Source organism: Heterodontus francisci, chromosome 45 (genome assembly GCF_036365525.1).
Source record: "Heterodontus francisci isolate sHetFra1 chromosome 45, sHetFra1.hap1, whole genome shotgun sequence".
Taxonomy (NCBI): Eukaryota; Metazoa; Chordata; class Chondrichthyes; order Heterodontiformes; family Heterodontidae; genus Heterodontus; species Heterodontus francisci.
In genome coordinates, this window is record NC_090415.1 from 2,898,227 (window position 1) to 2,970,315 (window position 72,089).

Consider the following 72,089-nt stretch of genomic DNA (forward strand, 5'->3'; position numbering starts at 1 on the left):
GAGTAAAGCTCCCTCTACACTGTCCCCCATCAAACACACCCAGGACAGGTACAGCACGGCGTGGGGGGGGGGGGGTTAGATACAGAGTAAAGCTCCCTCTACACTGTCCCCCATCAAACACACCCAGGACAGGTACAGCACAGTGGGGGGGGGGGGTTAGATACAGAGTAAAGCTCCCTCTACACTGTCCCCCATCAAACACACCCAGGACAGGTACAGCACAGTGGGGGGGGGGGGTTAGATACAGGGTAAAGCTCCCTCTACACTGTCCCCCATCAAACACACCCAGGACAGGTACAGCACAGTGGGGGGGGGGGGGGTTAGATACAGAGTAAAGCTCCCCCTACACTGTCCCCCATCAAACACACCCAGGACAGGTACAGCACAGTGGGGGGGTTAGATACAGAGTAAAGCTCCCTCTACACGAGAGAGTGGGACAAGGGGAGAGAGAGAGAGAAGGGGAGAGAGAGGGACCTGGGAACAGGGATGAACAGACAGGGGGAGAGAGAGACGGGGGACATGGGGAGAGGGATGAACAGACAGGGGGAGAGAGACGGGGAGATGGATAGACAGCGGGAGAGAAAGAAACGGGGGAGAGAGAGAGAGACGGGGAGAGAGAGAGAGACAGACAGAGACAGCAAGTGAGAGAGAGAGACAGGGTGAGAGAGGGACAGAGAGAGAGTGAGCCCGGCAGCTGTACATAAACATTAACACAGCAAACACAGTCACGGCTCTCCGTCTGTGCACAGAGCAGCCGCGCGCTGAATACTTATTACAAGCAGGTAAGAGCCCCGGAAGCTCCCCTTTCCCAGCCATTTCCCCTCGGTACACGTGGCAGCAACAGGCAGTGAGCGGGGAGGTGGGTGGGAGGAAAATTAGGGAGAGGCAAACACACACACACGCTCTGACAGGGAAGGCTGTCCCGAACGACCAGCAGGCCCCGCCGGGTAATCGCCAGTCTCCTTCGTGTGGCGCCCCATGTCAGTCCCGGGGCACCATCCGGGTGCAGGGGTCGTCTCGAGTCAACGTCAAGTCCTGCTCTTGCTTCTTGTGTCGGCAGGGGGCTTCCGGCGCTTCTGTCCCCTTTGCGGTGGCGGGGGGGGGGGGGGGTGTCGAAACAGCTCCCGGCGATGGTGTTGGGGGACGGGATGAGGAGTCCGGCTTTTCACCGGCGGGTGTCTTTGACGGGGAGGGGAGGGGACGGGGGCGGGGGGGAGGGGTCGCGGCCCCTTCAGAACGTCTGCACCAACTGGACGGTGGGGAGGGCATGCACGGTGTGGATGATCTGGATGCCCTGCAGCGTCTGCAGTCCCTGGACGGCGGGCACCGCCTGGACGGCGGGCGCGGCGGCCGGCGGCTCCGCGGCGTGCGTGCGCAGGTGCCGCTGCAGGTAGGAGGCCACGGCGAAGGCCTTGGAGCAGACAGGGCAGGCGTGGGGCCGCTGGGCGGAGTGGGTGCGACGGTGGAGCAGCAGGTTGGAGGAGTGGGTGAAGGTCTTGTCGCACTCGTCGCAGCGGTACGGCCGCTCGCCGGTGTGGGTGCGCTGGTGCTGCCGCAGGTTGGAGGACTGGGCGAAGGCCTTGCCGCACAGCAGGCAGGGGTAGGGCCGGGCCCCCGTATGCAGGTGCCGGTGCCGCGAGAGGCTGGAGGAGTTGCGGAAGGCCTTGCCGCACTCCGAGCAGGCGTACGGCCTCTCGCCCGTGTGCTGGCGCAGGTGGTACTGGTAGTGCGAGGACCACTTGAAGGTCAGGCCGCACAAGCCGCAGCGGAAGGCCCGCAGGCCCGTGTGGACGCGCTGGTGGACGGCCAGCAGCGAGGCCCGCTTGAAGGCCTTGCCGCACTCCGAGCACTTGTAGGGCCGCTCGCCGGTGTGGCCCCGCTGGTGGTACCGCAGGCCTGAGGAGCCCTTGAAGGCCTTGCCGCACTCCGAGCACTGGTAGGGCCGCTCGGCCGGGGGCCCGGCCTCGGGGGCCGGAGGCTGGGGGGGTGCGGCTGCGGACGCGGCAGCCGGCGGGGCGGCGCAGGTCACCTCCGCCTCGGCCTGCACCAGCCGCTGCTCCGCCGTGTGCCCGCGCTGGTGGGCCAGCAGGCCGGCCAGCTGGCCGAAGCTGCGCTCGCAGACGGCGCACTTGAAGGGCGTCTCGTCCCCCGCGCCCGGGACGGGCGAGGGATGGGGGAGCGGGGGCGGTGGGGCTTGGTAGACGGCCTCCACCGTCTGGCCGGCCGGCGGCTGTAGCTCCTCGGCCGGCGCGGCGGCCGCCTCCTCCACCGCCAGCCCCTCCTCGCCCGCGTGGCAGCGCAGGTGCCGCTGCAGGTAGGCCGGGGAGGCGAAGGCCTTGGCGCAGAGCTGACAACGGTGGCCGCGCTGGGCGGCGTGGGTGCGGCGGTGGAGCAGCAGGTTGGAGGAGTGGGTGAAGGCCCGGCCGCAGTCGCCGCAGCGGTACGGCCGCTCGCCCGTGTGGGTGCGCTGGTGCTGCCGCAGGTTGGCGGACTGGGCGAAGGCCTTGCCGCAGGCCGCGCAGGGGTAGGGCCGGGCCCCCGTGTGGACGTGCCGGTGCCGCGAGAGGCTGGAGGAGTTCTTGAAGGCCTTGCCGCACTCCGAGCAGGCGTACGGCCTCTCGCCCGTGTGCTGGCGCAGGTGGTACTGGTAGTGCGAGGACCACTTGAAGGTCAGGCCGCACAAGCCGCAGCGGAAGGCCCGCAGGCCCGTGTGGACGCTCTGGTGGACGGCCAGCAGCGAGGCCCGCTTGAAGGCCTTGCCGCACTCCGAGCACTTGTAGGGCCGCTCGCCGGTGTGGCCCCGCTGGTGGTACAGCAGCGCCGAGGAGCCCTTGAAGGCCTTGCCGCACTCCGAGCACTTGTAGGGCCGCTCGCCCGTGTGGCTGCGCTGGTGGTGAGCCAGCCGCGACGACCACTTGAAGCTCTTGCCGCACTCCAGGCACTGGTAGGGCTGCCCGCCGGCTTGGCCCCGGGCGGGCGCTTCGCTCTCCGCCATCCCCCGATCAGGGCGGCCTCGGGACCCTTCGGACAATCGACCTGCCGACCCCTGCAGAGGAGACAGAAAAGACACAAGAGGCGAGAGAGTGAGTGAGGTGCCGTGTTAAAAGTGACCACGTCAACCTCACTTGCCCCCTTCCAACCGAGTTTCTGATTGGCTCCAAGCCCTAACTTCCAAATGATCCAATTGGCCAACACTGACGACGCCAACCTCACTTCCCCCCCCCCCGCCTTCCAACCGAGCTTCTGACTGGCTCAAACCCCCAAATTCCAAGTCAGCCAATTGGCCAACATTGATGACGCCAAGCTCACTGTCGGCACATCCGCCCAAGCGTCTGCTCGGCCCCAAGCCTTGACTTCCAAGTGACCCAAATGGCTCCGCCGACGCCGAGAATCTTGCCGCCCATATCCAAACCGGCCCCCCCAATAGCCCCAATTCACGCCCACCACCACACCCACCGCCCCTCTGCGGACCTCGCCGATCCCATCATTTTTGGAAACGGGGGGTGGGGGAAGAAACGAGGTATTGGGAGCGGTGGCGGGAGGTTAAAGGTCAACCGGCCCTGCCCCGCGGCGGGGGCGAGACGGCGGCCTCCTTCCGCTCCCCGTCTCGGAAATCGGACCGTTGCCCTCCTCGGCGCCAGGCGCACCACCAAAAGGAGCCCGAGGGGCCGATCTCCCCACGCCGTGCAGTTGGCCAACAGAGAGGGAGGCCATTTTCTCTTGACCTTGACCACTCCCTGAAGGTGGGATGGAAATAAAGATGATAAAATAGGGATGAGGTGCATTTTTCCGTTCTCCCCCCGCCTCCCCTTTGCTGTTGGGGGACTTGGAGGTGGGCATTCCCCCCTCCCCTTGAGGCAAGGCAGCAGAGGCCAAAGGGGTGGCCTGCCCCTTTAAGAAGCAGATGATTTCCCCTCCCCCAGCCAATCAGCCCTCGCCCTGGGGCGCGCTCTCACCCGTCTCCAGGGCAACCAGGCGCGGGAGGGGGGGGGGGGTGGTTTCCAAGCGCGCGGCTCCCCCAACGGCTCAGCGTTCGACTCCGATTTGAATTCCAACGGCTGCGGCCCGCCGAGACCAACCGCCGCGGCTCGAGCTCCGGCTGCGTCACTGCCACTCCCAGGGCCCTCCGCGCACCCACGCACCGACGTCCTCTCCCATAGGGTCACCCGCCCACGCCCGACTCGGATAGGCCGGCCCGGCTGCCCGTCTCCCCTCCCCACCTCCACTTGTCCCGCCCCCCCCCCCCCAAGCCCACGTGGGGTACGCTAACAGCTGACCGGCCGCGGCAGGAGGGGGCGTGGCATCGGCCGACCCCTCCCCTCCAATCAGGGGCCGTCTCTCATGGCGCCTCGGCAGGCCGCGGCCCCGCTTGGCTCCAAGCGGCTGTCCCATTGGCCCGTTTAATGAATCACGAATTAAATGGTCCGATCGGCCTTTTCTTGGCTCACTTTGACCCACCATAGAGCTAAGGGAATGGTTTTACACCCCTGTCCCTGTTAAACGATCAGGGGGAAAGTTTATTCCGGGGGTGGGCAGAGCGCGACACACGCACATGGCGGCCAACCTGCGTTGCATTGTGGGATGGGATGAGGGTGGTGGGGGTGGTCCAAGCCCCCTGAACCCTGACCTCTGAATCAGTGTCCACACTATGAATGAGGGCCGGAAGGTCCGTGCCCATCCATCCTCCGTCTCCCGACGGGGAGGGAGTTGATCTGCCGTCGGGTCACGGCTCCACGGGGCCGAGACGTCCAGAATGTCAACGAGTCGCTTGGCCGCCGTGGGCGGGGGTCACGGCCCGTAAAAGGAGCCCGCATCTTGGCGCTCCTCCAAATCATGCCTCTTACCCATGCCCCATTTCCACCCCTCCGCCATCGGCGGCTGTGCCTTCCGCTGCCTGGGCTCCCCCCACCACCCCGTAGCTCCGGGATTCCCTCCGGCAACCTTGACTCTGAAATTTGAGTCCATAATCCGGGCCGACGTTCCCCCTATGCCGGTACTGAGGGAGTGCTGCACTGTTGGAGGGAGATGCATATACTCCAGGACTTGAGCTCCATAATCCAGGCCGACGCTCCCCCCGCCCCCCCCTCCATCGGTGCCAGTACGGAGGGAGCACTGCACTGTCGGAGGTGCCGTCTTTCCGGACTCGGCGTGTAACTGAGGGCCCCCCCCCACCCCCGTCTGCCCTCTCAGGCGGACATAAAAATTCCCCTTTATCCGCAGCACGTGTAACTCCCTCAAAGAACTCCAATAAATTGGTTAAACACGATTTCCCTTTCAAAAATCCCTGTTGGCTGTGCCTGCTTGCCTTGAATCTTTCTAAATGCCCTGCTATAACGTATTTAGTAATAGCTGCCTAAGCCTGACGTTAAGCTAACTGGCCCGTAGTTTCCTGCTTTCTGTCTCCCTCCCTTTTGGAATTAAGGAGTTACATTCGCTGTTCTCCAATCTAATGGAACCTTCCCCAAAACCCTGCACAGTGCCCCAAGTGTGGTCGAACCGAGGTATGCAGGCTGTCCTGGGGGGGGGGGGGGCTGAGGTGATTGTCCTCCAATGGCCATATACGCCGTCTTTTGGGACTCGCCGTGAAACCGAGGAGCCCCCGTCTGCCCTCTCAGGAGGACGTAAAAGATCCCACACGAAGGGACACGGGATTTATGCCGCAGAGCACCCTCGATCTCAGTGAATGGCGCAAGAGATTCCCGAGAGGCTGAATGGCCTCATCCTATTCCTCCGCACGTTCCTGCGATCGCAGGGGTTGCAAACCGAACTGGGTGTTGTCGAACCGCACTGGAATAATACAGGACACCGGTGTTTGTATATTACAGTTTACTGGCGATAAATACGGTGCTCTTTACATGTGCCCTCCCCCCGGCCGCTGCTCTTGTCCCTGCAAATTTTTAACCCCTTTTCAGCATTTCTCTGATTTCCCCCCCCCGCCCCCCCAGCCGCCTCGGAGGCTCCCCGTCTAGGGCCGATGTGGGTAAGGGGGAGGCGAGGGTCAAAGGTCCTTGGCATACTCGAGGCTGATGCCGGAGCAAAGCCCCCCACCGCCGCCGCTCGGCCTGTACCCGCGCTTCTCGAACAGCGCGACGGCCGCGCGGTTCGCCGCCTCGACCCTCAGCGTCACCCTCCGGCGGCCCTCGGCCCGCGCCCAGGCCTCCAGGGCGGCCAGCAGGAAGGTGGCGACCCCCGACCTCCGGTGCCAGCGGCCGACCGCCAGGCGGAGCAGCTCCACCGAGGGCGGGTCCCCTCCCCGCCCCCCCCCGTCGCGGGGGTCGAAGGCCACGCAGCCGCAGACGTCTTCTCCGTCGTGGACGGCCACCCAGAGTTGCCCGCCGGCCGGGGGCGGGAGCCGCCAGCGCCAGTGGAGGCCCACCTTGAGCAGGGCAGCCAGGAAGGCCACGGGGGCCAAGAGGGCAGCGGCGAAGGAGCTGAGGACGAAGCGGAGGGCGCTGCTGCTCACCGCCATCAGCAGCAGAGCGGCCGGGCGCGTCATGGCGTAGAGGAGCAGCCGGTTTTCCGTTTCCCGGGAGCCATCCTGTCGAGAGAGCAGACAGAGAGAGAGAGAGAGAGAGGAGGCACAATCAGAGAGTCCCTGCTGGGTCGCCACTGCACAACCCACACGCGTCCGAGGACTGGGGAAGGGCAACGTCACAGGGCGAGCGAAAAGCAGGCGCTAACTACACGGCGCCCAAAACGATCCCAGGGTTAACGGGGTTTAATTGCAAAGACGGGTTGCGCAGACTGGGCCTCTATTCCCTCGAGTGTAGAAGATTAAGGGGGAGGGGGGGGTGATTAGAAGTTTCAAACCTCTGATTGACAGAGTTTTGTTGGGTGAGGGGGTTAAGGGTTAGAGAACTGAGGCGGGGAGATGGTGTTAAGATAAGGATCAGTCAGGAGCTCGTTGAATGGCGGGATAGGATCGAGGGGGGCCGAATGGACCTCCTCCTGTTCCTGTGTAACAGGCTCAAGGGGGCTGAATGGGATCCTCCTGTTCCTGTGTAACAGACTCGAGGGGGTTGAATGGGATCCTCCTGTTGCTGTGTAAGGGCTGGCCTGGCTCCCATTATTTAATCAGAGACTCCTGACACATCCCAGAGCCCCGTGTCCCAGTTAAACAGGACGGCCCGCGGATCACTTACCTTCAACATCTCCGAGACAATCTCCCTCTCGCCTTCCTCCATCTGCCGGAAAACCAGTTTACTGATGTCCAGAAGAGGCATCTTGACCAACAGCACAGGGCGGGCGAGAGACAGAGTGTGGAGCGGAGTGAGCACAGAGTCTGCAGGAGCAGATTGCAGAGAGATTAAACCATGATACATCTGTGCTTCATGTCGAGAATAACAAGGAACCTGGGGACGGGTTACAGAATGGAATCTAATCCTGTTCAGGGTGGGTTAGAGACAGATTAACAGATATCAGGGAGTGAGTTACAGACTGGAATCTAATCCAGTTCAGGGTGGGACATACATAGAATAAGAGATACCCAGGAGTGAGTTACAGACTGGAATCTAATCGAGGAGTTCGGGAGGGTTTCTATATAGAATAACAGATACCCGGGAATGAGTTACAGACTGGAATCTAATCGAGGGGTTCGGGAGGGTTTATATATAGAATAACAGATACCCGGGAGTGAGTTACAGACTGGAATCTAATCGAGGGGTTCGGGGGTGTTTATATATAGAATAACAGATACCCGGGAGTGAGTTACAGACTGGAATCTAATCGAGGGGTTCGGGTGGGTTTATATATAGAATAACAGATACCCGGGACTGAGTTCCAGACTGGAATCTAATCGAGGGGTTCGGGGGGTTTATATATAGAATAACAGATACCCGGGAGTGAGTTACAGACTGGATTCTAATCGAGCGGTTCGGGGCGTTTATATATAGAATAACAGATACCCGGGAGTGAGTTACAGACTGGAATCTAATCGAGGGGTTCGGGGGTGTTTATATATAGAATAACAGATACCCGGGAGTGAGTTACAGACTGGAATCTAATCGAGGGGTTCGGGGGATTTATATATAGAATAACAGATACCCGGGAGTGAGTTACAGACTGGAATCTAATAGAGGGGTTCGTGGGGTTTATATATGGAATAACAGATACCCGGGAGTGAGTTACAGACGGGAATCTAATCGAGGAGATCGGGGGTTTTATATATAAAAACAGATACCCGGGAGTGAGTTACAGACTGGAATCTAATCAAGGGATTAGGGGGGTTTATATATAGAACAGCAGATACCTGGGAGTGAGTTACAGACTGGAATCTAATCGAGGGGTCCGGGGGTTTATATATAGAATAACAGATACCCGGGAGTGAGTTACAGACTGGAATCTAATCGAGGATATCGGGGGTTTATATAGAGAATAACAGATACCCGGGAGTGAGTTCCAGACTGGAATCTAATCGAGGGGTTCGGGGGGTTTATATATAGAATAACAGACACCCGGGAGTGAGTTACAGACTGGAATCTAATCGAGAGGATTGGGATGTTTATAGAGAGAATAACAGATACCCGGGAGTGAGTTACAGACTGGAATCTAATCGAGGGGTTCGGGGGTGTTTATATATAGAATAACAGATACCCGGGAGTGAGTTACAGACTGGAATCTAATCGAGGGGTTCGGGGGGTTTACATAGAGAATAACAGATACCTGGGAGTGAGTTACAGACTGGAATCTAATCGAGGGCTTCGGGGGGCATACATATAGAATAACGGATACCCGGGAGTGAGTTACAGACTGGAGTCTAATCGAGGGGTTCAGGGTGTTTATATATAGAATAACAGATACCTGGGAGTGAGTTACAGACTGGAATATAATCGAGGGGTTCGCGGGGTTTCTATATAGAATAACAGATACCCGGGAGTGAGTTACAGACTGGAATCTAATCGAGGGGTTCGCGGGGTTTATATATAGAATAACAGATACCTGGGAGTGAGTTACAGACTGGAATCTAATCGAGGGTTTCGGGGGGTTTATATATAGAATAACAGATACCCGGGAGTGAGTTACAGAATGGAATCTAATCGAGAGGATTGGGATGTTTATATATAGAATAACAGATACCCGGGAGTGAGTTACAGACTGGAATTTAATCGAGAGGATTGGGATGTTTATATATAGAATAACAGACACCCGGGAGTGAGTTACAGACTGGAATCTAATCGAGAGGATTGGGATGTTTATAGAGAGAATAACAGATACCCGGGAGTGAGTTACAGACTGGAATCTAATTGAGGAGATCGGGGGTTTATATATAGAATAACAGATACCCAGGAGTGAGTTACAGACAGGAATCTAATCGAGGGGTTCGGGGGTTGATATATACAATAACAGATACCCGGGAGTGAGTTACAGACAGGAATCTAATCGAGGAGTTCGGGGGGCATACATATAGAATAACAGATACCCGGGAGTGAGTTACAGACTGGAATCTAATCGAGGATATCGGGGGTTTATAGAGAAAATAACAGATACCCGGGAGTGAGTTACAGACTGGAATCTAATCGAGGGGTCCGGGGGTTTATATAGAGAATAACAGATACCTGGGAGTGAGTTACAGACTGGAATCTAATCGAGGGATTCGGGGTGTTTATATATAGAATAACAGATACCTGGGAGTGAGTTACAGACTGGAATCTAATCGAGGGGTTCGGGGGGTTTATATATAGAGTTAAAGATACCCAGGAATGAGTAACAGACTGGAATCTAAACGAGGAAATCGGGGGTTTACATATAGAATAACAGATACCCGGGAGTGAGTTACAGGCTGGAATCAAATCGAGGGGTTCGGGGGGTTTACATATAGAATAACAGATACCCGGAGTGAGTTACAGACTGGAATCTAATCGAGCGGTTCGGGGGGATTATATATAGAATAACAGATACCCGGGAGTGAGTTCCAGACTCGAATCTAATCGAGGGGTTCGGGGGGTTTATATACAGAATAACAGATACCTGGGAGTGAGTGACAGACTGGAATCTAATCGAGGGGTTCAGGCTGTTTATATGTAGAATAACAGATACCCGGGAGTGAGTTACAGACTGGAATATAATCGAGGGGTTCGGGGTGTTTATATATAGAATAACAGATACCTGGGAGTGAGTTACAGACTGGCATCTAATCGAGGGGTTCAGGGTGTTTCTATACAGAATAACAGATACCCGGGAGTGAGTTACAGACTGGAATCTAATCGAGGGGTTCAGGCTGTTTATATGTAGAATAACAGATACCCGGGAGTGAGTTACAGACTGGAATCTAATCGAGGGGTTCAGGGTGTTTCTATACAGAATAACAGATACCCGGGAGTGAGTTACAGACTGGAATCTAATCGAGGGGTTCGGGGTGTTTATACATAGATACCCGGGTGTCAGTTACAGACTGGAATCTAATCGAGGAGATCGGGAGTTTTATATATAGAATAACAGACACCCGGGAGTGAGTTTCAGACTGGAATCTAATCGAGGGGTTTGGGATGTTTATATATAGAATAACAGATACCCGGGGGTGAGTTACAGACTGGAATCTAATCGAGGGGTTCGGGGTGTTTATATATAGAATAACAGATACCCAGGAGTGAGTTACAGACTGGAATCTAATCGAGGGGTTCGGGGGGTTTATATATAATAAGAGATACCCGGGTGTGAGTTACAGACTGGAATCTAATCGAGGAGATCGGGAGTTTTATATATAATAAGAGATACCCGGGAGTGAGTTACAGACTGGAATCTAATCGAGGAGATCGGGAGTTTTATATATAATAAGAGATACCCGGGTGTGAGTGACAGACTGGAATCTAATCGAGGAGATCGGGAGTTTTATATATAATAAGAGATACCCGGGAGTGAGTTACAGACTGGAATCTAATCGAGGAGATCGGGGGTTTTATATATAATAAGAGATACCCGGGTGTGAGTTACAGACTGGAATCTAATCGAGGAGATCGGGAGTTTTATATATAATAAGAGATACCCGGGTGTGAGTTACAGACTGGAATCTAATCGAGGAGATCGGGAGTTTTATATATAATAAGAGATACCCGGGTGTGAGTGACAGACTGGAATCTAATCGAGGAGATCGGGAGTTTTATATATAATAAGAGATACCCGGGAGTGAGTTACAGACTGGAATCTAATCGAGGAGATCGGGGGTTTTATATATAATAAGAGATACCCGGGTGTGAGTTACAGACTGGAATCTAATCGAGGAGATCGGGGGTTTTATATATAATAAGAGATACCCGGGTGTGAGTTACAGACTGGAATCTAATCGAGGAGATCGGGAGTTTTATAGATAATAAGAGATACCCGGGTGTGAGTTACAGACTGGAATCTAATCGAGGAGATCGGGGGTTTTATATATAATAAGAGATACCCGGGTGTGAGTTACAGACTGGAATCTAATCGAGGAGATCGGGGGGTTTATATATAATAAGAGATACCCGGTTGTGAGTTACAGGCTGGAATCTAATCGAGGGGTTCGAGGGCTTTAAAAATAGAATAACTGATACCCGGGAGTGAGTTCCAGACTGGAATCTAATCGAGGGGTTCGGGGGATTTATTTATAGAATAACAGATACCCGGGGGTGAGTTACAGACTGGAATCTAATCGAGGGGTTCAGGGTGTTTATATATAGAATAACAGATACCTGGGAGTGAGTTACAGACTGGAATCTGATCGAGGGGTTCAAGGTGTTTATATCTAGAATAACAGATACCCGGGAGTGAGTTACAGACTGGAATCTAATCGAGGGGTTCAGGGTGTTTATATATAGAATAACAGATACCTGGGAGTGAGTTACAGACTGGAATCTAATCGAGGAGATCGGGGGTTTTATATATAATAAGAGATACCAGGGTGTGAGTTACAGACTGGAATCTAATCGAGGGGTTCGGGGGGTAAATATATAGAATAACAGATACCCGGGAGTGAGTTCCAGACGGGAATCTAATCGAGTTGTTCGGGGGGTTTATATATAGAATAAGAGATACCCGGGAGTGAGTTACAGACTGGAATCTAATCGAGGGGTTTGGGGGATTTATTTATAGAATAACAGATACCCGGGAGTAAATTACAGACTGGAATCTAATCCAGGGATTCAGGGGATTTATATATAGAATAACAGATACCTGGGAGTGAGTTACAGACTGGAATCTAATCGAGGGGGTTCAGTGTGTTTATATATAGAATAACAGATACCCGGGAGTGAGTTACAGACTGGAATCTAATCGAGGAGATCGGAGGTTTGTATGGTGAATAAGAGATACCCGGGATTAAGTTACAGACTGTAATCTAAACGAGGAGATCGGGGGTTTGTATAGAGAATAAGATATACCTGGGAGTGAGTTACAGACTGGAATCTAATCGAGGAGTTCAGGCGGTTGACAGATAGAATAACAGATACCCGGGAGTGAGTTTCAGACTGGAAGCTAATCGAGGGGTTCGGGGGGTTTATAGAAAGAATAACAGATACCCGGGAGTGAGTTGCAGACTGGAATCTAATCGAGGGGTTCGGGGGGTTTATAGAAAGAATAACAGATACCCGGGAGTGAGTTACAGACTGGAATCTAATCGAGGGGTTCGGGGGGTTTATATATAGAATAACAGATACCCGGGAGTGAGTTACAGACTGGAATCTAATCGAGGGGTTCGGGGTGTTTATATATAGAATAAGAGATACCCGGGAGTGAGTTACAGACTGGAATCTAATCGAGGAGATCGGGGGTTTTATATATAATAACAGATACCCGGGAGTGAGTTACAGGCTGGAATCAAATCGAGGGGTTCGGGGGGTTTACATATAGAATAAGAGATACCCGGGAGTGAGTTACAGACTGGAATCTAATCGAGGGGTTCGGGGGGTAAATATGTAGAATAACAGATACCTGGGAGTGAGTTACAGACTGGAATCTAATCGAGGGGTTCTAGGGATTTATTTATAGAATAACAGATACCCGGCAGTGAGTTACAGACTGGAATCAAATCGAGGAAATCGGGGGTTTTATATATAATAAGAGATACCCGGGTGTGAGTTACAGACTGGAATCTAATCGAGGGGTTCGCGGGGTAAATATATAGAATAACAGATCCCCAGGAGTGAGTTCCAGACTGGAATCTAATCGAGGAGATCGGGGGTTTAAAATATAATAAGAGATACCCGGGTGTGAGTTACAGACTGGAATCTGATCGAGGAGATCGGGGGTTTTATATATAAGTGATACCCGGGAGTAAGTTACAGACTGGAATCTAATCGAGGGGTTCGGGGGGTAAATATATAGAATAACAGATACCCAGGAGTGAGTTACAGACTGGAATCTAATCGAGGAGATAGGGGGGTTTATACACAGAATAACAGATACCCGGGAGTGAGTTACAGACTGGAATCGAATCGAGGATATTGGGGGTTTTTTAGAGAATAACAGATACCCGGGAGTGAGTTACAGACTGGAATCTAATCGAGGGGATCGGGGGGTTTATATATAGAATAACAGATACCTGTGAGTGAGTTACAGACTGGAATCTAATCGAGGGGATCGGGGGGTTTATATATAGAATAACAGATACCCGGGAGGGAGTTACAGACTGAAATCTAATCGAGGGGTTCGGGGGGTTTATATATAGAATAACAGATACCCGGGAGTGAGTTACAGACTGGAATCTAATCGAGGGGTTCGGGGTGTTTATATATAGAATAACAGATACCCGGGAGTGAGTTACAGACTGAAATCTAATCGAGGGGTTCGGGGGGTTTACATATAGAACAACAGATACCCGGGAGTGAGTTACAGACTGGAATCTAATCGAGGGGTTCGGGGTGTTTATATCTAGAATAAGAGATACCTGGGAGTGAGTTACAGACTGGAATCTAATCGAGGAGATCAGGGGTTTATATATAGAATAACAGATACCCGGGAGTGAGTTACAGACTGGAATCTAATCGAGGAGATTGGGGGTTTATATATCGAACACGAGATACCTGGGAGTGAGTTACAGACTGGAATTTAATCGAGGGGTTCGGGGGTGTTTATAGATAGAATAACAGATACCCGGGAGTGAGTTACAGACTGGAATCTAATCAAGAGGATTGGGATGTTTATATCTAGAATAACAGATACCCGGGAGTGAGTTACAGACTGGAATCTAATCGAGGGGTTTGGGATGTTTATATATAGAATAACAGATACCCGGGAGTGAGTTGCAGACTGGAATCTAATCGAGGAGATCAGGGGTTTATATATAGAATAACAGATACCCGGGAGTGAGTTACAGACTGGAATCTAATCGAGGAGATCGGGGGTTTATATATAGAATAACAGATACCCGGGAGTGAGTTACAGACTGGAATCTAATCGAGGAGATCGGGGGTTTATATATAGAATAACAGATACCCGGGAGTGAGTTACAGACTGGAATCTAATCGAGGAGATAAGTGGTTTTATTTATAAGAGATACCCGGGTGTGAGTTACAGACTGGAATCTAATCGAGGAGATCAGGGGTTTTATATATAATAAGAGATACCCGGGTGTGAGTTACAGACTGGAATCGAATCGAGGAGATCAGGGGTTTTATATATAATAAGAGATACCCGGGAGTGAGTTACAGACTGGAATCTAATCGAGGAGATCGGGGGTTTATATATAGAATAACAGATACCCGGGAGTGAGTTACAGACTGGAATCTAATCGAGGAGATCGGGGGTTTATATATAGAATAACAGATACCCGGGAGTGAGTTACAGACTGGAATCTAATCGAGGAGATCGGGGGTTTATATATAGAATAACAGATACCCGGGAGTGAGTTACAGACTGGAATCTAATCGAGGAGATCAGGGGTTTTATATATAATAAGAGATACCCGGGAGTGAGTTACAGACGGGAATCTAATCGAGTTGTTCGGGGGGTTTCCATATAGAATAAGAGATACCTGGGAGTGAGTTACAGACTGGAATCTAATCGAGGAGATCAGGGGTTTTATATATAATAAGAGATACCCGGGAGTGAGTTACAGACGGGAATCTAATCGAGTTGTTCGGGGGGTTTACATATAGAATAAGAGATACCTGGGAATGAGTTACAGACTGGAATCTAATCGAGGGATTCGGGGGGCATACATATAGAACAACAGATACCCGGGAGTGAGTTCCAGACTGGAATCTAATCGAGGGGTTCAGGGTGTTTATATATAGAATAACAGATACCTGGGAGTGAGTTACAGACTGGAATCTGATCGAGGGGTTCAAGGTGTTTATATCTAGAATAACAGATACCCGGGAGTGAGTTACAGACTGGAATCTAATCGAGGGGTTCAGGGTGTTTATATATAGAATAACAGATACCTGGGAGTGAGTTACAGACTGGAATCTAATCGAGGAGATCGGGGGTTTTATATATAATAAGAGATACCCGGGTGTGAGTTACAGACTGGAATCTAATCGAGGGGTTCGGGGGGTAAATATATAGAATAACAGATACCCGGGAGTGAGTTCCAGACTGGAATCTAATCGAGTTGTTCGGGGGGTTTATATATAGAATAACAGATACCTGGGAGTGAGTTACAGACTGGAATCTAATCGAGGGGTTCGGGGGATTTATTTATAGAATAACAGATACCCGGGAGTAAATTACAGACTGGAATCTAATCCAGGGATTCAGGGGATTTATATATAGAATAACAGATACCTGGGAGTGAGTTACAGACTGGAATCTAATCGAGGGGTTCAGTGTGTTTATATATAGAATAACAGATACCCGGGAGTGAGTTACAGAGTGGAATCTAATCGAGGAGATCGGAGGTTTGTATGGTGAATAAGAGATACCCGGGATTAAGTTACAGACTGTAATCTAAACGAGGAGATCGGGGGTTTGTATAGAGAATAAGATATACCTGGGAGTGAGTTACAGACTGGAATCTAATCGAGGGGTTCGGGGGGTTTATAGAAAGAATAACAGATACCCGGGAGTGAGTTACAGACTGGAATCTAATCGAGGGGTTCGGGGGGTTTATATATAGAATAACAGATACCCGGGAGTGAGTTACAGACTGGAATCTAATCGAGGAGATCGGGGGTTTTATATATAATAACAGATACCCGGGAGTGAGTTACAGGCTGGAATCAAATCGAGGGGTTCGGGGGGTTTACATATAGAATAAGAGATACCCGGGAGTGAGTTACAGACTGGAATCTAATCGAGGGGTTCGGGGGGTAAATATGTAGAATAACAGATACCTGGGAGTGAGTTACAGACTGGAATCAAATCGAGGAAATCGGGGGTTTTATATATAAGAGATACCCGGGTGTGAGTTACAGACTGGAATCTAATCGAGGGGTTCGCGGGGTAAATATATAGAATAACAGATCCCCAGGAGTGAGTTCCAGACTGGAATCTAATCGAGGAGATCGGGGGTTTAAAATATAATAAGAGATACCCGGGAGTGAGTTACAGACTGGAATCTAATCGAGGGGTTCGGGGGGTAAATATATAGAATAACAGATACCCGGGAGTGAGTTACAGACTGGAATCTAATCGAGGAGATAGGGGGGTTTATATATAGAATAAGAGATACCTGGGAGTGAGTTACAGACTGGAATCTGATCGAGGGGTTCAAGGTGTTTATATCTAGAATAACAGATACCCGGGAGTGAGTTACAGACTGGAATCTAATCGAGGGGTTCAGGGTGTTTATATATAGAATAACAGATACCTGGGAGTGAGTTACAGACTGGAATCTAATCGAGGAGATCGGGGGTTTTATATATAATAAGAGATACCAGGGTGTGAGTTACAGACTGGAATCTAATCGAGGGGTTCGGGGGGTAAATATATAGAATAACAGATACCCGGGAGTGAGTTCCAGACGGGAATCTAATCGAGTTGTTCGGGGGGTTTATATATAGAATAAGAGATACCCGGGAGTGAGTTACAGACTGGAATCTAATCGAGGGGTTTGGGGGATTTATTTATAGAATAACAGATACCCGGGAGTAAATTACAGACTGGAATCTAATCCAGGGATTCAGGGGATTTATATATAGAATAACAGATACCTGGGAGTGAGTTACAGACTGGAATCTAATCGAGGGGGTTCAGTGTGTTTATATATAGAATAACAGATACCCGGGAGTGAGTTACAGACTGGAATCTAATCGAGGAGATCGGAGGTTTGTATGGTGAATAAGAGATACCCGGGATTAAGTTACAGACTGTAATCTAAACGAGGAGATCGGGGGTTTGTATAGAGAATAAGATATACCTGGGAGTGAGTTACAGACTGGAATCTAATCGAGGAGTTCAGGCGGTTGACAGATAGAATAACAGATACCCGGGAGTGAGTTTCAGACTGGAAGCTAATCGAGGGGTTCGGGGGGTTTATAGAAAGAATAACAGATACCCGGGAGTGAGTTGCAGACTGGAATCTAATCGAGGGGTTCGGGGGGTTTATAGAAAGAATAACAGATACCCGGGAGTGAGTTACAGACTGGAATCTAATCGAGGGGTTCGGGGGGTTTATATATAGAATAACAGATACCCGGGAGTGAGTTACAGACTGGAATCTAATCGAGGGGTTCGGGGTGTTTATATATAGAATAAGAGATACCCGGGAGTGAGTTACAGACTGGAATCTAATCGAGGAGATCGGGGGTTTTATATATAATAACAGATACCCGGGAGTGAGTTACAGGCTGGAATCAAATCGAGGGGTTCGGGGGGTTTACATATAGAATAAGAGATACCCGGGAGTGAGTTACAGACTGGAATCTAATCGAGGGGTTCGGGGGGTAAATATGTAGAATAACAGATACCTGGGAGTGAGTTACAGACTGGAATCTAATCGAGGGGTTCTAGGGATTTATTTATAGAATAACAGATACCCGGCAGTGAGTTACAGACTGGAATCAAATCGAGGAAATCGGGGGTTTTATATATAATAAGAGATACCCGGGTGTGAGTTACAGACTGGAATCTAATCGAGGGGTTCGCGGGGTAAATATATAGAATAACAGATCCCCAGGAGTGAGTTCCAGACTGGAATCTAATCGAGGAGATCGGGGGTTTAAAATATAATAAGAGATACCCGGGTGTGAGTTACAGACTGGAATCTGATCGAGGAGATCGGGGGTTTTATATATAAGTGATACCCGGGAGTAAGTTACAGACTGGAATCTAATCGAGGGGTTCGGGGGGTAAATATATAGAATAACAGATACCCAGGAGTGAGTTACAGACTGGAATCTAATCGAGGAGATAGGGGGGTTTATACACAGAATAACAGATACCCGGGAGTGAGTTACAGACTGGAATCGAATCGAGGATATTGGGGGTTTTTTAGAGAATAACAGATACCCGGGAGTGAGTTACAGACTGGAATCTAATCGAGGGGATCGGGGGGTTTATATATAGAATAACAGATACCTGTGAGTGAGTTACAGACTGGAATCTAATCGAGGGGATCGGGGGGTTTATATATAGAATAACAGATACCCGGGAGGGAGTTACAGACTGAAATCTAATCGAGGGGTTCGGGGGGTTTATATATAGAATAACAGATACCCGGGAGTGAGTTACAGACTGGAATCTAATCGAGGGGTTCGGGGTGTTTATATATAGAATAACAGATACCCGGGAGTGAGTTACAGACTGAAATCTAATCGAGGGGTTCGGGGGGTTTACATATAGAACAACAGATACCCGGGAGTGAGTTACAGACTGGAATCTAATCGAGGGGTTCGGGGTGTTTATATCTAGAATAAGAGATACCTGGGAGTGAGTTACAGACTGGAATCTAATCGAGGAGATCAGGGGTTTATATATAGAATAACAGATACCCGGGAGTGAGTTACAGACTGGAATCTAATCGAGGAGATTGGGGGTTTATATATCGAACACGAGATACCTGGGAGTGAGTTACAGACTGGAATTTAATCGAGGGGTTCGGGGGTGTTTATAGATAGAATAACAGATACCCGGGAGTGAGTTACAGACTGGAATCTAATCAAGAGGATTGGGATGTTTATATCTAGAATAACAGATACCCGGGAGTGAGTTACAGACTGGAATCTAATCGAGGGGTTTGGGATGTTTATATATAGAATAACAGATACCCGGGAGTGAGTTGCAGACTGGAATCTAATCGAGGAGATCAGGGGTTTATATATAGAATAACAGATACCCGGGAGTGAGTTACAGACTGGAATCTAATCGAGGAGATCGGGGGTTTATATATAGAATAACAGATACCCGGGAGTGAGTTACAGACTGGAATCTAATCGAGGAGATCGGGGGTTTATATATAGAATAACAGATACCCGGGAGTGAGTTACAGACTGGAATCTAATCGAGGAGATAAGTGGTTTTATTTATAAGAGATACCCGGGTGTGAGTTACAGACTGGAATCTAATCGAGGAGATCAGGGGTTTTATATATAATAAGAGATACCCGGGTGTGAGTTACAGACTGGAATCGAATCGAGGAGATCAGGGGTTTTATATATAATAAGAGATACCCGGGAGTGAGTTACAGACTGGAATCTAATCGAGGAGATCGGGGGTTTATATATAGAATAACAGATACCCGGGAGTGAGTTACAGACTGGAATCTAATCGAGGAGATCGGGGGTTTATATATAGAATAACAGATACCCGGGAGTGAGTTACAGACTGGAATCTAATCGAGGAGATCGGGGGTTTATATATAGAATAACAGATACCCGGGAGTGAGTTACAGACTGGAATCTAATCGAGGAGATCAGGGGTTTTATATATAATAAGAGATACCCGGGAGTGAGTTACAGACGGGAATCTAATCGAGTTGTTCGGGGGGTTTCCATATAGAATAAGAGATACCTGGGAGTGAGTTACAGACTGGAATCTAATCGAGGAGATCAGGGGTTTTATATATAATAAGAGATACCCGGGAGTGAGTTACAGACGGGAATCTAATCGAGTTGTTCGGGGGGTTTACATATAGAATAAGAGATACCTGGGAATGAGTTACAGACTGGAATCTAATCGAGGGATTCGGGGGGCATACATATAGAACAACAGATACCCGGGAGTGAGTTCCAGACTGGAATCTAATCGAGGGGTTCAGGGTGTTTATATATAGAATAACAGATACCTGGGAGTGAGTTACAGACTGGAATCTGATCGAGGGGTTCAAGGTGTTTATATCTAGAATAACAGATACCCGGGAGTGAGTTACAGACTGGAATCTAATCGAGGGGTTCAGGGTGTTTATATATAGAATAACAGATACCTGGGAGTGAGTTACAGACTGGAATCTAATCGAGGAGATCGGGGGTTTTATATATAATAAGAGATACCCGGGTGTGAGTTACAGACTGGAATCTAATCGAGGGGTTCGGGGGGTAAATATATAGAATAACAGATACCCGGGAGTGAGTTCCAGACTGGAATCTAATCGAGTTGTTCGGGGGGTTTATATATAGAATAACAGATACCTGGGAGTGAGTTACAGACTGGAATCTAATCGAGGGGTTCGGGGGATTTATTTATAGAATAACAGATACCCGGGAGTAAATTACAGACTGGAATCTAATCCAGGGATTCAGGGGATTTATATATAGAATAACAGATACCTGGGAGTGAGTTACAGACTGGAATCTAATCGAGGGGTTCAGTGTGTTTATATATAGAATAACAGATACCCGGGAGTGAGTTACAGAGTGGAATCTAATCGAGGAGATCGGAGGTTTGTATGGTGAATAAGAGATACCCGGGATTAAGTTACAGACTGTAATCTAAACGAGGAGATCGGGGGTTTGTATAGAGAATAAGATATACCTGGGAGTGAGTTACAGACTGGAATCTAATCGAGGGGTTCGGGGGGTTTATAGAAAGAATAACAGATACCCGGGAGTGAGTTACAGACTGGAATCTAATCGAGGGGTTCGGGGGGTTTATATATAGAATAACAGATACCCGGGAGTGAGTTACAGACTGGAATCTAATCGAGGAGATCGGGGGTTTTATATATAATAACAGATACCCGGGAGTGAGTTACAGGCTGGAATCAAATCGAGGGGTTCGGGGGGTTTACATATAGAATAAGAGATACCCGGGAGTGAGTTACAGACTGGAATCTAATCGAGGGGTTCGGGGGGTAAATATGTAGAATAACAGATACCTGGGAGTGAGTTACAGACTGGAATCAAATCGAGGAAATCGGGGGTTTTATATATAAGAGATACCCGGGTGTGAGTTACAGACTGGAATCTAATCGAGGGGTTCGCGGGGTAAATATATAGAATAACAGATCCCCAGGAGTGAGTTCCAGACTGGAATCTAATCGAGGAGATCGGGGGTTTAAAATATAATAAGAGATACCCGGGAGTGAGTTACAGACTGGAATCTAATCGAGGGGTTCGGGGGGTAAATATATAGAATAACAGATACCCGGGAGTGAGTTACAGACTGGAATCTAATCGAGGAGATAGGGGGGTTTATATATAGAATAAGAGATACCTGGGAGTGAGTTACAGACTGGAATCTAATCGAGGGGTTCGGGGGGTTTCCATATAGAATAAGAGATACCTGGGAGTGAGTTACAGACTGGAATCTAATCGAGGAGATAGGGGGGTTTACATATAGAATAAGAGATACCTGGGAATGAGTGACAGACTGGAATCTAATCGAGGGATTCGGGGGGCATACATATAGAACAACAGATACCCGGGAGTGAGTTCCAGACTGGAATCTAATCGAGGGGTTCGGGGGATTTATTTATAGAATAACAGATACCCGGGGGTGAGTTACAGACTGGAATCTAATCGAGGGGTTCAGGGTGTTTATATATAGAATAACAGATACCTGGGAGTGAGTTACAGACTGGAATCTGATCGAGGGGTTCAAGGTGTTTATATCTAGAATAACAGATACCCGGGAGTGAGTTACAGACTGGAATCTAATCGAGGGGTTCAGGGTGTTTATATATAGAATAACAGATACCTGGGAGTGAGTTACAGACTGGAATCTAATCGAGGAGATCGGGGGTTTTATATATAATAAGAGATACCCGGGTGTGAGTTACAGACTGGAATCTAATCGAGGGGTTCGGGGGGTAAATATATAGAATAACAGATACCCGGGAGTGAGTTCCAGACGGGAATCTAATCGAGTTGTTCGGGGGGTTTATATATAGAATAACAGATACCTGGGAGTGAGTTACAGACTGGAATCTAATCGAGGGGTTCGGGGGATTTATTTATAGAATAACAGATACCCGGGAGTAAATTACAGACTGGAATCTAATCCAGGGATTCAGGGGATTTATATATAGAATAACAGATACCTGGGAGTGAGTTACAGACTGGAATCTAATCGAGGGGTTCAGTGTGTTTATATATAGAATAACAGATACCCGGGAGTGAGTTACAGACTGGAATCTAATCGAGGAGATCGGAGGTTTGTATGGTGAATAAGAGATACCCGGGATTAAGTTACAGACTGTAATCTAAACGAGGAGATCGGGGGTTTGTATAGAGAATAAGATATACCTGGGAGTGAGTTACAGACTGGAATCTAATCGAGGGGTTCGGGGGGTTTATAGAAAGAATAACAGATACCCGGGAGTGAGTTACAGACTGGAATCTAATCGAGGGGTTCGGGGGGTTTATATATAGAATAACAGATACCCGGGAGTGAGTTACAGACTGGAATCTAATCGAGGAGTTCGGGGTGTTTATATATAGAATAACAGATACCCGGGAGTGAGTTACAGACTGGAATCTAATCGAGGGGTTCGGGGGGTTTATATATAGAATAACAGATACCCGGGAGTGAGTTACAGACTGGAATCTAATCGAGGGGTTTGGGTGGTTTATATATAGAATAACAGATACCCAGGAGTGAGTTCCAGACTGGAATCTAATCGAGGGGTTCGGGGGGTTTATATATAGAATAACAGATACCCAGGAGTGAGTTCCAGACTGGAATCTAATCGAGGGGTTCGGGGGGTTTATATATAGAATAACAGATACCCGGGAGTGAGTTACAGACTGGAATCTAATCGAGGGGTTCAGGGTGTTTATATATAGAATAAGAGATACCCGGGAGTGAGTTACAGACTGGAATCTAATCGAGGGGTTCGGGGGGTTTACATATAGAATAAGAGATACCCGGGAGTGAGTTACAGACTGGAATCTAATCGAGGAGATAGGGGGGTTTATATATAGAATAAGAGATACCTGGGAGTCAGTTACAGACTGGAATCTAATCGAGGGGTTCGGGGGGTAAATATGTAGAATAACAGATACCTGGGAGTGAGTTACAGACTGGAATCTAATCGAGGGGTTCGGGGGGTAAATATGTAGAATAACAGATACCTGGGAGTGAGTTACAGACTGGAATCTAATCGAGGAGATAGGGGGGTTTATATATAGAATAAGAGATACCTGGGAGTGAGTTACACACTGGAATCTAATCGAGGGGTTCGGGGGGTAAATATGTAGAATAACAGATACCTGGGAGTGAGTTACAGACTGGAATCTAATCGAGGGGTTCTAGGGATTTATTTATAGAATAACAGATACCCGGCAGTGAGTTACAGACTGGAATCAAATCGAGGAGATCGGGGGTTTAAAATATAATAAGAGATACCCGGGTGTGAGTTACAGACTGGAATCTAATCGAGGGGTTCGGGGGGTAAATATATAGAATAAAAGATCCCCAGGAGTGAGTTACAGACTGGAATCTAATCGAGAGGTTCGGGGTGTTTATATATCGAATAACAGATACCCGGTAGTGAGTTACAGACTGGAATCTAATCGAGGAGTTCGGGGGGTTTATATATAGAATAACAGATACCCGGGAGTGAGTTACAGACTGGAATCTAATCGAGGAGTTCGGGGGGTTTATATATAGAATAACAGATACCCGGGAGTGAGTTACAGACTGGAATCTAATCGAGGAGTTCGGGGGGGTTTATATATAGAATAACAGATACCTGTGAGTGAGTTACAGACTGGAATCTAATCGAGGGGTTCGGGGGGTTTATATATAGAATAACAGATACCCGGGAGTGAGTTACAGACTGGAATCTAATCGAGGGGTTCGGGGGGTTTATATATAGAATAACAGATACCCGGGAGGGAGTTACAGACTGGAATCTAATTGAGGGGTTCGGGGGGTTTATGTATAGAATAACAGATACCCGGGAGTGAGTTACAGACTGGAATCTAATCGAGGGGTTCGGGGAGTTTATATCTAGAATAAGAGATACCCGGGAGTGAGTTACAGACTGGAATCTAATCGAGGGGTCCGGGTGTTTATATAGAGAATAACAGATACCCGGGAGTGAGTTACAGACTGGAATCTAATCGAGGGATTCGGGGGGCATACATATAGAATAACAGATACCCAGGAGTGAGTGACAGACCGGAATCTAATCGAGGAGATCGGAGGTTTGAACAGAGAATAAGAGATACCCGGGAGTGAGTTACAGACTGGAATCTAATCGAGGGGTCCGGGTGTTTATATAGAGAATAACAGATACCTGGGAGTGAGTTACAGACTGGAATCTAATCGAGGGGTCCGGGTGTTTATATAGAGAATAACAGATACCCGGGAGTGAGTTACAGACTGGAATCTAATCGAGGGGTTCGGGGGGTTTATATATAGAATAACAGATACCTGTGAGTGAGTTACAGACTGGAATCTAATCGAGGGGTCCGGGTGTTTATATAGAGAATAACAGATACCCGGGAGGGAGTTACAGACTGGAATCTAATCGAGGGGTTCGGGGGGTTTATATATAGAATAACAGATACCCAGGAGTGAGTGACAGACCGGAATCTAATCGAGGAGATCGGAGGTTTGAACAGAGAATAAGAGATACCCGGGAGTGAGTTGCAGACTGGAATCTAAACGAGGAGATCGGGGTGTTTACATATAGAATAACAGATACTCGGGAGTGTGTTACAGGCTGGAATCTAATCGAGGGGTTCGGGGGGCATACATATAGAATAACGGATACCCGGGAGTGAGTTACAGACTGGAATCTAAACGAGGAGATCGGGGTGTTTACATATAGAATAACAGATACTCGGGAGTGAGTTGCAGGCTGGAATCTAATCGAGGGGTTCGGGGGGTTTACATGTAGAATAACAGATACCCGGGAGTGAGTTACAGGCTGGAATCTAATCGAGGGGTTCGGGAGGTTTACATATAGAATAAGAGATACCTGGGAGTGAGTTACAGACGGGAATCTAATCGAGGGGTTCGGGGTGTTTATATATAGAATAACAGATACCCGGGAGTGAGTTACAGACTGGAATCTAATCGAGGGGTTCGGGGGGTTCATATATAGAATAACAGATACCCGGGAGTGAGTTACAGACTGGAATCTAATCGAGGGGTTCGGGGGGTTCATATATAGAATAACAGATACCCGGGAGTGAGTTACAGACTGGAATCTAATCGAGGGGTTCGGTGAGGTTTATATATAGAATAACAGATACCCGGGAGTGAGATACAGACTGGAATCTAATCGTGGGGTTCGGTGAGGTTTATATATCGAATAACAGATACCAGGGAGTGAGATACAGACTGGAATCCAATCGAGGGGTTCGGTGGGGTTTTTATATCGAAAAACAGAGACCCGGGAGTGAGTAACAGACTGATATCGAAATGAGGAGATCGGGGTTTTATATATAGAATAACAGATACCCGGGAGTCAGTCATAGACTGGAATCTAATCGAGGGGTTCGGTAGGTTTATATATAGAATAACAGATACCCGGGAGTGAGATACAGACTGGAATCTAATCGAGGGGTTTGGGGGCTTTATATATAGGATAACAGATACCCAGGAGTGAGTTACAGACAGGAATCTAATCGAGGGGTTTGGGGGCTTGATATATAGAATATCAGATACCCGGGAGTGAGGTACAGACAGGAATCTAATCGAGGGGTTTGGGGGCTTTATATATAGGATAACAGATACCCAGGTGTGAGTTACAGACTGGAATCTAATCGAGGGGTTTGGGGGCTTTATATATAGAATAACAGATACCCGGGAGTGAGTTACAGACAGGAATCTAATCGAGGGGTTTGGGGGCTTTATATATAGGATAACAGATACCCAGGTGTGAGTTACAGACTGGAATCTAATCGAGGGGTTTGGGGGCTTTATATATAGGATAACAGATACCCAGGAGTGAGTTACAGACAGGAATCTAATCGAGGGGTTTGGGGGCTTTATATATAGGATAACAGATACCCAGGTGTGAGTTACAGACTGGAATCTAATCGAGGGGTTCAGGGTGTTTATATATAGAATAAGAGATACCCGGGAGTGAGTTACAGACTGGAATCTAATCGAGGGGTTCGGTGGGGTTTTTATATAGAAAAACAGAGACCCGGGAGTGAGTAACAGACTGATATCTAAATGAGGAGATCGGGATTTTATATATAGAATAACAGATACCCGGGAGTCAGTCATAGACTGGAATCAAATCGAGGGGTTCGGTAGGTTTATATATAGAATAACAGATACCCGGGAGTGAGATACAGACTGGAATCTAATTGACGGGTTCGGGGGGGTTTATATATAGAATAACAGATACCCGGGAGTGAGATACAGACTGGAATCTAATCGCGGGGTTCGGTGAGTTTTATAAATGGAATAACAGATACCTGGGAGTGAGTTACAGACTGGAATCTAATCGAGGGGTTCGGTAGGTTTATATATAGAATAACAGATACCCGGGAGTGAGATACAGACTGGAATCTAATTGACGGGTTCGGGGGGGTTTATGTATAGAATAACAGATACCCGGGAGTGAGTTACAGACTGGAATCTAATCGAGGGGTTCGGGGGGGTTTATATATAGAATAACAGAGACCCGGGAGTGAGTTACAGACTGGAATCTAATCGAGGGGTTTGGGGGTTTATATATAGAATAACAGAGACCCGGGAGTGAGTTACAGACTGGAAGCTAATCTAGGGGTTCGGGGGGCTGTATATATAGAATAACAGATACCCGGGAGTGAGGTACAGACTGGAATCTAATCGAGGGGTTTGGGGGTTTATATATAGAATAACAGAGACCCGGGAGTGAGTTACAGACTGGAAGCTAATCTAGGGGTTCGGTGGGCTGTATATATAGAATAACAGATACCCGGGAGTGAGGTACGGACTGGAATCTAATCGAGGGGTTTGGGGGTTTATATATAGAATAACAGATACCCGGGAGTGAGTTACAGACTGGAATCTAATCGAGGGGTTCGGGTGGTTTAAATATAGAATAACAGATATTCGGTAGTGTGTTACAGACTGGAATCTAATCGAGGAGATCGGGGGGTTTACATATAGAATAACAGATACTCGGGAGTGAGTTACAGACTGGAATCTAATAGAGGAGATCGGGGGGTTTATATATAGAATAACTGATACCCGTGAATGAGTTACAGACTGGAATCTAATCGAGGAGATCGGGGGGTTTACATATAGAATAACAGATACCTGGGAGTGAGTTACAGACTGGAATCTAATCGAGGGGTTCGGGGTGTTTATATATAGAATAAGAGATACCCGGGAGTGAGTTACAGACTGGAATCTAATCGCGGGATTCGGGGGGTTTATATATAGAATAACATACCCGGGAGTGAGTTACAGACTGGAATCTAATCGAGGGGTTCGGGGGGTTTATATATAGAATAACAGATACCTGTGTGTGAGTTACAGACTGGAATCTAATCGCGGGATTCGGGGGGTTTATATATAGAATAACATACCCGGGAGTGAGGTACAGACTGGAATCTAATCGAGGGGTTCGGGGGGTTTATATATAGAATAACAGATACCTGTGTGTGAGTTACAGACTGAAATCTAATCGAGGGGTTCGGGGGGTTTATATATAGAATAACAGATACCCAGGATTGAGTTACAGACTGAAATCTAATCGAGTAGTTCGGGTGGTTTATATACAGAATAACAGATACCTGGGAGTGAGTTACAGACTGGAATCTAATCGAGGGGTTCGGGGGGTCATAGAATAACAGATACCCAGGAGTGAGTTACAGACTGCAATTTAATCGAGGGGTTCGGGGTGTCTATATATAGAATAACAGATACCCGGGAGTGAGTTACAGACTGGAATCTATTTGAGGGGTTCGGGGGGTTTATATAGAGAATAACAGATACCCGGGCGTGAGTTACAGACTGGAATCTAATCGAGGGGTTCGGTGGGTTTATATATAAGAGATAGCCGGGAGTGAATTACAGACTGGAATATAAATGAGCTCGGGGTGGGTTATTCCAATTGATTAATTAATGTCAGAGTTTGTTGATTAATTAATGTCAGAGTTTGTTGATTAATTAATGTCTCAGTTTGTTGATTAATTAATGTCAGAGTTTGTTGATTAATTAATGTCTCAGTTTGTTGATTAATTAATGTCTCAGTTTGTTGATTAATTAATGTCTCAGTTTGTTGATTAATTAATGTCAGAGTTTGTTGATTAATTAATGTCTCAGTTTGTTGATTAATTAATGTCAGAGTTTGTTGATTAATTAATGTCTCAGTTTGTTGATTAATTAATGTCTCAGTTTGTTGATTAATTAATGTCAGAGTTTGTTGATTAATTAATGTCTCAGTTTGTTGATTAATTAATGTCTCAGTTTGTTGATTAATTAATGTCTCAGTTTGTTGATTAATTAATGTCAGAGTTTGTTGATTAATTAATGTCACAGTTTGTTGATTAATTAATGTCAGAGTTTGTTGATTAATTAATGTCTCAGTTTGTTGATTAATTAATGTCAGAGTTTGTTGATTAATTAATGTCTCAGTTTGTTGATTAATTAATGTCAGAGTTTGTTGATTAATTAATGTCAGAGTTTGTTGATTAATTAATGTCTCAGTTTGTTGATTAATTAATGTCAGAGTTTGTTGATTAATTAATGTCAGAGTTTGTTGATTAATTAATGTCAGAGTTTGTTGATTAATTAATGTCAGAGCTGGTTGATTAATTAATGTCTCAGTTTGTTGATTAATTAATGTCAGAGTTTGTTGATTAATTAATGTCAGAGTTTGTTGATTAATTAATGTCAGAGTTTGTTGATTAATTAATGTCACAGCTGGTTGATTAATTAATGTCAGAGTTTGTTGATTAATTAATGTCAGAGTTTGTTGATTAATTAATGTCTCAGTTTGTTGATTAATTAATGTCAGAGTTTGTTGATTAATTAATGTCAGAGTTTGTTGATTAATTAATGTCAGAGTTTGTTGATTAATTAATGTCACAGCTGGTTGATTAATTAATGTCAGAGTTTGTTGATTAATTAATGTCTCAGTTTGTTGATTAATTAATGTCAGAGTTTGTTGATTAATTAATGTCTCAGTTTGTTGATTAATTAATGTCAGAGTTTGTTGATTAATTAATGTCAGAGTTTGTTGATTAATTAATGTCAGAGCTGGTTGATTAATTAATGTCTCAGTTTGTTGATTAATTAATGTCAGAGTTTGTTGATTAATTAATGTCAGAGTTTGTTGATTAATTAATGTCAGAGTTTGTTGATTAATTAATGTCACAGCTGGTTGATTAATTAATGTCAGAGTTTGTTGATTAATTAATGTCAGAGTTTGTTGATTAATTAATGTCTCAGTTTGTTGATTAATTAATGTCTCAGTTTGTTGATTAATTATTGTCAGAGTTTGTTGATTAATTAATGTCTCAGTTTGTTGATTAATTAATGTCTCAGTTTGTTGATTAATTATTGTCAGAGTTTGTTGATTAATTAATGTCTCAGTTTGTTGATTAATTAATGTCTCAGTTTGTTGATTAATTAATGTCTCAGTTTGTTGATTAATTAATGTCAGAGTTTGTTGATTAATTAATGTCAGAGTTTGTTGATTAATTAATGTCAGAGTTTGTTGATTAATTAATGTCTCAGTTTGTTGATTAATTAATGTCTCAGTTTGTTGATTAATTAATGTCAGAGTTTGTTGATTAATTAATGTCAGAGTTTGTTGATTAATTAATGTCAGAGTTTGTTGATTAATTAATGTCTCAGTTTGTTGATTAATTAATGTCAGAGTTTGTTGATTAATTAATGTCAGAGTTTGTTGATTAATTAATGTCAGAGTTTGTTGATTAATTAATGTCTCAGTTTGTTGATTAATTAATGTCTCAGTTTGTTGATTAATTAATGTCAGAGTTTGTTGATTAATTAATGTCTCAGTTTGTTGATTAATTAATGTCTCAGTTTGTTGATTAATTAATGTCAGAGTTTGTTGATTAATTAATGTCAGAGTTTGTTGATTAATTAATGTCAGAGTTTGTTGATTAATTAATGTCAGAGTTTGTTGATTAATTAATGTCTCAGTTTGTTGATTAATTAATGTCAGAGTTTGTTGATTAATTAATGTCAGAGTTTGTTGATTAATTAATGTCACAGCTGGTTGATTAATTAATGTCAGAGTTTGTTGATTAATTAATGTCAGAGTTTGTTGATTAATTAATGTCAGAGTTTGTTGATTAATTAATGTCAGAGCTGGTTGATTAATTAATGTCTCAGTTTGTTGATTAATTAATGTCTCAGTTTGTTGATTAATTAATGTCTCAGTTTGTTGATTAATTAATGTCAGAGTTTGTTGATTAATTAATGTCAGAGTTTGTTGATTAATTAATGTCTCAGTTTGTTGATTAATTAATGTCAGAGTTTGTTGATTAATTAATGTCAGAGTTTGTTGATTAATTAATGTCTCAGTTTGTTGATTAATTAATGTCTCAGTTTGTTGATTAATTAATGTCTCAGTTTGTTGATTAATTAATGTCAGAGTTTGTTGATTAATTAATGTCAGAGTTTGTTGATTAATTAATGTCTCAGTTTGTTGATTAATTAATGTCTCAGTTTGTTGATTAATTAATGTCAGAGTTTGTTGATTAATTAATGTCTCAGTTTGTTGATTAATTAATGTCAGAGTTTGTTGATTAATTAATGTCAGAGTTTGTTGATTAATTAATGTCTCAGTTTGTTGATTAATTAATGTCTCAGTTTGTTGATTAATTAATGTCAGAGTTTGTTGATTAATTAATGTCTCAGTTTGTTGATTAATTAATGTCAGAGTTTGTTGATTAATTAATGTCAGAGTTTGTTGATTAATTAATGTCTCAGTTTGTTGATTAATTAATGTCAGAGTTTGTTGATTAATTAATGTCTCAGTTTGTTGATTAATTAATGTCAGAGTTTGTTGATTAATTAATGTCTCAGTTTGTTGATTAATTAATGTCAGAGTTTGTTGATTAATTAATGTCAGAGTTTGTTGATTAATTAATGTCTCAGTTTGTTGATTAATTAATGTCTCAGTTTGTTGATTAATTAATGTCAGAGTTTGTTGATTAATTAATGTCTCAGTTTGTTGATTAATTAATGTCAGAGTTTGTTGATTAATTAATGTCTCAGTTTGTTGATTAATTAATGTCAGAGTTTGTTGATTAATTAATGTCTCAGTTTGTTGATTAATTAATGTCAGAGTTTGTTGATTAATTAATGTCAGAGTTTGTTGATTAATTAATGTCTCAGTTTGTTGATTAATTAATGTCTGAGTTTGTTGATTAATTAATGTCAGAGTTTGTTGATTAATTAATGTCTCAGTTTGTTGATTAATTAATGTCAGAGTTTGTTGATTAATTAATGTCAGAGTTTGTTGATTAATTAATGTGAGTTTGTTGATTAATTAATGTCTGAGTTTGTTGATTAATTAATGTCTCAGTTTGTTGATTAATTAATGTCAGAGTTTGTTGATTAATTAATGTCTCAGTTTGTTGATTAATTAATGTCAGAGTTTGTTGATTAATTAATGTCTCAGTTTGTTGATTAATTAATGTCAGAGTTTGTTGATTAATTAATGTCTCAGTTTGTTGATTAATTAATGTCAGAGTTTGTTGATTAATTAATGTCTGAGTTTGTTGATTAATTAATGTCTCAGTTTGTTGATTAATTAATGTCAGAGTTTGTTGATTAATTAATGTCTCAGTTTGTTGATTAATTAATGTCAGAGTTTGTTGATTAATTAATGTCTCAGTTTGTTGATTAATTAATGTCAGAGTTTGTTGATTAATTAATGTCTGAGTTTGTTGATTAATTAATGTCAGAGTTTGTTGATTAATTAATGTCTCAGTTTGTTGATTAATTAATGTCTCAGTTTGTTGATTAATTAATGTCAGAGTTTGTTGATTAATTAATGTCAGAGTTTGTTGATTAATTAATGTCTCAGTTTGTTGATTAATTAATGTCTCAGTTTGTTGATTAATTAATGTCTCAGTTTGTTGATTAATTAATGTCAGAGTTTGTTGATTAATTAATGTCTCAGTTTGTTGATTAATTAATGTCAGAGTTTGTTGATTAATTAATGTCTCAGTTTGTTGATTAATTAATGTCAGAGTTTGTTGATTAATTAATGTCAGAGTTTGTTGATTAATTAATGTCTCAGTTTGTTGATTAATTAATGTCAGAGTTTGTTGATTAATTAATGTCAGAGTTTGTTGATTAATTAATGTCTCAGTTTGTTGATTAATTAATGTCTCAGTTTGTTGATTAATTAATGTCAGAGTTTGTTGATTAATTAATGTCTCAGTTTGTTGATTAATTAATGTCAGAGTTTGTTGATTAATTAATGTCTCAGTTTGTTGATTAATTAATGTCTCAGTTTGTTGATTAATTAATGTCACAGCTGGTTGATTAATTAATGTCTCAGTTTGTTGATTAATTAATGTCAGAGTTTGTTGATTAATTAATGTCAGAGTTTGTTGATTAATTAATGTCACAGTTTGTTGATTAATTAATGTCACAGCTGGTTGATTAATTAATGTCTCAGTTTGTTGATTAATTAATGTCAGAGTTTGTTGATTAATTAATGTCTCAGTTTGTTGATTAATTAATGTCACAGCTGGTTGATTAATTAATGTCTCAGTTTGTTGATTAATTAATGTCAGAGTTTGTTGATTAATTAATGTCAGAGTTTGTTGATTAATTAATGTCACAGTTTGTTGATTAATTAATGTCACAGCTGGTTGATTAATTAATGTCTCAGTTTGTTGATTAATTAATGTCTCAGTTTGTTGATTAATTAATGTCAGAGTTTGTTGATTAATTAATGTCAGAGTTTGTTGATTAATTAATGTCACAGTTTGTTGATTAATTAATGTCTCAGTTTGTTGATTAATTAATGTCAGAGTTTGTTGATTAATTAATGTCTCAGTTTGTTGATTAATTAATGTCAGAGTTTGTTGATTAATTAATGTCAGAGTTTGTTGATTAATTAATGTCTCAGTTTGTTGATTAATTAATGTCTCAGTTTGTTGATTAATTAATGTCAGAGTTTGTTGATTAATTAATGTCTCAGTTTGTTGATTAATTAATGTCAGAGTTTGTTGATTAATTAATGTCACAGCTGGTTGATTAATTAATGTCTCAGTTTGTTGATTAATTAATGTCAGAGTTTGTTGATTAATTAATGTCAGAGTTTGTTGATTAATTAATGTCAGAGTTTGTTGATTAATTAATGTCTCAGTTTGTTGATTAATTAATGTCAGAGTTTGTTGATTAATTAATGTCTCAGTTTGTTGATTAATTAATGTCAGAGTTTGTTGATTAATTAATGTCAGAGTTTGTTGATTAATTAATGTCTCAGTTTGTTGATTAATTAATGTCACAGCTGGTTGATTAATTAATGTCTCAGTTTGTTGATTAATTAATGTCAGTGTTTGTTGATTAATTAATGTCTCAGTTTGTTGATTAATTAATGTCTCAGTTTGTTGATTAATTAATGTCACAGTTTGTTGATTAATTAATGTCTCAGTTTGTTGATTAATTAATGTCAGAGTTTGTTGATTAATTAATGTCAGTGTTTGTTGATTAATTAATGTCTCAGTTTGTTGATTAATTAATGTCTCAGTTTGTTGATTAATTAATGTCACAGCTGGTTGATTAATTAATGTCTCAGTTTGTTGATTAATTAATGTCAGAGTTTGTTGATTAATTAATGTCACAGTTTGTTGATTAATTAATGTCTCAGTTTGTTGATTAATTAATGTCAGAGTTTGTTGATTAATTAATGTCTCAGTTTGTTGATTAATTAATGTCAGAGTTTGTTGATTAATTAATGTCTCAGTTTGTTGATTAATTAATGTCTCAGTTTGTTGATTAATTAATGTCAGAGTTTGTTGATTAATTAATGTCAGAGTTTGTTGATTAATTAATGTCTCAGTTTGTTGATTAATTAATGTCTCAGTTTGTTGATTAATTAATGTCAGAGTTTGTTGATTAATTATTGTCAGAGTTTGTTGATTAATTAATGTCACAGTTTGTTGATTAATTAATGTCAGAGTTTGTTGATTAATTAATGTCAGAGTTTGTTGATTAATTAATGTCTCAGTTTGTTGATTAATTAATGTCAGAGTTTGTTGATTAATTAATGTCTCAGTTTGTTGATTAATTAATGTCTCAGTTTGTTGATTAATTAATGTCAGAGTTTGTTGATTAATTAATGTCTCAGTTTGTTGATTAATTAATGTCTCAGTTTGTTGATTAATTAATGTCAGAGTTTGTTGATTAATTAATGTCACAGTTTGTTGATTAATTAATGTCAGAGTTTGTTGATTAATTAATGTCTCAGTTTGTTGATTAATTAATGTCAGAGTTTGTTGATTAATTAATGTCTCAGTTTGTTGATTAATTAATGTCTCAGTTTGTTGATTAATTAATGTCAGAGTTTGTTGATTAATTAATGTCTCAGTTTGTTGATTAATTAATGTCTCAGTTTGTTGATTAATTAATGTCAGAGTTTGTTGATTAATTAATGTCTCAGTTTGTTGATTAATTAATGTCTCAGTTTGTTGATTAATTAATGTCAGAGTTTGTTGATTAATTAATGTCAGAGTTTGTTGATTAATTAATGTCTCAGTTTGTTGATTAATTAATGTCTCAGTTTGTTGATTAATTAATGTCTCAGTTTGTTGATTAATTAATGTCAGAGTTTGTTGATTAATTAATGTCACAGCTGGTTGATTAATTAATGTCACAGTTTGTTGATTAATTAATGTCACAGTTTGTTGATTAATTAATGTCAGAGTTTGTTGATTAATTAATGTCAGAGTTTGTTGATTAATTAATGTCACAGCTGGTTGATTAATTAATGTCAGAGTTTGTTGATTAATTAATGTCTCAGTTTGTTGATTAATTAATGTCTCAGTTTGTTGATTAATTAATGTCAGAGTTTGTTGATTAATTAATGTCACAGCTGGTTGATTAATTAATGTCACAGTTTGTTGATTAATTAATGTCAGAGTTTGTTGATTAATTAATGTCTCAGTTTGTTGATTAATTAATGTCTCAGTTTGTTGATTAATTAATGTCAGAGTTTGTTGATTAATTAATGTCTCAGTTTGTTGATTAATTAATGTCAGAGTTTGTTGATTAATTAATGTCTCAGTTTGTTGATTAATTAATGTCAGAGTTTGTTGATTAATTAATGTCTCAGTTTGTTGATTAATTAATGTCAGAGTTTGTTGATTAATTAATGTCTCAGTTTGTTGATTAATTAATGTCTCAGTTTGTTGATTAATTAATGTCAGAGTTTGTTGATTAATTAATGTCTCAGTTTGTTGATTAATTAATGTCTCAGTTTGTTGATTAATTAATGTCAGAGTTTGTTGATTAATTAATGTCTCAGTTTGTTGATTAATTAATGTCTCAGTTTGTTGATTAATTAATGTCAGAGTTTGTTGATTAATTAATGTCTCAGTTTGTTGATTAATTAATGTCTCAGTTTGTTGATTAATTAATGTCAGAGTTTGTTGATTAATTAATGTCTCAGTTTGTTGATTAATTAATGTCAGAGTTTGTTGATTAATTAATGTCTCAGTTTGTTGATTAATTAATGTCTCAGTTTGTTGATTAATTAATGTCAGAGTTTGTTGATTAATTAATGTCTCAGTTTGTTGATTAATTAATGTCAGAGTTTGTTGATTAATTAATGTCTCAGTTTGTTGATTAATTAATGTCTCAGTTTGTTGATTAATTAATGTCAGAGTTTGTTGATTAATTAATGTCTCAGTTTGTTGATTAATTAATGTCTCAGTTTGTTGATTAATTAATGTCAGAGTTTGTTGATTAATTAATGTCTCAGTTTGTTGATTAATTAATGTCAGAGTTTGTTGATTAATTAATGTCACAGTTTGTTGATTAATTAATGTCAGAGTTTGTTGATTAATTAATGTCTCAGTTTGTTGATTAATTAATGTCTCAGTTTGTTGATTAATTAATGTCAGAGTTTGTTGATTAATTAATGTCTCAGTTTGTTGATTAATTAATGTCAGAGTTTGTTGATTAATTAATGTCTCAGTTTGTTGATTAATTAATGTCTCAGTTTGTTGATTAATTAATGTCTCAGTTTGTTGATTAATTAATGTCAGAGTTTGTTGATTAATTAATGTCTCAGTTTGTTGATTAATTAATGTCTCAGTTTGTTGATTAATTAATGTCAGAGTTTGTTGATTAATTAATGTCTCAGTTTGTTGATTAATTAATGTCTCAGTTTGTTGATTAATTAATGTCAGAGTTTGTTGATTAATTAATGTCAGAGTTTGTTGATTAATTAATGTCTCAGTTTGTTGATTAATTAATGTCAGAGTTTGTTGATTAATTAATGTCTCAGTTTGTTGATTAATTAATGTCTCAGTTTGTTGATTAATTAATGTCAGAGTTTGTTGATTAATTAATGTCTCAGTTTGTTGATTAATTAATGTCTCAGTTTGTTGATTAATTAATGTCAGAGTTTGTTGATTAATTAATGTCTCAGTTTGTTGATTAATTAATGTCAGAGTTTGTTGATTAATTAATGTCTCAGTTTGTTGATTAATTAATGTCTCAGTTTGTTGATTAATTAATGTCAGAGTTTGTTGATTAATTAATGTCTCAGTTTGTTGATTAATTAATGTCTCAGTTTGTTGATTAATTAATGTCAGAGTTTGTTGATTAATTAATGTCTCAGTTTGTTGATTAATTAATGTCTCAGTTTGTTGATTAATTAATGTCAGAGTTTGTTGATTAATTAATGTCTCAGTTTGTTGATTAATTAATGTCAGAGTTTGTTGATTAATTAATGTCTCAGTTTGTTGATTAATTAATGTCTCAGTTTGTTGATTAATTAATGTCAGAGTTTGTTGATTAATTAATGTCTCAGTTTGTTGATTAATTAATGTCAGAGTTTGTTGATTAATTAATGTCTCAGTTTGTTGATTAATTAATGTCTCAGTTTGTTGATTAATTAATGTCAGAGTTTGTTGATTAATTAATGTCTCAGTTTGTTGATTAATTAATGTCTCAGTTTGTTGATTAATTAATGTCAGAGTTTGTTGATTAATTAATGTCACAGCTGGTTGATTAATTAATGTCACAGTTTGTTGATTAATTAATGTCACAGTTTGTTGATTAATTAATGTCACAGTTTGTTGATTAATTAATGTCTCAGTTTGTTGATTAATTAATGTCTCAGTTTGTTGATTAATTAATGTCAGAGTTTGTTGATTAATTAATGTCAGAGTTTGTTGATTAATTAATGTCTCAGTTTGTTGATTAATTAATGTCTCAGTTTGTTGATTAATTAATGTCAGAGTTTGTTGATTAATTAATGTCAGAGTTTGTTGATTAATTAATGTCTCAGTTTGTTGATTAATTAATGTCTCAGTTTGTTGATTAATTAATGTCTCAGTTTGTTGATTAATTAATGTCACAGCTGGTTGATTAATTAATGTCACAGTTTGTTGATTAATTAATGTCACAGTTTGTTGATTAATTAATGTCTCAGTTTGTTGATTAATTAATGTCTCAGTTTGTTGATTAATTAATGTCAGAGTTTGTTGATTAATTAATGTCTCAGTTTGTTGATTAATTAATGTCTCAGTTTGTTGATTAATTAATGTCACAGCTGGTTGATTAATTAATGTCACAGTTTGTTGATTAATTAATGTCACAGTTTGTTGATTAATTAATGTCAGAGTTTGTTGATTAATTAATGTCAGAGTTTGTTGATTAATTAATGTCACAGCTGGTTGATTAATTAATGTCAGAGTTTGTTGATTAATTAATGTCACAGCTGGTTGATTAATTAATGTCACAGTTTGTTGATTAATTAATGTCAGAGTTTGTTGATTAATTAATGTCACAGCTGGTTGATTAATTAATGTCACAGTTTGTTGATTAATTAATGTCAGAGTTTGTTGATTAATTAATGTCACAGCTGGTTGATTAATTAATGTCAGAGTTTGTTGATTAATTAATGTCAGAGTTTGTTGATTAATTAATGTCACAGCTGGTTGATTAATTAATGTCAGAGTTTGTTGATTAATTAATGTCTCAGTTTGTTGATTAATTAATGTCTCAGTTTGTTGATTAATTAATGTCACAGTTTGTTGATTAATTAATGTCTCAGTTTGTTGATTAATTAATGTCACAGTTTGTTGATTAATTAATGTCACAGTTTGTTGATTAATTAATGTCAGAGTTTGTTGATTAATTAATGTCACAGTTTGTTGATTAATTAATGTCACAGTTTGTTGATTAATTAATGTCAGAGTTTGTTGATTAATTAATGTCAGAGTTTGTTGATTAATTAATGTCACAGCTGGTTGATTAATTAATGTCAGAGTTTGTTGATTAATTAATGTCTCAGTTTGTTGATTAATTAATGTCTCAGTTTGTTGATTAATTAATGTCACAGTTTGTTGATTAATTAATGTCACAGTTTGTTGATTAATTAATGTCAGAGTTTGTTGATTAATTAATGTCAGAGTTTGTTGATTAATTAATGTCAGAGTTTGTTGATTAATTAATGTCTCAGTTTGTTGATTAATTAATGTCAGAGTTTGTTGATTAATTAATGTCACAGCTGGTTGATTAATTAATGTCAGAGTTTGTTGATTAATTAATGTCAGAGTTTGTTGATTAATTAATGTCAGAGTTTGTTGATTAATTAATGTCTCAGTTTGTTGATTAATTAATGTCTCAGTTTGTTGATTAATTAATGTCAGAGTTTGTTGATTAATTAATGTCAGAGTTTGTTGATTAATTAATGTCAGAGTTTGTTGATTAATTAATGTCACAGCTGGTTGATTAATTAATGTCTCAGTTTGTTGATTAATTAATGTCTCAGTTTGTTGATTAATTAATGTCAGAGTTTGTTGATTAATTAATGTCACAGTTTGTTGATTAATTAATGTCACAGCTGGTTGATTAATTAATGTCACAGCTGGTTGATTAATTAATGTCAGAGTTTGTTGATTAATTAATGTCTCAGTTTGTTGATTAATTAATGTCTCAGTTTGTTGATTAATTAATGTCAGAGTTTGTTGATTAATTAATGTCACAGCTGGTTGATTAATTAATGTCTCAGTTTGTTGATTAATTAATGTCTCAGTTTGTTGATTAATTAATGTCAGAGTTTGTTGATTAATTAATGTCACAGCTGGTTGATTAATTAATGTCACAGTTTGTTGATTAATTAATGTCACAGCTGGTTGATTAATTAATGTCACAGCTGGTTGATTAATTAATGTCAGAGTTTGTTGATTAATTAATGTCTCAGTTTGTTGATTAATTAATGTCTCAGTTTGTTGATTAATTAATGTCAGAGTTTGTTGATTAATTAATGTCACAGCTGGTTGATTAATTAATGTCAGAGTTTGTTGATTAATTAATGTCAGAGTTTGTTGATTAATTAATGTCAGAGTTTGTTGATTAATTAATGTCACAGCTGGTTGATTAATTAATGTCTCAGTTTGTTGATTAATTAATGTCTCAGTTTGTTGATTAATTAATGTCAGAGTTTGTTGATTAATTAATGTCACAGTTTGTTGATTAATTAATGTCACAGCTGGTTGATTAATTAATGTCACAGCTGGTTGATTAATTAATGTCAGAGTTTGTTGATTAATTAATGTCTCAGTTTGTTGATTAATTAATGTCTCAGTTTGTTGATTAATTAATGTCAGAGTTTGTTGATTAATTAATGTCACAGCTGGTTGATTAATTAATGTCACAGTTTGTTGATTAATTAATGTCAGAGTTTGTTGATTAATTAATGTCACAGCTGGTTGATTAATTAATGTCTCAGTTTGTTGATTAATTAATGTCAGAGTTTGTTGATTAATTAATGTCTCAGTTTGTTGATTAATTAATGTCAGAGTTTGTTGATTAATTAATGTCTCAGTTTGTTGATTAATTAATGTCTCAGTTTGTTGATTAATTAATGTCAGAGTTTGTTGATTAATTAATGTCACAGCTGGTTGATTAATTAATGTCTCAGTTTGTTGATTAATTAATGTCTCAGTTTGTTGATTAATTAATGTCTCAGTTTGTTGATTAATTAATGTCTCAGTTTGTTGATTAATTAATGTCAGAGTTTGTTGATTAATTAATGTCTCAGTTTGTTGATTAATTAATGTCTCAGTTTGTTGATTAATTAATGTCAGAGTTTGTTGATTAATTAATGTCACAGCTGGTTGATTAATTAATGTCAGAGTTTGTTGATTAATTAATGTCAGAGTTTGTTGATTAATTAATGTCAGAGTTTGTTGATTAATTAATGTCAGAGTTTGTTGATTAATTAATGTCAGAGTTTGTTGATTAATTAATGTCTCAGTTTGTTGATTAATTAATGTCAGAGTTTGTTGATTAATTAATGTCACAGCTGGTTGATTAATTAATGTCAGAGTTTGTTGATTAATTAATGTCAGAGTTTGTTGATTAATTAATGTCAGAGTTTGTTGATTAATTAATGTCTCAGTTTGTTGATTAATTAATGTCTCAGTTTGTTGATTAATTAATGTCAGAGTTTGTTGATTAATTAATGTCAGAGTTTGTTGATTAATTAATGTCAGAGTTTGTTGATTAATTAATGTCAGAGTTTGTTGATTAATTAATGTCACAGCTGGTTGATTAATTAATGTCTCAGTTTGTTGATTAATTAATGTCTCAGTTTGTTGATTAATTAATGTCAGAGTTTGTTGATTAATTAATGTCTCAGTTTGTTGATTAATTAATGTCTCAGTTTGTTGATTAATTAATGTCTCAGTTTGTTGATTAATTAATGTCAGAGTTTGTTGATTAATTAATGTCACAGCTGGTTGATTAATTAATGTCTCAGTTTGTTGATTAATTAATGTCAGAGTTTGTTGATTAATTAATGTCTCAGTTTGTTGATTAATTAATGTCTCAGTTTGTTGATTAATTAATGTCTCAGTTTGTTGATTAATTAATGTCAGAGTTTGTTGATTAATTAATGTCTCAGTTTGTTGATTAATTAATGTCTCAGTTTGTTGATTAATTAATGTCAGAGTTTGTTGATTAATTAATGTCACAGCTGGTTGATTAATTAATGTCAGAGTTTGTTGATTAATTAATGTCAGAGTTTGTTGATTAATTAATGTCAGAGTTTGTTGATTAATTAATGTCAGAGTTTGTTGATTAATTAATGTCTCAGTTTGTTGATTAATTAATGTCAGAGTTTGTTGATTAATTAATGTCACAGCTGGTTGATTAATTAATGTCAGAGTTTGTTGATTAATTAATGTCAGAGTTTGTTGATTAATTAATGTCAGAGTTTGTTGATTAATTAATGTCTCAGTTTGTTGATTAATTAATGTCTCAGTTTGTTGATTAATTAATGTCAGAGTTTGTTGATTAATTAATGTCAGAGTTTGTTGATTAATTAATGTCAGAGTTTGTTGATTAATTAATGTCACAGCTGGTTGATTAATTAATGTCTCAGTTTGTTGATTAATTAATGTCTCAGTTTGTTGATTAATTAATGTCAGAGTTTGTTGATTAATTAATGTCACAGTTTGTTGATTAATTAATGTCACAGCTGGTTGATTAATTAATGTCACAGCTGGTTGATTAATTAATGTCAGAGTTTGTTGATTAATTAATGTCTCAGTTTGTTGATTAATTAATGTCTCAGTTTGTTGATTAATTAATGTCAGAGTTTGTTGATTAATTAATGTCACAGCTGGTTGATTAATTAATGTCAGAGTTTGTTGATTAATTAATGTCTCAGTTTGTTGATTAATTAATGTCACAGTTTGTTGATTAATTAATGTCTCAGTTTGTTGATTAATTAATGTCACAGTTTGTTGATTAATTAATGTCACAGTTTGTTGATTAATTAATGTCAGAGTTTGTTGATTAATTAATGTCTCAGTTTGTTGATTAATTAATGTCACAGTTTGTTGATTAATTAATGTCTCAGTTTGTTGATTAATTAATGTCTCAGTTTGTTGATTAATTAATGTCAGAGTTTGTTGATTAATTAATGTCAGAGTTTGTTGATTAATTAATGTCTCAGTTTGTTGATTAATTAATGTCTCAGTTTGTTGATTAATTAATGTCACAGTTTGTTGATTAATTAATGTCTCAGTTTGTTGATTAATTAATGTCTCAGTTTGTTGATTAATTAATGTCACAGTTTGTTGATTAATTAATGTCAGAGTTTGTTGATTAATTAATGTCTCAGTTTGTTGATTAATTAATGTCTCAGTTTGTTGATTAATTAATGTCAGAGTTTGTTGATTAATTAATGTCAGAGTTTGTTGATTAATTAATGTCAGAGTTTGTTGATTAATTAATGTCAGAGTTTGTTGATTAATTAATGTCTCAGTTTGTTGATTAATTAATGTCTCAGTTTGTTGATTAATTAATGTCACAGTTTGTTGATTAATTAATGTCTCAGTTTGTTGATTAATTAATGTCACAGTTTGTTGATTAATTAATGTCTCAGTTTGTTGATTAATTAATGTCTCAGTTTGTTGATTAATTAATGTCAGAGTTTGTTGATTAATTAATGTCAGAGTTTGTTGATTAATTAATGTCTCAGTTTGTTGATTAATTAATGTCAGAGTTTGTTGATTAATTAATGTCACAGTTTGTTGATTAATTAATGTCTCAGTTTGTTGATTAATTAATGTCAGAGTTTGTTGATTAATTAATGTCTCAGTTTGTTGATTAATTAATGTCACAGCTGGTTGATTAATTAATGTCAGAGTTTGTTGATTAATTAATGTCTCAGTTTGTTGATTAATTAATGTCAGAGTTTGTTGATTAATTAATGTCAGAGTTTGTTGATTAATTAATGTCAGAGTTTGTTGATTAATTAATGTCTCAGTTTGTTGATTAATTAATGTCACAGCTGGTTGATTAATTAATGTCTCAGTTTGTTGATTAATTAATGTCACAGCTGGTTGATTAATTAATGTCTCAGTTTGTTGATTAATTAATGTCTCAGTTTGTTGATTAATTAATGTCAGAGTTTGTTGATTAATTAATGTCAGAGTTTGTTGATTAATTAATGTCTCAGTTTGTTGATTAATTAATGTCAGAGTTTGTTGATTAATTAATGTCTCAGTTTGTTGATTAATTAATGTCTCAGTTTGTTGATTAATTAATGTCAGAGTTTGTTGATTAATTAATGTCTCAGTTTGTTGATTAATTAATGTCTCAGTTTGTTGATTAATTAATGTCTCAGTTTGTTGATTAATTAATGTCAGAGTTTGTTGATTAATTAATGTCAGAGTTTGTTGATTAATTAATGTCTCAGTTTGTTGATTAATTAATGTCAGAGTTTGTTGATTAATTAATGTCACAGTTTGTTGATTAATTAATGTCTCAGTTTGTTGATTAATTAATGTCAGAGTTTGTTGATTAATTAATGTCTCAGTTTGTTGATTAATTAATGTCAGAGTTTGTTGATTAATTAATGTCAGAGTTTGTTGATTAATTAATGTCTCAGTTTGTTGATTAATTAATGTCTCAGTTTGTTGATTAATTAATGTCAGAGTTTGTTGATTAATTAATGTCTCAGTTTGTTGATTAATTAATGTCAGAGTTTGTTGATTAATTAATGTCTCAGTTTGTTGATTAATTAATGTCAGAGTTTGTTGATTAATTAATGTCTCAGTTTGTTGATTAATTAATGTCTCAGTTTGTTGATTAATTAATGTCAGAGTTTGTTGATTAATTAATGTCTCAGTTTGTTGATTAATTAATGTCAGAGTTTGTTGATTAATTAATGTCACAGCTGGTTGATTAATTAATGTCAGAGTTTGTTGATTAATTAATGTCTCAGTTTGTTGATTAATTAATGTCTCAGTTTGTTGATTAATTAATGTCAGAGTTTGTTGATTAATTAATGTCAGAGTTTGTTGATTAATTAATGTCAGAGTTTGTTGATTAATTAATGTCTCAGTTTGTTGATTAATTAATGTCAGAGTTTGTTGATTAATTAATGTCTCAGTTTGTTGATTAATTAATGTCTCAGTTTGTTGATTAATTAATGTCAGAGTTTGTTGATTAATTAATGTCTCAGTTTGTTGATTAATTAATGTCTCAGTTTGTTGATTAATTAATGTCAGAGTTTGTTGATTAATTAATGTCTCAGTTTGTTGATTAATTAATGTCAGAGTTTGTTGATTAATTAATGTCTCAGTTTGTTGATTAATTAATGTCAGAGTTTGTTGATTAATTAATGTCAGAGTTTGTTGATTAATTAATGTCTCAGTTTGTTGATTAATTAATGTCAGAGTTTGTTGATTAATTAATGTCAGTGTTTGTTGATTAATTAATGTCAGAGTTTGTTGATTAATTAATGTCTCAGTTTGTTGATTAATTAATGTCAGAGTTTGTTGATTAATTAATGTCTCAGTTTGTTGATTAATTAATGTCAGAGTTTGTTGATTAATTAATGTCAGTGTTTGTTGATTAATTAATGTCAGAGTTTGTTGATTAATTAATGTCTCAGTTTGTTGATTAATTAATGTCAGTGTTTGTTGATTAATTAATGTCAGAGTTTGTTGATTAATTAATGTCTCAGTTTGTTGATTAATTAATGTCAGAGTTTGTTGATTAATTAATGTCTCAGTTTGTTGATTAATTAATGTCAGTGTTTGTTGATTAATTAATGTCAGAGTTTGTTGATTAATTAATGTCTCAGTTTGTTGATTAATTAATGTCAGAGTTTGTTGATTAATTAATGTCTCAGTTTGTTGATTAATTAATGTCAGAGTTTGTTGATTAATTAATGTCTCAGTTTGTTGATTAATTAATGTCTCAGTTTGTTGATTAATTAATGTCAGAGTTTGTTGATTAATTAATGTCTCAGTTTGTTGATTAATTAATGTCTCAGTTTGTTGATTAATTAATGTCAGTGTTTGTTGATTAATTAATGTCAGAGTTTGTTGATTAATTAATGTCTCAGTTTGTTGATTAATTAATGTCTCAGTTTGTTGATTAATTAATGTCAGAGTTTGTTGATTAATTAATGTCTCAGTTTGTTGATTAATTAATGTCTCAGTTTGTTGATTAATTAATGTCAGTGTTTGTTGATTAATTAATGTCAGAGTTTGTTGATTAATTAATGTCTCAGTTTGTTGATTAATTAATGTCTCAGTTTGTTGATTAATTAATGTCAGAGTTTGTTGATTAATTAATGTCTCAGTTTGTTGATTAATTAATGTCAGAGTTTGTTGATTAATTAATGTCTCAGTTTGTTGATTAATTAATGTCTCAGTTTGTTGATTAATTAATGTCAGAGTTTGTTGATTAATTAATGTCTCAGTTTGTTGATTAATTAATGTCAGAGTTTGTTGATTAATTAATGTCTCAGTTTGTTGATTAATTAATGTCAGAGTTTGTTGATTAATTAATGTCTCAGTTTGTTGATTAATTAATGTCTCAGTTTGTTGATTAATTAATGTCAGAGTTTGTTGATTAATTAATGTCTCAGTTTGTTGATTAATTAATGTCAGAGTTTGTTGATTAATTAATGTCTCAGTTTGTTGATTAATTAATGTCAGAGTTTGTTGATTAATTAATGTCTCAGTTTGTTGATTAATTAATGTCTCAGTTTGTTGATTAATTAATGTCAGAGTTTGTTGATTAATTAATGTCTCAGTTTGTTGATTAATTAATGTCACAGCTGGTTGATTAATTAATGTCAGAGTTTGTTGATTAATTAATGTCTCAGTTTGTTGATTAATTAATGTCACAGCTGGTTGATTAATTAATGTCTCAGTTTGTTGATTAATTAATGTCTCAGTTTGTTGATTAATTAATGTCTCAGTTTGTTGATTAATTAATGTCACAGCTGGTTGATTAATTAATGTCTCAGTTTGTTGATTAATTAATGTCTCAGTTTGTTGATTAATTAATGTCTCAGTTTGTTGATTAATTAATGTCTCAGTTTGTTGATTAATTAATGTCTCAGTTTGTTGATTAATTAATGTCACAGCTGGTTGATTAATTAATGTCTCAGTTTGTTGATTAATTAATGTCTCAGTTTGTTGATTAATTAATGTCTCAGTTTGTTGATTAATTAATGTCTCAGTTTGTTGATTAATTAATGTCTCAGTTTGTTGATTAATTAATGTCTCAGTTTGTTGATTAATTAATGTCTCAGTTTGTTGATTAATTAATGTCACAGCTGGTTGATTAATTAATGTCTCAGTTTGTTGATTAATTAATGTCTCAGTTTGTTGATTAATTAATGTCTCAGTTTGTTGATTAATTAATGTCTCAGTTTGTTGATTAATTAATGTCTCAGTTTGTTGATTAATTAATGTCACAGCTGGTTGATTAATTAATGTCTCAGTTTGTTGATTAATTAATGTCTCAGTTTGTTGATTAATTAATGTCTCAGTTTGTTGATTAATTAATGTCTCAGTTTGTTGATTAATTAATGTCACAGCTGGTTGATTAATTAATGTCAGAGTTTGTTGATTAATTAATGTCTCAGTTTGTTGATTAATTAATGTCACAGCTGGTTGATTAATTAATGTCTCAGTTTGTTGATTAATTAATGTCTCAGTTTGTTGATTAATTAATGTCTCAGTTTGTTGATTAATTAATGTCTCAGTTTGTTGATTAATTAATGTCAGAGTTTGTTGATTAATTAATGTCTCAGTTTGTTGATTAATTAATGTCACAGCTGGTTGATTAATTAATGTCAGAGTTTGTTGATTAATTAATGTCTCAGTTTGTTGATTAATTAATGTCACAGCTGGTTGATTAATTAATGTCTCAGTTTGTTGATTAATTAATGTCTCAGTTTGTTGATTAATTAATGTCTCAGTTTGTTGATTAATTAATGTCACAGCTGGTTGATTAATTAATGTCAGAGTTTGTTGATTAATTAATGTCTCAGTTTGTTGATTAATTAATGTCACAGCTGGTTGATTAATTAATGTCTCAGTTTGTTGATTAATTAATGTCTCAGTTTGTTGATTAATTAATGTCTCAGTTTGTTGATTAATTAATGTCTCAGTTTGTTGATTAATTAATGTCTCAGTTTGTTGATTAATTAATGTCTCAGTTTGTTGATTAATTAATGTCAGAGTTTGTTGATTAATTAATGTCAGAGTTTGTTGATTAATTAATGTCTCAGTTTGTTGATTAATTAATGTCTCAGTTTGTTGATTAATTAATGTCTCAGTTTGTTGATTAATTAATGTCACAGCTGGTTGATTAATTAATGTCTCAGTTTGTTGATTAATTAATGTCAGAGTTTGTTGATTAATTAATGTCAGAGTTTGTTGATTAATTAATGTCAGAGTTTGTTGATTAATTAATGTCAGAGTTTGTTGATTAATTAATGTCTCAGTTTGTTGATTAATTAATGTCAGAGTTTGTTGATTAATTAATGTCTCAGTTTGTTGATTAATTAATGTCTCAGTTTGTTGATTAATTAATGTCAGAGTTTGTTGATTAATTAATGTCTCAGTTTGTTGATTAATTAATGTCAGAGTTTGTTGATTAATTAATGTCTCAGTTTGTTGATTAATTAATGTCAGAGTTTGTTGATTAATTAATGTCAGTGTTTGTTGATTAATTAATGTCAGAGTTTGTTGATTAATTAATGTCTCAGTTTGTTGATTAATTAATGTCAGTGTTTGTTGATTAATTAATGTCAGAGTTTGTTGATTAATTAATGTCTCAGTTTGTTGATTAATTAATGTCAGAGTTTGTTGATTAATTAATGTCTCAGTTTGTTGATTAATTAATGTCAGTGTTTGTTGATTAATTAATGTCAGAGTTTGTTGATTAATTAATGTCTCAGTTTGTTGATTAATTAATGTCAGAGTTTGTTGATTAATTAATGTCTCAGTTTGTTGATTAATTAATGTCAGAGTTTGTTGATTAATTAATGTCTCAGTTTGTTGATTAATTAATGTCTCAGTTTGTTGATTAATTAATGTCAGAGTTTGTTGATTAATTAATGTCTCAGTTTGTTGATTAATTAATGTCTCAGTTTGTTGATTAATTAATGTCAGTGTTTGTTGATTAATTAATGTCAGAGTTTGTTGATTAATTAATGTCTCAGTTTGTTGATTAATTAATGTCTCAGTTTGTTGATTAATTAATGTCAGAGTTTGTTGATTAATTAATGTCTCAGTTTGTTGATTAATTAATGTCTCAGTTTGTTGATTAATTAATGTCAGTGTTTGTTGATTAATTAATGTCAGAGTTTGTTGATTAATTAATGTCTCAGTTTGTTGATTAATTAATGTCTCAGTTTGTTGATTAATTAATGTCAGAGTTTGTTGATTAATTAATGTCTCAGTTTGTTGATTAATTAATGTCAGAGTTTGTTGATTAATTAATGTCTCAGTTTGTTGATTAATTAATGTCTCAGTTTGTTGATTAATTAATGTCAGAGTTTGTTGATTAATTAATGTCTCAGTTTGTTGATTAATTAATGTCAGAGTTTGTTGATTAATTAATGTCTCAGTTTGTTGATTAATTAATGTCAGAGTTTGTTGATTAATTAATGTCTCAGTTTGTTGATTAATTAATGTCTCAGTTTGTTGATTAATTAATGTCAGAGTTTGTTGATTAATTAATGTCTCAGTTTGTTGATTAATTAATGTCAGAGTTTGTTGATTAATTAATGTCTCAGTTTGTTGATTAATTAATGTCAGAGTTTGTTGATTAATTAATGTCTCAGTTTGTTGATTAATTAATGTCTCAGTTTGTTGATTAATTAATGTCAGTGTTTGTTGATTAATTAATGTCAGAGTTTGTTGATTAATTAATGTCTCAGTTTGTAGATTAATTAATGTCAGAGTTTGTTGATTAATTAATGTCTCAGTTTGTTGATTAATTAATGTCTCAGTTTGTTGATTATTTAATGTCAGAGTTTGTTGATTAATTAATGTCTCAGTTTGTTGATTAATTAATGTCTCAGTTTGTTGATTAATTAATGTCAGAGTTTGTTGATTAATTAATGTCTCAGTTTGTTGATTAATTAATGTCAGAGTTTGTTGATTAATTAATGTCTCAGTTTGTTGATTATTTAATGTCAGAGTTTGTTGATTAATTAATGTCTCAGTTTGTTGATTAATTAATGTCTCAGTTTGTTGATTATTTAATGTCAGAGTTTGTTGATTAATTAATGTCTCAGTTTGTTGATTAATTAATGTCAGAGTTTGTTGATTAATTAATGTCAGTGTTTGTTGATTAATTAATGTCTCAGTTTGTTGATTAATTAATGTCTCAGTTTGTTGATTATTTAATGTCAGAGTTTGTTGATTAATTAATGTCTCAGTTTGTTGATTAATTAATGTCAGAGTTTGTTGATTAATTAATGTCTCAGTTTGTTGATTATTTAATGTCAGAGTTTGTTGATTAATTAATGTCAGAGTTTGTTGATTAATTAATGTCTCAGTTTGTTGATTAATTAATGTCAGAGTTTGTTGATTAATTAATGTCTCAGTTTGTTGATTATTTAATGTCAGAGTTTGTTGATTAATTAATGTCAGAGTTTGTTGATTAATTAATGTCTCAGTTTGTTGATTAATTAATGTCAGAGTTTGTTGATTAATTAATGTCACAGTTTGTTGATTAATTAATGTCTCAGTTTGTTGATTAATTAATGTCAGAGTTTGTTGATTAATTAATGTCTCAGTTTGTTGATTATTTAATGTCAGAGTTTGTTGATTAATTAATGTCAGAGTTTGTTGATTAATTAATGTCTCAGTTTGTTGATTAATTAATGTCAGAGTTTGTTGATTAATTAATGTCACAGTTTGTTGATTAATTAATGTCTCAGTTTGTTGATTAATTAATGTCAGAGTTTGTTGATTAATTAATGTCTCAGTTTGTTGATTAATTAATGTCTCAGTTTGTTGATTATTTAATGTCAGAGTTTGTTGATTAATTAATGTCTCAGTTTGTTGATTAATTAATGTCAGAGTTTGTTGATTAATTAATGTCAGAGTTTGTTGATTAATTAATGTCTCAGTTTGTTGATTAATTAATGTCAGAGTTTGTTGATTAATTAATGTCAGAGTTTGTTGATTAATTAATGTCTCAGTTTGTTGATTATTTAATGTCAGAGTTTGTTGATTAATTAATGTCTCAGTTTGTTGATTAATTAATGTCAGAGTTTGTTGATTAATTAATGTCAGAGTTTGTTGATTAATTAATGTCTCAGTTTGTTGATTAATTAATGTCAGAGTTTGTTGATTAATTAATGTCTCAGTTTGTTGATTAATTAATGTCTCAGTTTGTTGATTAATTAATGTCAGAGTTTGTTGATTAATTAATGTCAGAGTTTGTTGATTAATTAATGTCTCAGTTTGTTGATTAATTAATGTCAGAGTTTGTTGATTAATTAATGTCTCAGTTTGTTGATTAATTAATGTCTCAGTTTGTTGATTATTTAATGTCAGAGTTTGTTGATTAATTAATGTCAGAGTTTGTTGATTAATTAATGTCAGAGTTTGTTGATTAATTAATGTCTCAGTTTGTTGATTAATTAATGTCAGAGTTTGTTGATTAATTAATGTCTCAGTTTGTTGATTAATTAATGTCTCAGTTTGTTGATTATTTAATGTCAGAGTTTGTTGATTAATTAATGTCTCAGTTTGTTGATTAATTAATGTCAGAGTTTGTTGATTAATTAATGTCTCAGTTTGTTGATTATTTAATGTCAGAGTTTGTTGATTAATTAATGTCTCAGTTTGTTGATTAATTAATGTCTCAGTTTGTTGATTATTTAATGTCAGAGTTTGTTGATTAATTAATGTCTCAGTTTGTTGATTATTTAATGTCAGAGTTTGTTGATTAATTAATGTCTCAGTTTGTTGATTAATTAATGTCAGAGTTTGTTGATTAATTAATGTCTCAGTTGATTCCATGAGGATTTGCTCTGCACAGGGACTGTTTTCAAGGCCCTGTCCCTGCAGCCTCTCTCACTCCCCCCATTCACTCACCGATCCTCCTCCCTCGCTGTCCCGCCGCCGACTGAGCTGCGGCGCCGGGGTCTCTGAGGGTCATAGAGGGGGCGTGGCTAGAGCAATGGGCGGGGCCAGATCGAGTTACGTCATCGTGCCGGGGAGGGGGCGGGGCCAGACTGGACGCACCGATTGACCCTGTCTGGTGGCAGCTTGTCATGAAGAGAACCAGTCGCCATTACCTGCTTCGCAACCGAATCGAGCCTCCAACCCACCGGGAAAAAACAATCCGAATTGGAGTACTGAGATGAAGGGCCGTCTTTGAACGGCTCCTTCCTCCTCCTTGCACCGATCCTTTCCGCCGATTGGAGTCCCAACCTCTACAGCTAATGGATCAATCCTTTCCCTGCTGGCCAACAGCGGCAGTGGACTAGACCACTGCAAACAGAAGGGGGGTGGGGGGGGGGGGAAATTGTCCCTGTGGCTCCCCCGGAAGTGCATCACTGCCGTGGAACAGTGAACCGCCTCTGTGATTATTTGACCGCCGCCATCTTTAATCCTGGCAGCTGCCTGAGCGTGGGCAGACCCTGATGGTCCACGGGAATAGGATACGTTTGCGCATGTGCCAGTGCAGCGCCGCCACCTCGTGGTTGCCAGTGGACAAAGCTGCAAATCGGAGTGAATGTGAGGTGGTGAGCAGGGCAGTAACTGCAGTGTGTCAGGGACACCAGCAGATGGAGATGGTGAGAGGGGAGACAGTAACTGCAGTGAGAGAGGGATACCAGCAGATGGAGATGGTGAGAGGGGGTACAATAACTGCAGTGAGACAGGGACACCAGCAGATGGAGATGGTGAGAGGGGTGACCGTAACTGCAGTGAGAGAGGGACACCAGCAGATGGAGATGGTGAGAGGGGGTACAATAACTGCAGTGAGACAGGGACACCAGCAGATGGAGATGGTGAGAGGGGTGACCGTAACTGCAGTGAGAGAGGGACACCAGCAGATGGAGATGGTGAGAGGGGTGACCGTCACTGCAGTGAGAGAGGGATACCAGCAGATGGAGATGGTGAGAGAGGGACAGTCGCTGCAGTAAGACAGGGACACCAGCAGATGGAGATGGTGAGAGAGGGTACAATAACTGCAGTGAGACAGGGACACCAGCAGATGGAGATGGTGAGAGGGGAGACAGTAACTGCAGTGAGACAGGGATACCAGCAGATGGAGATGGTGAGAGGGGAGACAGTAACTGCAGTGAGACAGGGACACCAGCAGATGGAGATGGTGAGAGGGGGACAGTAACTGCAGTGAGAGAGGGACACCAGCAGATGGAGATGGTGAGAGGGGAGACAGTAACTGCAGTGAGAGAGGGACACCAGCAGATGGAGATGGTGAGAGGGGGACAGTAACTGCAGTGAGAGAGGGACACCAGCAGATGGAGATGGTGAGAGGGGGACAGTAACTGCAGTGAGACAGGGACACCAGCAGATGGAGATGGTGAGAGGGGGACAGTAACTGCAGTGAGACAGGGACACCAGCAGATGGAGATGGTGAGAGGGGGACAGTAACTGCAGTGAGAGAGGGACACCAGCAGATGGAGATGGTGAGAGGGGGACAGTAACTGCAGTGAGACAGGGACACCAGCAGATGGAGATGGTGAGAGGGGGACAGTAACTGCAGTGAGACAGGGACACCAGCAGATGGAGATGCTGAGCCATTGCTGATGGCAGATTCTGTGTTACTGAGAGTTTGAAAGTTTCCCAAAGTTTGAGGAGTTTACTTTCTGTAAACTTGAGATGCTGAATGAAATAATTTCAAGTCAATTTGTGTTAAATGGCTATCTTCCTACTATGTGAACACTTGTAACATTAAACTGGTTCCTGTTTGGAAAAGTATTTTTAGTGATGAAAGATAATTTATAAATAAAACAACAGCATCAAATTAAACTCAAACAATCATTTACAAATAAAAACTCTCTAAATAAGTTGTGTTGAGTTCTTCATCACTAACGTTATGACATCTCTCTCTCTCTCTCACTTCTCTTTCTATGCTGGTATCTTCTGTAATATAACTCAGAGTAATTGAAGTTTTGATCCGATTGTCTTTTGAAAGTTAATTTTGAATCAGCTTTCAGAAACCTGTCAGTGAATTTCACACCAGAATAACTCCCTGCCTAATTGTTTCTCCCCTCTGCTAGTGTAAACAGTCTCTTCTCACGTCTCCAAACTGAGGGAAAGATTTTGAATACAATTAATTTCTCCAGGACAGCAACTGCAGAGGAGCTGAAACCTCCTGAATGTGGACAAGCAATGAACAAAAATCCCTCTGAATCCCCCAGGAGAGCAGAGGAAAATAACAGTCAGGAAGCAAATGGAAACAAGTGACACTTTATTACAGCAGCAAAAAAACTCTTTGTCAGAATGTGGAGGTCGTTCTCGCTGAGCTTTATATAAACTGGAGGTGACAAGTGGAAGATCTTTCATACAATTTGTGTTAAATGTCCATTTCCCAGCTTTGTAAACACTTGTAACATTAAACTGGTAAATATTAAGAAGGTATTTTTAATTGATTACAGCCTAATGCATAAAAACAGCAGCAGCAAAGAATGTGCAAAGTATCATTGAGAAATATAACTGTAAATATGGGTGAGAATTGTGTGAAATGTCACCAGTTGTTAAAGTTCTCTTGGCTGCAGCACTAACCGGGCTCTAGTTTAGTTTGAGACACAGTGGAATTGAAAATCTGAATAAAAACTGCCTGTTTATACTGCAGTCAAACAGGCCTCTCCAGCAAAAACTGAGTGCCAGAATTTCAAGGTAACTGCAGTGAGACATTTTCAGTCATTTTCTGAACACTCTGTTAACTGGAGGTGAATAGTGGGAGACATTTAATACAATTTGTGTTAAAAGGCCATTATCCAAACCAGCCTCTCCAGGTTTTAAATGACAGCAGTTTATCTGTTCTGTTAATGAGGTTTTTGGGGGAGGGAGAGAGAGAGAGAGAGAGGCAGACAGGTTTCTGTGTGGAATGGTCCATTTGGGATATGGCTGGAATATCCCTCTCTCCCCCATTCCCTGTTTACACAGAGACTCACCTTGGACTGTCCCATACCTGGGAGGCAGTGTCCAGATGAAGGAAGCTGATAGCTGGTTGGGTGAGCTGTATTTGGGTGGACTGTCTGTTTTGAGTGACAGGTTCTGGGATATATTAGGACAACATCAGCCTCCATTCTTTCTTTCCATGCGGCTGGTTTGTTCAGGTGAGTTTCTGTATCTCAGTCTCTGTGCCCAGGTGAATTGCAAGCTGCTTAGTGTGTGTGTGTGTGTGTGAGAGAGTCCAGTCTGAATCCCCTGCTCTCTCTGTCCCAGTCCTGACCCTTGTCTCCAATTCCCACACCAATCTCCCTCTCCAGGATCTTTTCCCCATGGAGGAGCTGATGGAGGGGAGGTGTTAGAGTCCAATGATGGAGCACAGACCGTGTGGGATGGTGAGTATCACATCTTTATTGTCTCTCTCTGCCTTTCTCTCTCCTTTTGCCTCAATCTCTCTCTTTCAATCTCTCTGTGTCTATTTCTCTCTCTATTTCTCTCTCTATGTTCCTCAATCTCTCTCTCTCAATCTCTCTCTGTTACTCTCTCTGTGTTTCTGTCTCTCTTGATTCTCGCTCTGTGTTTCTCTCCCTCTCTGTTTTTTTTCCTCTCTCTCTGGTTCTCTCTCTCCCTCTGTGTTCCTCCATCTCTCCCTCTCACTTTGTGTTTCTCTCTCTCTCTGTTTCTCTCTGAATGATTGTGTGTCTTTCTGTTTCAATGGATTTCTTTGTCCTCTCTCTCAATCTCTCTGTGATTCTCTGTCCTTCTCTCTCTCAATCTCTCTGTGATTCTCTGTGTGCCTTTCTCACTGGCTTTCCGTCTGTCTCTTTGCTGCCTGCAATTTCTTTGTGTCACAGTTCTTTCCCTCCACTTTTTTCCCTCCTCTTTTTCGGTGTCTCTTTCGGCCTTTTCTCTATTCCTCTGACTTTCTTTCTACTGTATTTCTGACTTTGTCTTTTCTCTATATCTGACTTTCTGTCTTTTCTCTATTTCTGTCTTTTTCTGACTCTCTGTCTTTTCTCTATATCTGACTCTCTGTCTTTTCTCTATTTCTGACTCTCTGTCTTTTCTCTATTTCTGACTCTCTGTCTTTTCTCTATTTCTGACTCTCTGTCTTTTCTCTATTTCTGACTTTCTGTCTTTTCTGTATTTCTGACTTTGTCTTTTTCTGACTTTGTCTTTTCTCTATTTCTGACTTTGTCTTTTCTCTATTTCTGACTCTCTGTCTTGTCTGTATTTCTGACTCTCTGTCTTGTCTGTATTTCTGACTCTCTGTCTTGTCTGTATTTCTGACTCTCTTATCTCTATTTCTGACCTTCTGTCTTTTCTCTATTTCTGACTTTCTGTCTTCTCTCCATTTCTGACTCTCTTATCTCTATTTCTGACCTTCTGTCTTTTCTGTATTTCTGACTTTCTGTCTTTTCTCTATTTCTCTGAGTTTGTCTTTTCTCTATTTCTGACTTCTGTTTCTATCTTTTCTCTCATTCTTTTTCTCTCCCTTCTTTGTCTCTTTCTTATTCTATCTTTTCTCTCCTTCCTTCTCTCTTTATTTCTCTATCTTTTCGCTCCTTCTTTCTCGCTCATTCTCTCTTTTCTCTCGTGTTTTATCCAACCCCCACCCCCCCCCCCCCCCCGCAATTTCTGACTTTGTCTTTTCTCTATTTCTGACTTTCTGTCTTTTCTCTATTTCTGACTCTGTCTTTTTCTGACTCTGTCTTTTCTCTGTCTTTTCTCTATTTCTATCTTCTGACTCTATCTTTTCTCTCATTCTTTTTCTATCCCTTCTTTTCTCTCTTTCTCTATCTGTTCGCTCCTTCTTTCTCGCCCATTCTATCTTTTCTCTCGTACTTTTTCCAAATTCCCCCCCCCCGCATTTATTTCCCCCCCGCAATTATCTCCCCCCGCAATCTGATCACACCCGGGATGGTGTAATGGATGCCAACAAAGCCCCATTTCAGCCTGCAATATGAAAAGGAGGGAGAGAGAGCTGAGAGGGAATGAGTTAATTTTGACTGAGTTAATGAGGGGGCAATGGCGTCCTGCGGCTCCCACAATGCCCCGCGAATGGGAAAGGCCCCTTTCTGCGGTACAAGCCGCGCTGCACTCTGGGAGGATGCTCCGCACATGCGCATCTCCGCAAGAGCGTAAACCGCCGCTTTTTTATATTGTCCCCCGGCTCAGACATTCAACTTTCCTCCATTGAGATCGACAGCTGAAGCCGCTTCTCCTTTTCCTTTCAGCTGCTGTTTGCGGAAATAAGCGGCCGGCGGGTGACGTCGCGCAAACATGGCGGCTGATGACACCACCCTCCCGCCAGGGCGTCAGTGAGGTCTCATTGGCTGCCTCGCCCCACGTGTCTGGAGGTCAAGGGGTCAAAAGCTGCCTCTTGCCTCCGCGCAGCCGCGGTTTGGGCGACTTGTAACCCCGCCCCTGGGGTGGGGGAGGGGGGTCAGCACCAGACTCTTAAAGGGACCCTGCACCACCAGAACTGTCCCAAACTCTTAAAGGGACCCAACATGAACAGAAAGAGGAAGAGAGTTGGAGAGCAAGTAATAGAGAGGGAAATAGAAAAGAGAGAGTGATGGGGAGAGAGAGAGAGGAAGAACTGAGCTTGAAAGAATCATAGAGAGATGGAGAGACCCCGGCAATTATCTCCCCCCCACGCAATTATCTCCCCCCCCCGCAATTATCTCCCCCCCCCCCCCCCCCGGCAAAACTTCCTCCAACCGCAATTTATATCCACGATGTAAATTTTATCCCCTGCAATATTTCCCCCCCTCCCACCCCGGATAAGATTCCCCTTTTGTACAGACCCCCACCCAATCTAAATAATCCTCAACTACAGACCCCTATCTGATATCTCAAGTTAACTGACCCCCATCTAATACCCTCACTATCACCAGACCCAGGACCGAGTCCCATCCAGATACCTCCCCAGGACCGAGTACCATCCAGGACCGAGCCCCATCCAGATACCTCCCCAGGACCGAGTCCCATCCAGATACCTCCCCAGGACCGAGTCCCATCCAGGACCGAGTCCCATCCAGATACCTCCCCAGGACCGAGTCCCATCCAGATACCTCCCCAGGACCGAGTCCCATCCAGGCCCGAGTCCCATCCAGTTACCTCCCCAGGCCCGAGTCCCATCCAGATACCTCCCCAGGCCCGAGTCCCATCCAGATACCTCCCCAGGCCCGAGTCCCATCCAGATACCTCCCCAGGCCCGAGTCCCATCCAGATACCTCCCCAGGCCCGAGTCCCATCCAGATACCTCCCCAGGCCCGAGTCCCATCCAGATACCTCCCCAGGACCGAGTCCCATCCAGATACCTCCCCAGGACCGAGTCCCATCCAGATACCTCCCCAGGACCGAGTCCCATCCAGATACCTCCCCAGGACCGAGTCCCATCCAGGACCGAGTCCCATCCAGATACCTCCCCAGGACCGAGTCCCATCCAGATACCTCCCCAGGACCGAGGCCCATCCAGATACCTCCCCAGGACCGAGGCCCATCCAGATACCTCCCCAGGAACAGACTCCCATCCAGATACCTCCCCCAGGAACAGACTCCCATCCAGATACCTCCCCCAGGAACAGACTCCCATCCAGATACCTCCCCCAGGAACAGACTCCCATCCAGATACCTCCCCCAGGAACAGACTCCCATCTAAATACCCCCCCAGGACCGAGTCCCATCTAGATACCCCCTTCCCCCAGGGACAGACTCCCATCTAGATACCCCCCCAGGACCGAGTCCCATCTAAATACCCCCCCAGGAACAGACTCCCATCTAGATACCCCCCCCAGGACCGAGTCCCATCTAGATACCTCCCCCAGGACCGAGGCCCATCTAGATACCTCCCCCAGGAACAGACTCCCATCTAGATACCCCCCCAGGACGAGACTCCCCTTCCCCCTTTTGTACAGACCCCCACCCAATCTAAATAATCCTCATCTGCAGACCCCCATCTGATATCTCCTGTTAACTGACCCCCATCTAATAACCTCACTATCACCAGACCCAGGGACAGACTCCCATCTAAATCTCCCCCCCCCGCAATTTATTCTCCCCCCCGCAATTTATTCTCCCCCCCGCAATTATTACCCCCCCCCCTGCAATTATTACCCCCCCCTGCAATTATTCCCCCCCCCCGCAATTTATTCCACTTCGCAATTATTCCCCCCCGCAATGTAAATTTTATCCCCTGCAATATTTCCACCCGCCCCCCCCCCGGATAACATTCCACTTTAGTACAGACCCCCACCCAATCTAAATAATCCTCATCTACAGACCCCTATCTGATATCTCCTCTTAACTGACCCCCATCTAATACCCTCACTATCACCAGACCCCCATCTAATTATCCCCATCCCCCTGTTACAAGACAACCCATCTAGATACCCCCCCAGGACCGAGTCTCATCTAGATACCCCCCCAGGAACAGACTCCCATCTAAAATACCTCCCCCAGGACCGAGTCCCATCTAGATACCTCCCCCAGGAACAGACTCCCATCTAGATACCCCCCCAGGACGAGACTCCCCTTCCCCCTGTTACAAGACAACCCATCTAAATACCTCCCCGGGGACCGAGTCCCATCTAGATACCTCCCCAGGACCGAGTCCCATCTAGATACCTCCCCAGGACCGAGTCCCATCTAGATACCTCCCCCAGGAACAGACTCCCATCTAGATACCCCCCCAGGACCGAGTCCCATCTAAATACCCCCCCAGGACCGAGTCCCATCTAGATACCCCCTTCCCCCAGGGACAGACTCCCATCTAAATACCCCCCCAGGAGCAGACTCCCATCGAAATACCCCGTCAATAACAGACTCCCATCTAGCTACCCCGCCGGGGACAGACCCCCATCTAGATACATCCCTGGGGACAGAACACCATCTAAATACATCCCTGCATCGAAATACCTCCCCCCCCCCCCCCAGGAGCAGACTCCCATCGAAATACCCCGCCAATAACAGACCCCCATCTAGATACATCCCTGGGGACAGACCCCCATCTAGATACATCCCTGGGGACAGACCCCCATCTAAATACCCCCCCAGGAGCAGACCCCCATCTAAATACATCCCCGGGGACAGACCCCAATCTAAATACATCCCCGGGGACAGACCCCCATCTAAATTACCCCCCCGGGACAGACCCCCATCTAAATACATCCCCAGGGACAGACCCCCATCTAAATACTAACCCCGGGGACAGACCCCCATCTAAATACATCCCCGGGGACAGACCCCCATCTAATTATACCCTTATAATACCCCTGTTACAAAAACCTGACGGGAACAGACCCCCATCTAAATACTAACCACGGGGACAGACCCCCCAACTAAATACACCCCCCGGGACAGACTCCCATATAAATACATGCCCGGGAACAGACCCCCATCTAAATACTAACCCCGGGGACAGTCCCCCATCTAAATACTAACCCCGGGGACAGTCCCCCATCTAAATACATCCCCGGGGACAGTCCCCCATCTAAATACATCCCCGGAAACAGACCCCCATCTAAATACCCCACCAGGGGACCGACCCCCATCTAATTATACCCTTATAATACCCGTTACAAATACCTGACGGGAACAGACCCCCATCTAAATATTAACTCCGGGGACAGACCGCCATCTAAATACCCCCCACCCCCCCGGAGACAGACCCCCATCTAAATACTAACCACGGGGACAGACCCCCAACTAAATACACCCCCCGGGACAGACTCCCATCTAAATACATCCCCGGGGACAGACCCCCATCTAAATACATCCCCGGGAACAGACCCCCATCTAAATACATCCCCGGGGACAGACCACCATCTAAATACATCCCCGGGGACAGACCCCCATCTAAATTACCCCCCCCGGGGACAGACCCCCATCTAAATACACCCGCCGGGACAGACTCCCATCTAAATACATCCCCGGGGACAGACCCCCATCTAAATACACCCCCGGGAACAGACTCCCATCTAAATACATCCCCGGGGACAGACCACCATCTAAATACACCCCCCGGGACAGACTCCCATCTAAATACATCCCCGGGGACAGACCCCCATCTAAATACACCCCCGGGACAGACTCCCATCTAAATACATCCCCGGGGACAGACCACCATCTAAATACTAACCCCGGGGACAGACCCCCATCTAAATACATGCCCGGGGACAGACCCCCATCTAAATACATCCCCGGGGACAGACCACCATCTAAATACACCCCCCGGGACAGACTCCCATCTAAATACTAACCACGGGGACAGACCCCCAACTAAATACACCCCCCGGAACAGACCCCCATCTAAATACACCCCCCGGGATAGACCCCCATCTAAATACATGCCCGGGAACAGACCCCCATCTAAATACATGCCCGGGAACCGACCCCCATCTAAATACCCCCCCCCCGGGACAGACCCCCATCTAAATACAGACCCCCATCTAAATACATGCCCGGGAACAGACCCCCATCTAAATACATCCCCGGGGACAGTCCCCCATCTAAATACACCCCCCGGAACAGACCCCCATCTAAATACACCCCCCCGGGACAGACCCCCATCTAAATACATCCCCGGGGACAGACCCCCATCTAAATACATCCCCGGGGACAGACTCCCGTCTAGATACCCCATACGGGGACAGACCCCCATCTAAATACTAACCCCGGGAACAGACCCCCATCTAAATACCCCACCCGGGGACAGACCCCCATCTAATTATACCCTTATAATACCCCTGTGACAAATACCTGACAGGAACAGACCCCCATCTAAATACTAACTCCGGGGACAGACCGCCATCTAAATACCCCCCCAGGACAGACCCCCATCTAAATACTAACCCCGGGGACAGACCGTCATCTAAATACCCCCCCAGGACAGAACCCCCCCAGGACAGACCCCCATCTAAATACTAACCCCGGGGACAGACGCCCATCTAAATACTAACCCCACCCCGGGACAGACCCCCATCTAAATACTAACCCCGGGGACAGACCCCCATCTAAATACCCTTTCCGGGACAGACCCCCATCTAAATACTAACCCCGGGGACAGACCCCCATCTAAATACCCCCCCGGGACAGACCCCCATCTAAATAGTAACCCCCGGGACAGACCCCCATCTAAATAGTAACCCCCGGGACAGACCCCCATCTAAATACCCCCCCCGGGACAGACCCCCATCTAAATACTAACCCCGGGGACAGACCCCCATCTAAATACTAACCCCACCCCGGGACAGACCCCCATCTAAGTACCACCCCCACCCCGGGACAGACCCCCATCTAAATACCACCCCCACCCCGGGACAGACCCCCATCTAAATACCTTCAAAATATGCAGAGACAGAAAGAAGTGGAGCAGCAGAGATACAAAGTAAGATGTGTTCACAGAATAGAGAGGGGTGTCCCGGGACAGGTGGGAGGGAAATGCAGAGATAATCTTGCAGGAAAGGAGGAGCAGAGATGGAAAGATTCAGGGATTTGGAAGTGAGTGAAAGACGAAATGGACTGAGAGAGACAGATAAAGATAAAGAGAGTGACAATGGAAACTTGTGAGACTCCAGAGAGAGGCAGAGATAGAAAGGATGTTGAGAGATACAGAGATAGGGATTTAAAGATGTGAAGAAACAGAGTTAGGAACAAGGAGGAAGGTGCAGGAACAAGTTGCAGCAAGAGATGGAGAGAGGGAAATCTACGGGATTACATTGACTGTTCTGGAGCAGCGATTCCCAAACTATTCCCTTTGGACACCATCCAGCCCCCTCCCTTGTGGTAAAAAAATCCACAGACCCCCGAAAACACAAAATCAAAATACTGAGGATGCTGGAAATCTGAAATAAAAACTGTGCTGGAAATACTGAGCTTTTCCAGCACTTTGTTTTTCTATCAGCCCCGAAATCACACAGTCTTCTTTTCTGGATCTAGAAATTAATTTGACAATGACAAATATATTTTTATTATTACTTTCTCTCTCCGGTTAAAGCTCTTGTCGGAGAATTCCACGTGGCCAAAAGATTCTCCCTCTGCATCATCACAGCTGCAGCTTCCGAAAAGATTCTCCTTGGGAATAAGAGAAATAAAATTGATTCAAACAAAGCAAAGCATTTTTGCACAGAAATAAAACACAGCGAGAGCCCAGGACTCTCTCTCAAACTCACTGACATAAAACAATCTCTCAGTGACTTACAAACACATCCCCTGACACAGAGCCAGAGACTGGGAAGTGTAGATGTGTTTACCCTGTCATTTCCTGCTGTCTCTCTCTCTCTCTCTCTCTCTCTCTCTATTTCTCTGTGTGTCTCTCTACATCTGTTTCTGCCTCATTGTAAAAGCACACAAGCACTGGAGACCCCCATCCCCTCTCCTGTAGAAGGATAGAGAGAGAAATCCACATTCCCATCCCTGAAAATCTGAATTCAAATGGTCCCCCGGTGTTTCATTTCACTGTCAAATTCAGCCCACAGCCTCAAACACCAGCAATATTCGGGAATGAGAACAAGCCTTTACAAATCTTCACATTTCACCCATTTCATTGCTGATTCACAGAAGTATTTGACACTCAATGAATCAATTTTTAAAGTGCTCGTCACTGTTGCAAAGTTGGAAATGCTGTCGGCCATTGATGCACAGCAAGATCCCACAAGCAGCAGTGTGCTTACAGCCAGCTACCCCTCTCTCCCCCTCTGATTCCCTCACTCTCCTGCGTCTCTCTCCCTCCTGTTACTCTCATTCAGAGAGACAGATGGAGAGAGAGAGAGAAATTCACGTCACTGCCCAAAACACCAGCATTATTTGGGAATTATACCGGCTTCAAGCTCCGGACCTAATTTCAAGGCCTTCAGGAGAGCTTTACACACAATGAATTCACTTCTAAAATGCAGTCACTGTGACAATGCAAGGAATTCTGCAGGCAAGCTGTGCACAGCAAGATCCCAGCAATGGTGACACTTCAAAATTCAGTTTACCAAGATTTTGAGTGTGGATTTCTCTCTCTGTCTTTCTCCATCTTTCTCTGCCTTCCCTCCCTCATCCACACTCCGCCTGTCTCTCTCTCTCTCTCTCTCATTTACCTGCCACCTCCAGCTGTTTCTCTCTCTCCACCTGTTGTAATGTTAGAATTGATGCAGGGAATGTATGCACAGCAGGATCCCACAATGTGATCATAGCCAGATATCCTATCACAGTCCTCTGAAAATGCTGAACTCCATCTTTAAACTTTTCACAAGCCTTTAGACAGCTTCACGTTCAGCTCTTGTAATTATTGGCCCTCAGGAGCAGTTGAGAATCAATTAACTAATTTTTAAAGTGGTCCTCAATGTTTCAATGCAGGAAACCTGCAGGCAATCTGTGCACAGCAAGATCCCAAAGGCAACAATATGCTAATATGCAGATAATCTGTTTTTAGTGACGTAAGTTTCGAGATCCCAGAGGGAGGGACATTCCTGCAGTTTGAAAATCTCAAACACCCCTCTCCCTGTCTTTTTCCTGCACCCTCCCCCCTGCACACCATCCACATCTGTTTCTTTTTCTCTCGATCTGGGATTTAATCCAGATTGAAACGTCCGCTGAAATGTTTCTGTCACCGTTTAAAATAACCACACATCACATTTGATTCATAGAGAGATACAGCACTAAAACAGGCCCTTCGGCCCAACGCTGACCATCAGCCACTCATTTATGCTAATCCTACATTAATGCCATTTTCCCCCCTCTCACGTCCCCACCTTCCCTCAATTCTCCGACCACCTACCTACACGAGGGGCAATTTTTATAATGGCCAATTTACCTATCAACCCGCAAGTCTTTGGCATGTGGCAGGAAACCAGAGCACCCGGAGGAAACCCACACGGAGAACTTGCAAACTCTGCACAGGCAGTACCCAAAACCCAACCTGGGTTGCTGGAGCAGTGAGGCTGCGGTACTAACCACTTAGCCGCTGCAGGAAAGTCCCTCCCTCTGCGACCCCGAAACTTACATCACTGAAAACACATAATCTGCATATTATCATATTGCTGCCTGTGGGATCTTGCTGTGCACACATTGTGGCACCTATTGATTAATGGTTAAAATAGAGAAAGTGCGGGGGAGAGAAAAGCAGAGGAAGTTGGAGAGTAAACACAGAGAGATCCACAATCTGACCCTCAGGAAGCTGAATTTTAAAGTGTCCTCATTGTTGTGCAGAAAAATGCAGAGATGCACAGCAAGATCCCACAAGCTGCAATGTGATAATTGCTAGATTTCAGTCCCCAGAAAGGGTGAAACTCCCTCTTTAAACTGGGAACAAGCTGCTGATTTTGTCTCACCATTTCAAATAACGACAAATCACATTGCTGTGTGTGGCGTGTTTTTTTATTTATTAAAGGTTTAATTGGAGAAGGAGAGTGTGAAACCGAGACAGAGAACAGAAAGCATGGGGGGAGATAGAGACACAGGGAAAGAATGTGGAGACAGAGAGAAAGCTCAGACCTACAGTAAAATGAATTAAAATGGGCACCGTGCATCTTATTTAACTGTTAGCTTCCTCGCATTGCCCAAAACACCAGCAAACCTCACAGACAGGGCTGGAAGGAGCAAGGGGCAAATGGGACTCCCTCCTGGGGCTGCTCCTTTAACCCCAGGCTTTCAATCTGTATAAAACACCAGGAGCCCCAATCCAACATGAAACGTTTAACCCAGGGCCCCAGGGAGGAAATTAAACCTCAGGCTAATAAACAGACACAACTCACGTGGGCCCTTTGGGTGCAGCCTGTGGACAAGGTCTCAGTCCGTCCCCTCTGGAGGAAGCTCCTGTCCAAGGATTCCTCGTCCCAGACTTTCCCTCTTTTCATCTTCACCGTGCAGGTTTCAGAATGAAAATTCCTAAGGCAAGAGGGAGAGAGAGAAAATTGATTAAAAGGCATTGTTAAACAAAATAGCACAGCAAGAGCCCAGCAATTGCCCTCGGTTACACAGACACTCTCTCAGCAACACCCAAATACAAACAAATCAGTTAATAAAGCAGAGGCTAAAATGGTTCAGACAGTTCCCTCCACCAGTGTGTGTCTGGGTGTCTGTCTCTTTATCTCTCTCCGTGTCTCTGTATCTCTCTCTCTCTTCCTATCTCAGTCACCCCTGTGACCCTCTCTCTTGCTCTCACTCTCTCTCTGTCCATATCGGGCTTTTTCCCCTCAATTTTGTATCTAATCTTAGTTGAAATAAGCTATGAAATATTTCTGTCTCACCATTTAAAACAACAACAAATCAGATTGCAGTGTGTGATATGTTTTTAACTATTAAAGGTTTAAATAGAGAGACAGAGGGAAAGAAAGCTGGAGAGAGACAGAGAGAGAAATCTCAACTCAGAACTTCAGTAAAATGAATTGAAATGGGCTCCGTCCATTTTATTTAACAGCAAAGCTTCAGAACATTGTCCAAAGCACACAGATTATTCTAGAATTAATACAAGCCGATAGAAACTATCACATTTGTGACTTAATTCCTAGCCTTTTGAAGCTCAGAGTTAATTTTTTAAAGTGGTCGTCACTGTTGCAATGTTGGAAATGTTGCATGCCATTGGTGCACAGCAAGATCCCACAAGCAGCAGTGTGATAACAGCCGGCTAACCCCTCCTCTCCCCCTCTGATTCCCTCCATGTTTCCCTCACTCTCCTGCGTCTCTCTCCCTCCTATTTCTCTCATTCAGACAGACTGAGAAATCCATTCTCAGAACCTCACTGTCAATTCAAATGGCTGCTGCACATTTCATTTCACCCTCAAATTCACGGCACTGCCCAAAACACCAGCATTACTCGGGAATTATAACAAGCCTTTATACAGCTACACCTTTCCGATGTTTCATTTAGTCTTGCGAGGTGGGCCCCAGAGAGGATATTAAACCTCAGGGTCATAAACAGACACAACTCACGTGGGCCCTTTGGGTGCAGCCTGTGGACAAGGCCTCAGTCCGTCCCCTCTGGAGGAAGCTCCTGTCCAAGGATTCCTCGTCCCAAACTTTCCCTCTTTTCACCTTCACCGTGCAGTTTTCAGAATGAAAATTCCTCAGGGGAAAGAAGGAGAAAAAAATTGGATTAAAATACAAAGCGAAGACATTTTTAAACAAAATTGCACAGCAAGAGCCCAGGGTTTCCTCTCTCAGTTACACAGACAATCAGCAATATTCAAATACAATCAAATCACAGTTATAAAGCAGATTGAGACAGAGAGAGCACACACACAGATACACAGACACACACACTGAATCAGACTGGGGAATGTGTCTACTCTCTCTAGAGAGAGAGTGAGAGGTGGGTTTTGTGATTGGAACTCAGATCTTCAAACCCAGTTTATATCCTGAGTGAGCTGTTTGCAAACTCCACCCCTTGAGCCTCTGACATGTTGGGCTGTCTCTCAATCTCCTGCCTCGGGGGCGGGGGAGGGGGCCTGTCCATTGATATGTTAATCCCAGGACAGGACCTTCCTGACTTTTACAGTCCATTGATATGTTAATCCCAGGACAGGACCTTCCTGACTTTTACAGTCCATTGAGATGTTAATCCCAGCACAGCAATGCTTTCAGACATCTCTTAGTTCATTTTAAACCTTTCATTCTTTCCCTGCAGTTTCAAAATATCAAACACTGATCCAACCCTCCCCCCTCAAACCCTCACACTAAACCCACAAAAAAGACAGAGGCGCAAGGGAAGAGCCAACTGTGTAACAGCCCCGACAATCACATTTCTCTGCAGCACCTGTGGAAGAGCTTGTCACTCTAGAATTGGCCTTTATAGCCACTCCAGGCGCTGCTCCACAAACCACTGACCACCTCCAGGCACTTACCCATTGTCTCTCGAGATAAGGAGGCCAAAGAAGAAACTCACAATACAGGACTGGGCAGATAATGGGGATTGTTACTGAGGTTGTGTTTGGGGATTTTTACTGACATCAGTGTGGATTTTAAAGTGTGTCTCCCCTTCCCTCACATCTAAAGTCTCTCAGTGTTGTTGCTGTGTGTTGACAGCTTTTCCAGTGTCCAGTCCCTTTCAACTTTTAATAAAATCTGTGGAACACAAATAAATGTAAAGTTTCTCCTACAAGCTGTTTTGTCCTCCCTCTTTCACTGTCTTTCTCTGTCACTGCCCTATCTCTCTCTCTCTGTCTCTCTACAGGACTGGGCAGACACTGGGGATTGTTACTGAGGTTCTGTTGGTCATTTTTACTGACATCAGTGTGGATTGTAAAATCTGTCTGTGTGTGTGTCTGTGTGTCTCTGTCTGTGTGTGTGTGTCTGTCTGTCTGTCTGTGTGTCTGTGTGTGTGTGTGTGTGTGTGTGTGTGTGTGTGTGTCTGTCCCTTTATGTATGTGTCTGTGTGTGTCTGGATGTGTGTGTGAGAGAGAGAGAATATCAGGGTCACCTCACTCCATCTCTATCTCTCCTTCTCTCTCTGTTTCTCCTTCTATCTCTATCTCTCCCTCTCTCAATCCACCTCTCTCATAGAAACATAGAAAATAGGATCAGGAGCAGGCCATTCGGCCCTTTGGGACTGCTCCGTCATTCAATAAAGATCATGACCGATATATCACATGACCGCCTTCTGTGGTAGAGAATTCCACAGGTTCACCACCCTCTACCCCATCCATCTCTCCCCATCTATCTCCGTCTCCACCCTCTATCTCCCTCTCCCCCCTCTATCTCCCAATCCCCCTCTATCTCCCGCTCTCTCTCCCTCTCCGCTCTCTCTCCCTCTCCCCCCCTCTATCTCCGTCTCCCCCCTCTATCTCCCTCTGCCCCTCTATCTCCCTCTCCCCCGCTCACACATCCCCTCGATCTCACTCTTCCCCTCTCTCACTCTCTCCCTCTATCTCACTCTCTCCCTCTATCTGTCTCTCCCCCCTCTATCTCACACACCCTCTCTATCTCACTCTCCCCCCTCTATCTCACTCTTCCCCTCTATCTCACACACCCCCTCTATCTCACACACCCCCTCTATCTCACACACCCCCTCTATCTCACTCTTCCCCTCTATCTCACTCTTCCCCTCTATCTCACTCTTCCCCTCTATCTCACACACCTCCTCTATCTCACACACCTCCTCTATCTCACACACCCCCTCTATCTCACACACCCCCTCTATCTCACACACCCCCTCTATCTCACACACCCCCTCTATCTCACTCTCCCCCTCTATCTCACACACCCCCTCTATCTCACACACCCCCTCTATCTCACACACCCCCTCTATCTCACTCTCCCCCTCTATCTCACTCTCCCCCTCTATCTCACACACCCCCTCTATCTCACACACCCCCTCTATCTCACACACCCCCTCTATCTCACACACCCCCTCTATCTCACACACCCCCTCTATCTCACTCTCCCCCTCTATCTCACACACCCCCTCTATCTCACACACCCCCTCTATCTCACACACCCCCTCTATCTCACTCTCTCCCTCTATCTGTCTCTCCCCCCTCTATCTCACACACCCTCTCTATCTCACTCTCCCCCCTCTATCTCACACACCCCCTCTATCTCACACACCCCCTCTATCTCACACACCCCCTCTATCTCACTCTCCCCCTCTATCTCACACACCCCCTCTATCTCACACACCCCCTCTATCTCACACACCCCCTCTATCTCACTCTCCCCCTCTATCTCACACACCCCCTCTATCTCACACACCCCCTCTATCTCACACACCCCCTCTATCTCACTCTCTCCCTCTATCTGTCTCTCCCCCCTCTATCTCACACACCCCCTCTATCTCACTCTTCCCCTCTATCTCACTCTTCCCCTCTATCTCACTCTTCCCCTCTATCTCACTCTTCCCCTCTATCTCACACACCTCCTCTATCTCACACACCTCCTCTATCTCACACACCCCCTCTATCTCACACACCCCCTCTATCTCACACACCCCCTCTATCTCACACACCCCCTCTATCTCACTCTCCCCCTCTATCTCACACACCCCCTCTATCTCACACACCCCCTCTATCTCACACACCCCCTCTATCTCACACACCCCCTCTATCTCACTCTCCCCCTCTATCTCACACACCTCCTCTATCTCACACACCCCCTCTATCTCACACACCCCCTCTATCTCACACACCCCCTCTATCTCACACACCCCCTCTATCTCACACACCCCCTCTATCTCACACACCCCCTCTATCTCACTCTCCCCCTCTATCTCACACACCTCCTCTATCTCACACACCCCCTCTATCTCACACACCCCCTCTATCTCACTCTCCCCCTCTATCTCACTCTCCCCCTCTATCTCACACACCCCCTCTATCTCACTCTCCCCCTCTATCTCACACACCCCCTCTATCTCACACACCCCCTCTATCTCACACACCCCCTCTATCTCACACACCCCCTCTATCTCACACACCCCCTCTATCTCACTCTCCCCCTCTATCTCACTCTCCCCCTCTATCTCACACACCCCCTCTATCTCACTCTCCCCCTCTATCTCACACACCCCCTCTATCTCACACACCCCCTCTATCTCACACACCCCCTCTATCTCACACACCCCCTCTATCTCACACACCCCCTCTATCTCACACACCCCCTCTATCTCACTCTCCCCCTCTATCTCACTCTCCCCCTCTATCTCACTCTCTCCCTCTATCTCACTCTCCCCCTCTATCTCACACACCCCCTCTATCTCACTCTCCCCCTCTATCTCACTCTCCCCCTCTATCTCACTCTCTCCCTCTATCTGTCTCTCCCCCCTCTATCTCACACACCCCCTCTATCTCACACACCCCCTCTATCTCACACACCCCCTCTATCTCACTCTCCCCCTCTATCTCACTCTCCCCCTCTATCTCACTCTCCCCCTCTATCTCACTCTCTCCCTCTATCTGTCTCTCCCCCCTCTATCTCACACACCCCCTCTATCTCACTCTTCCCCTCTATCTCACTCTTCCCCTCTATCTCACACACCCCCTCTATCTCATTCTCCCCCCTCTATCTCACTCTCTCCCCTCTATCTCACTCTCCCCCCTCTATCTGTCTCACCTCTCTATCTCCCTCTCTCTCTCTCTCTCCCTCTCTCTCTCTCTCTCCCTCTCTCTCTCTCTCCCCCCCTCTCTCTCTCTCCCCCCCTCTCTCTCTCTCCACTCGATCTCTCTTTACCCCCTCGATCTCTCTTTACCCCCTCGATCTCTCTTTACCCCCTCGATCTCTCTTTACCCCCTCTATCTCTCTATACCCCCTCTATCTCTCTTTACCCCCTCTATCTCTCTCGCCATCTCTCTCTCACGTTGTCTTTCGCTATCATTGTCTCTGTCTCTCTCTCTCTTTCACTGCCGCTCCCTCTCTCTCTGTTTCTCTCTCTGTGTCTCTAACTCTCTCTCCCCCCTCTAACTCTCTCTCCCCCCTCTATCTCTCTCTCCCCATCTCTCTCTCTCGTTGTCTTTCGCTGTCATTGTCTCTGTCTCTCTCTCTCTCTCACTGCCGCTCCCTCTCTCTCTGTTTCTCTCTCTGTGTCTCTAACTCTCTCTCCCCCCTCTAACTCTCTCTCCCCCCTCTATCTCTCTCTCCCCATCTCTCTCTCTCGTTGTCTTTCGCTATCATTGTCTCTGTCTAACTCTCTCTCACTGCCTCTCCCTCTCTCTCTGTTTCTCTCTCTGTGTCTCTATCTCTCTCTCCCCCCTCTATCTCTCTCTCCCCATCTCTCTCTCTCGTTGTCTTTCGCTGTCATTGTCTCTGTCTCTCTCTCTCTCTCACTGCCGCTCCCTCTCTCTCTGTTTCTCTCTCTGTGTCTCTATCTCTCTCTTTCTGTCTGTCTGTCTCTCTTTCTGTCTGTCTGTCTCTCTCTCTGTTACTCTCTCTCTCTCTCTGTGCCTCTGTCCATGGCTCTACTGTGTCTCTCTCACACACTCTCTGCCTTTCCCTCACTCTGTATCTCTGTCTCTCTCACTGTCCCTCCATCTGTCTTTCCCTCTCTGTCACTCCCTCTCTCCTTCTCTCTGTCTCTCCCTCTCTCTCCTTCTCTCTCTCTGTCCCTCCATCTATCATTCCCTCCCTGTCACCGTCTCTCTCTAATTCTATCTCTCTCTCTCCCTCTCTTTCTCTGCCTCTGCCCATAACTCTGTCTGTGTCTCTATGACAGCATCTCTCCCTTCCTCCCTCGCTCCCAGGATAGCAATGGTTTCAAACATTTTTCCTTCTTTCTTTATCCCTCCCTCTCTGTCCCACTCTCTCCTTCTTTCTCTGTCTCCCTCTGTCCCTCCATCTGTCATTCCCTCTCTCTCCTTCCCTCTCTCTCCTTCTATCTCTGTCTCTCCATCTGTCTTTCCCTCTCTCTCCGATCTCTCTCTGCCTCTCCATCTGTCTTTCCCTCCCTGTCACTCGCTCTCTCTCCGTCCATCTCTGTCTCTCTGTCTCTCCATCTGTCTTTCGATCTGTGTCGCTCCCACTCTCTCCTTCTCTCTCTTTCTCTCTCTCTCTCTCTCTGTCTCTCCATCAGTCTACCCCCGATCACTCCCTCTCTCTCCTTCTATCTCTGCCTCTCTCTCTAACCCTCAATCTGTCCTTCCCTCCCTGCCGCTCCCACTCTCTCCTTCTCTCTCTGTCTCTCTCTCTCTGTCTCTTCATCTGTCTTCCCCACCCCCTGACACTCCCTCTCTCTCCTTCTATCTCTGTCTCTGCATCTCTCTCTGTCTCTCTCTCTGTCCCTCCATCTGTATTTCCCTCTCTGTCACTCACACTCTCTCCTTCTTTCTCTGT

At 41.7% G+C, this 72,089-nt stretch overlaps 2 protein-coding genes across 3 annotated transcripts; both read right to left on the reverse strand.

Annotated features, from left to right (window-relative positions):
* Positions 1-1,146: 1,146 nt before the first annotated feature.
* Positions 1,147-4,227, reverse strand: LOC137356165 (zinc finger protein 628-like). Its single transcript, XM_068021990.1, has 2 exons — positions 3,957-4,227; positions 1,147-3,046 (listed from the first exon to the last, which is right to left on the reverse strand). The coding sequence occupies exon 2, from the start codon at positions 2,993-2,995 to the stop codon at positions 1,232-1,234; it is 1,764 nt and encodes a 587-aa protein (XP_067878091.1). The 5' UTR covers positions 2,996-3,046; positions 3,957-4,227; the 3' UTR covers positions 1,147-1,231.
* Positions 4,228-5,862: 1,635 nt separating this feature from the next.
* Positions 5,863-51,674, reverse strand: nat14 (N-acetyltransferase 14 (GCN5-related, putative)). 2 transcript variants are annotated; one of them, XM_068022033.1, is made up of 3 exons: positions 51,494-51,674; positions 7,143-7,282; positions 5,863-6,538 (listed from the first exon to the last, which is right to left on the reverse strand). In XM_068022033.1, exons 2-3 carry the CDS (start codon positions 7,221-7,223, stop codon positions 5,999-6,001), a joined length of 621 nt encoding a protein of 206 aa, XP_067878134.1. In that variant the 5' UTR covers positions 7,224-7,282; positions 51,494-51,674; the 3' UTR covers positions 5,863-5,998. The 2 variants fall into 2 exon arrangements, with proteins under 2 accessions (XP_067878134.1, XP_067878133.1); XM_068022032.1 differs by lacking the exon at positions 51,494-51,674 and adding an exon at positions 51,291-51,342.
* Positions 51,675-72,089: the final 20,415 nt, after the last annotated feature.

Excerpts from the sequence above, each read along its gene's own strand:
- LOC137356165 (XM_068021990.1), bottom strand. The coding sequence starts at position 2,995 with ATGGCGGAGAGCGAAGCGCCCGCCCGGGGCCAAGCCGGCGGGCAGCCC.
- nat14 (XM_068022033.1), bottom strand. The coding sequence starts at position 7,223 with ATGCCTCTTCTGGACATCAGTAAACTGGTTTTCCGGCAGATGGAGGAA. Across the intron at positions 6,539-7,142 it reads TTGTCTCGGAGATGTTGAAG|GATGGCTCCCGGGAAACGGA; the intron begins GTAAGTGATCCG and ends CTCTCTCGACAG.